This window comes from Myotis nattereri (assembly GCF_964212035.1).
Source record: "Myotis nattereri genome assembly, chromosome: Y".
Lineage (NCBI taxonomy): Eukaryota > Metazoa > Chordata > Mammalia > Chiroptera > Vespertilionidae > Myotis > Myotis nattereri.
Genome location: NC_138094.1, coordinates 35,204,328 through 35,276,416, shown reverse-complemented (window position 1 = coordinate 35,276,416; position 72,089 = coordinate 35,204,328). Strand labels below are relative to the sequence as shown.

General features: G+C 43.7%; 1 pseudogene across 1 annotated transcript; it reads left to right on the top strand.

Annotated features, from left to right (window-relative positions):
• The first annotated feature begins 46,827 nt into the window (after positions 1-46,827).
• Positions 46,828-56,348, top strand: LOC308512433 (cyclin-Q-like; annotated as a pseudogene). Its single transcript has 3 exons — positions 46,828-46,850; positions 46,945-47,688; positions 56,336-56,348. The product of its transcript is annotated as a cyclin-Q-like (transcript).
• Positions 56,349-72,089: the final 15,741 nt, after the last annotated feature.

Sequence of the window (72,089 nt, the reverse complement as noted above, 5' to 3'; positions counted from 1 at the left end):
TATCTGTGAGGGTGTTCCTTGCTGTGACCGACATGTCACTGGCTGACTCAGTTTAGCAGACACATTGCCCTCCCGTGAGATTGAGCTCAAACAACCCGCTGAGGATCTGAGAAGAACAAAAGGCCAGGTAAGAAGGATCTGAGCCCCCCTGTGTCTCATGGATTGAATGGGGACATCTCATCTCACCTTCTCCTGCCCTCAGACTGAAATTTACATAATCTTCTTCCCTGGTTCTCAGGCCTTTGTAGTGAAATTGAGTGGCAACACCAGCTTTCCTGTCTCTGTAGCTTAGTGGGCAGCTCCTGGGACTTTCCTGCCTCAGTAATCAATAACCATGTGAGAACCTATTTTATATATCCAGGGTGGAGCAAAAGTAGCTTAACAGTTGTTCATGTGGAAAAGAATACCATGATTAATAAATAATAATACAGGCATAAACTCTGTGTTCCCATACTCACAGCTGTAAACCTGCCTGTGCCCCATCCGTGTGTTTCTGAGTCAGGACAGACGGAGCCCAATGACAGAGCCGAGGGAATCAAGGCCGCCTTAGGGTGTCCTTACTTTCCTACTGCAGGAGTTACAGTGCTGAAGGCAGAGGAATCCTAGGACATCCCCCATTGCTGTGTGGGACAAAGGTAACAAGAACATCACAGGATGGCTGGGGTTAGGGCGATCCAAATCCTGCCCTTCTCGGGGACCACGGGCAGAGCTGGAGATTGGAAATTCTCCCTCAACCCCTTCTTGATCCCGCTCTGTTGGGAGATGCTTACTGGCACTTCCAGAAAAGGAATTATCCTGACACAATCAACATTGATACAAACAGTAAACATTCTTTGTGTCCCACTTAGGAATGGCTCAGCATGCAGCTAATGAGACTCTACATAGCAAAGGATAAAAACGAAAGTACCTTTCCCAACTACAGGCCCTTGCTGACCCCTTGCGGCCTTAGATAGTGAATACCGAGCACCATGCTCTGCTCCTACTCCTGGCATCCCTCCCCAGCTCATGACCAGGGCCCGGGCCCCTCTGATCCAATTCATGATCCTTTAAAGTCCGCCAGAAAGGCTTATGTTGGGCAAAGATGTGTCGCCCATGGTAAAGCCTTTCTTCTTTGAAAGCAAGGATATACCTTCGCACAGACCCCAGTCCATTTTGAGATGTGTCAACAGCACCCTCTCCTTAATGGTTTCCCCACCTTGGTAGGAACACCTTGGAACTTAGAGGGGATGGAAGCCACCTCTGATGCCCAGAGAAGACCTCTGACAGAGCATGGAACTATCGACTCCCCACAGGTCTCTGGGTAATGAGAATCCCATGGAGCTTGGCCTAGAGGTTAGCTCATGTCAGCTATCCACAAACCAGTGAACCATGACGATCAGGGTTGCTACCTTCTGGGTCTAGTTCCACGGCTTCTGGTTTAGCAGTCATGGCAACTTGAAAACGTCACCTGTCTTCTGTGCTGACAAGGGTAGGTGTCTGAGAAAATTGCAATGTCAGTGACTACCCAAGTCAAAGGTATTGAGAAGCTATGGACCGGGAGCTAACATCAGGCCCCTGTCCTCCTGAAGTGTACACAGCCCCTGTCCCCTGAAAACGTATAACATGTCCTTTTTCTTTCCATTTTTTTTTCATGGCAGTTATTTTTTAAAAATCTTTATTGTTGAAAGTATTACATATGTCTGTTTCCTTCCCCCCAGCGACCCTTCCAGGCTACTCCAGCTCCCTTCCCCAGGCCCTGACCGCCCCCATTGCCTGCTTCTGTGGGTTGTGCATACATTCACACAAGGTCCTTGGTTGGTTATGTCTCAGCCATCACCCACTCACCCTCCCCTGCCTTCCCTGTGAGTTTTCACAGCCTGTCCATGCTTCCATGTCTCCGCCTCCATGATTTTTAAATCAATGTATTTTGTTCATGAGATTCCAAATAAGAGTGAGATCACACGATACTTGTGTAGTTCTGGCTTGCTTATTCCCTGAGCATAATGCTCTATAGGTCCACCCATGCTTAGCAAATGAAAGAGTTCTTCCTTTTTTTCTGCTGAGTAGTATTCCATTGTGTCAATGTACAGCAGTTTGTTTGTCTTATCCACTCACCTGTTGATAGGCACTTAGGTGCTTTCCAAATCTTAGCAATTGTAAATTGTGCTGCTATGAATATAGGGGAACATGTATCCTTTCTGATGTGTGTTTTGGGTTTCCTAAAATATATTCCTAGAAGTGAGATGGCAGGGTCATATGGGAGTTCCGTTTTCAATTTTTTTATGGACATGCCATTTTGTTTGTCATTATGGCTGCACCAGTCTGCTTTCCCATCATCAGTGTGCTAGGGTTCCCTTTCCTCCACAACCTTGCCAGCACTTGTCATTTGTCGATGGTACCCATTCTGACAGGAGTGAGGTGATTCCTCATTGTCCTTTTAATTTGCTCAATGTCCTTTGGGTTTCTGGTATGTTGAAGGTGCTCTTTACATATTGACCTTTATACTCTACGTTCATATTTAGGGTTTTGTAGTAGCTAATAATTAGATTTGCCTCATAATTTTTGTTGAGTTCAAAGATCCATTTATTTGACTTATGAAGAATAATTGATGGTCATTCCCTTTTTGCTACTTTCTAAGCACAACAAAATGTAGTTTGTGTAGACGTTATTCCTCAATTTCTTCTTTCAACAGATATTTACACGTGTGCCTTCTGAGTGCTAAGTACGAGAAACACCATATTTTATTCAGCAATGAGTTTTGTGGTAAAGACAACAGATATTCAAGGAAAAGAAAGTAAGTACTATTATGCACAAGAATGTTGAGAAGGAAAATAAGGGTGGTAATTTAGGCGGAATCAGTGGGGGCACTTGAAAACGCTTTTATTCATAAAAAATCAAGGGAACCAAGGGTATTAGCTAAATCTTGAATGTTGGGGATGTGGCAGAGGTGCGTAGATCTCGAGGGAATATTTTAGACCCAGAATATGTGAATGGCTCTTCTGGCTGTCACTCTGTATCAGGGTCCCTGTGTGGCAGAAATTTTATTGGGATTTGTTTACAAAAGTAATACCAAATTTTCCTTCTGAAGTTGTTTATGTGCATCAGTTACTATCCCATCAGTTATGTTTACACAGCCAACTTGACTTTGGGACATCAGCGAATTTAAGCACTTATAATAATGAAAATGCTACGTTTTAAAATGTTATATTCATAGACCCATTTAAGTAAAAATAGCTGAGTGATGTAAACATACGATAGATTATGTAATGATTCTATTTCATAATAGAAGAGATGAAATCATTTTAAACTGTAAGCAAAGAATGCAATTCAAATGGAGAATTTTTACTTCTGGCATTTTAAACCAGAGAAGTAATAAAAATAATACAGACTATAAGTAAAATAAAAAAAATCACTCTGAACGAATGATTCAATACTTTATTTCCAAGCTAGTACACACTTGTTGACCACCTGGGCACACTTTAAAATGAATAAAAGCTGACAATGCAAAAATGAAGAGAGGGCAATGCATGTAATCTCTCATCATATGGGAGACATGTAAAACTTTGCTTATTTCTAGGGGGCATTTGCATAACTTTTAATAATCAATATATATGGCCCACACTTTTTCCTCCACCTTAGTGGTTTCCTGAGTCCCCACCCCATCTATTTAGCAGCTCCAGCCAAGCTGTTTGTAGCAGCTTTTCCATATGCATGGCCTGGCCTGGCTCAGGCTTCAGACTCTCTAACACCTCTCAAACAAGCAGCAGCTGGCATCAGAAAAAAATGTTAAAAACAACCCAAGATCCAGCACTAGCAGAAATCTGCATTGCTTCATGCTGGGTCTCTCCAGGGCATTTCCAAGCCCAATGAAAATAGCAGCTGGTGGTGGGCACGGTTGGAAGGTGCTGTGCCCAGCTTCACAGACCCCTCTCTTGCAGGATACAGGGTGTCCCGTGCCTCTCCCATTCAGTGGTACCAGCATTGTGAATGAGAAGCCTCCATGCACAGGCACCAGGACAGGAGCCCCAGCTTCTTCTACTGGTTCTCTGACTACAGTGTGGCAGCATCTGGCAGGATTGCTGAGGTAGAATGTCGCTGGCCATGCCAGCATGCAGCTTCCTGTGTCCGCCTGCTGCTGGGGATTCTATTCGGGTCCCTGTGCTCTCCTAACCCAGGTCTGTTTGCCCTACCAGATCTTCAACAAGGACCTGTGGCTCAATGCCCTGAAGAACTATGAGTGGGCGATGGCCCCCAGTGAGCGGACAGGACGGGTGAGGAGGGGCCGCCTGGGTCTCCCCCGGTGTGCTGCCAGGTTCCTGGGCCATTGCTTTTCTCTCAAAGGGACCCCTGGATGCTGGGAGGGATACAGCCTGTGACACCAGGGCCGCAGGGTGTGTGCCTGAGACAGGAACTACCAGTACAACAAGGGCAGTGCAATTCCAGCTCAGGCAGGGGGGCTTAGGCAGGAGGAGGGAGTGTGCATGTCCACTGTCACTCAGAGTCAAAGCAGATTCCTTGAGCCACTCCTCTGAGCTCTCCCTCTAGGCCGCCCACAGCACCTTCAGGCCTTGCCACCTGGCCCTCAACAGGGGCTGCCATGACATGTTCTTCCTATACTCCTTTCCACAGGTGTCTGCAAATCCTCCTCATGCCGTGGCCTAGGCTGCTGCGCTGCCACGCCACATTGCCCTGTTGCTGCTCACCACCATCTCCTATTTCCTCAAGGTCTCCTCTTCCTCCTGGGGCCACTGGGATTGGCCTGCTCCTTATCAGTATCTTAGGGGGCAAAGTGTGGGCCACAGAGCTGGAGGAATCCTTGTTTTGCAGCCTTGTCAGAGGTTCTTCAATCCTTTTATCCATTTAGGTTTTCCAAGGAGAATACCTCATTTGTGTACCCTCCCTAACTGGAAAACAGGGCAGCATGCCCTGAAGCAGAAACACAGTGCTTCATTTTGTATACAGTTCACTTCAAAGACTTTATGTACGTATGGTCATAGACACCCTGGGAAATCTGGGCCATGAATATAACTCACCATCCAAACACATTGCTTTGTATGTTTGTAGTAAAGTCAGACAAATTCAATTTTGTGGGAAACTTTATTCTGAAAATTTTAACACAACAAGTATTCAAATTAAACATTTAAGTATATTGTAATTAAATGAACACCTATGAAAAAACCTTGAATAATTCAAATTTTGCATTCTATAAAGAAATTTCATAAAGGGTCGATAATTCTTGCTTCTTCCCCATCCCACCGTTTCCTTTTAGTCATTCTTAAATAAAAGAAGGCAATGTCTTTACAAATTAAATGTCAACCAAACCTTAGCATTATTTTTTATTTCAGTGTTTACTTCCTTTGTCACAGGGGCTTCCCCTATGACTCCTCCAGAGGAGCCCAATAGTTTAGCTACTGCACTGTATGATTCACTCTCTCCTGCGTAGATGGTGAATCCTATGATCCCCGCCAGCACCACGCTCAGGACCTCTTACAGGGGTGTCCCATCGGCTGTTGCAGTAATTGTTAATCCCCCTCCATCATATCCATCTCGTCTGCGGCTGTAATAATCATCCCAGCGACTCCTTCCACCATAAGTCAGAGGGGCCCTCATGTTGGTGGTGCTCCACCTGAGCTTCCTGGAAAGTCAGTGACCAGATAACAATACTTTAACATCTTAAGGAATAAGTTTAAGTCAGTATGACATGACCCTAGTAAAGCCTTACATAGTTGGAAAACCTATGCTTTTATACATACACCTGTGCTAAAAATATGTCAGTATTGCTGAGGCAAGAAAGGGAGCTTACATTTATCTAAAATACAGCTGAAGAATAATGTTTTAACTGAAATAATTGATTATGAATATATGTGAAGGCACATTTTCTGGAAACAGGCTGAAATCCTGACCTTCGTATTATTTCTATGCTTCACACTATCAAATTCTCCTTCTGAAAAAGAAAAAAGTGAAAAGAACCCCCTGGATGTTGTGCCTAAGTGTGTCGAGCACCAGCCTTTGCACTGCAGGATACCGGGTTTGACTCCAGGTCAAGGGCATGACCCTGATTTTCAGGGTCCATTCCTGTCGCTGGATGGGAATTGTACATGAAGAAACGAAACAAAGTATCTCTCTCACATTGATGTAGAGTTCTCTCAGCCCCACTCCCTCCGTACCACTCTCCCGAGGTCAATGATATATATCCTCAGGTGAGAAAAAAAAAGAAAAAGAAAATGTTGTACTTTGTTTCATTAATAAAGACAATAAATGAGTGTGATCCTTCACCCCTGAAAGAATTGCACTGTTCCAAATGAGCTGCTAACAAAAGAAAACAAGACCTCACAGATAATACAAAACCCATACTGCATATAGTCCTCCCTGTTTCAAATGGAAGTAAAATTAGAGTAAATCACAAGGCGGCCTGTTAAATCCAATCCTGTCACTTACATACAGTCTGTCTGGACACTTACCATAGCTCTCATAGGAACCTCTGTAAGAGCCTGCAGTTCGATATTCAGAATAATATCTACCAGGACTGCTGCCACAGCCATCACAATCACTACGTTAAAAAAACACGGTATTAATTTTGTCCAAGTTAACAACTGCAGTGTGCTACTAGATAAAAAGAGAGAAGGCTTTTAAACACCTGTGTCTCCTACAGGAGTGCTCATCTCCAGAACCTGAAAGGCCATGGTCACAGTGTGCACCCTCCCTAGATGGTGGGCCATAATGCTTCCTGACTCGGGAACCTGGATCACCTCTGCCGGAATAACTGAAGGAAATAAAGCAGAAGTATTTTGAAATCACCTTCTAAGATACAGAACAGGGACACACTCTGACTACACAGATAGGAAAATGCCAATGGGCAGAAGGCTTCAAGAGACATTTCTCCAAAGAAGATACACAAACAGCTAACAAGCTCATGAAAGGATGGGTCATTAGGGAAGTGCCAATCAACTAAAATGAGATACTTTATTCCTAAGTAGGTTCCAATGTTTGAAGAGGAAAACATCAGGAAATGTTGGGGATTTAGAACAACTGTAATCCTGTGCACAAGGAACAGAAAGGTGACAAGGTCTGGCTACTGTTGGAAATAATGGAAATTAGGACTCTGAATATACTACATGCTACTTAGTCGGTCAATGGTAAATATTTAGTGTTATGATAGATGAATTTCACCTCACCAACAACAGTACCTAGCATGTATTAGGTGTCCTTATGTTTTGTTGCCGGTTACCTATAACTAGTAGTGCCATCATCATTTCTTGGAGACAAATGGTAATTTCTCCTGGAAGGGGTTTTCTCTTTGCAAGGAACGCCTGCATAATTCTCTCTCACACCTGACAGCGGTCCTGTAAATGACAAATACTTACGTGAGGGTATCACAATGGAGATCAATGTTTTAAGGAAAAAGCAACTATTCAAAGCACCACTTTATTTCCTCTTTCAATGAAAATGTTTACATTTCCTCTAAGACTCCAATAAGCTCATGGTTAAATGCACTGTAGAATGTTATTCTGGAATGTATTATCTTTTGACATCTTGTCCTCCCTCTATATCTTCCTTAATTTCTTAAATTACCATCGGTGGGAAAAACCTGTCCACTCCTGAACAAAGTGCAAGCAATTTCCATGATGTCCACATACATATTTATCAGTGCCTTCCTATATCTTGACACGCATTTGTCAATTTTTCTCCTTCTCTACTTTGCACTGTCTTTCTCACAATCTCTTGTTGACATTACTAAAAGATTCTTAATCGTCCTGCTACACTCACTCACCATGCACTTTCACTTATGAACTAATAATTCCTTCATTATGCAAGTATTGAATTATTAGCTTCTCGGTGAAAACACTTTCCATTGCTCCCGGAAGTCCATAATATGCCAAGTAATGCACATGCAATTTCAAAATCAACTTCCTCACTTATCTAAGAACATTTCATGGTGTACTTTCAAAAACATTTTGGACAGAGGACAAGCCTTGTGCTCTTGTTGTGCACTTGGGTATATCTATATATCCTATCTAATAAAAAAACAATATGCAAATTAACCATCACTCTGTCACAAAGATGACAGCAGCCACAGAGCTGGGGCAAGGAGGAGGCTTGGGTTTCCCCAGGTGATGGAGCAAACCAAGCTTCCCATCTGCCCTTGCTGGCCATGGGCTCTGCTCAAGGCTACAAAGTTTCAATTATAAACTACCCCCAAAAAAACAATAAATCCCCCATAAACTAAAAAAAGGAGAGTCTGGGAGCTTGGGTCACCAGCGGGTTAAAAACAGCCCTCAGCCCCTCACCCCGGCTGGCCAGGAATACCAGCAGGATCCTCACCCTGATCCGGGACACCCTTCAGGGCAAACTAGCCAGCCCCTACAGGTGCACCAGGCCTCTGTCCTATATAACAAAAGGGTAATAGGCAAATTAACTCTATCAGGAGAACAACTGGAAATGACTGATCACTATTACACACGCTGACCACCAGGGAGAAGATGTTCAATGCAGGAGCTGCCCCCCTGGTTGTCAGTGCACTCCCACAGGGGGAGCTCTACTCAGTCACAAGCCAGGCTGATGGGGGCCAGCACAGTGGTGGTGTTGGGAGCCTCTCCAGCCTTCTCAGCAGTGCTAAGGTCGTCCTACTGCAGCTTACGCCTTCTCCCTGCTGGCAAGTGGACATTCCTGAGGGCTCTCGGGTGGCCAGAAGGATGTCTGACTTCCAGCTGAGGTGGACATGCTAAGCCAGCAGGTGGACAACCCCCGAGGGAGTCCCAGACTGCAAGAGGGTACAAGCTGGGCTGACGGACCTCCCCGAGTGAACAAATTTTTGTGCACCAGGCCTCTAGTCTACACTAGTAAAGGACAAACTTGCAAATTGACCGTACCTTCACTACACCTAAGCCATGCCCACCCGCCAATCAGAGTGACTATATGCAAATTAAACCAACCAATAAGGCAGCTGGCAGCCATGGAGCTGAAGCGAGCAGGAGGCTTGGTTGCCCCAGTGATGGAGGAAGCCAAGCTTCCTGCTTGCCATGACCGGATCTGAGCTCCACTCAAGGCAACAAATTTTCAATTATAGAAGATAAATAAATCCCAGATTTCTGCTTAAGCTGGCCGTGGCCTCGGAGCTGGAGCGAGCAGGAGGCTTGGGCTGCCCCTGGTATGGAGGAAGCCAAGCCTCCCGCCCGCCCTGGCTGGCTCTGAGCTACACTCAAGGCTACAAATTTTCAATTATACTAGGTAAATAAATCCCAGAATATAAAAAAAACAAAGACAAAAACAAAAAAGAGGAGAGGCTGGGAGCTTCCATCGCCAGGGTCTTGGCCAACCTAAAAGCAGCCCTCAGCCCCTCACCCAGGCTGGCCAAACCTTCATGGCGTTAGGGTATCCACTGGGGTGGGGCTTGACCAGCCTGAAAGAGCCATCAGCCCCTCATCCAGGCTGGCCAGGCACTCCAGTGGGCACCCCCACCCTGATGGGTGTGTGACCTGCTGCAAACAGCAATCATCCCCTCATCCAGGCTGGCCAGGCAGCCCAGTGGGGACCCCAACCCTGATCCAGGACACCCTTCAGGGCAAACCAGCCGGCCCCCACCTGTGCACCAGACTTCTATCCTATATAGTAAAAGGGTACTATGCCTCTCAGCACCGGGATCAGCTGAGCCTCGAGGCCTCCCGGCACCGGGATCAGCGTGACAGGGGGCAGCGCCCAAACCCCCTGATCGCCCTGAGGCTCTGTGTGTGACAGGGGGCGGGGCCATAACCTCCCTATCCGCCCTCTCTGTTCGTGACAGGGGAAGGTGCCCCAACTCCCCAATCAGCCCTGCTCTGAGCCCGACCAGTGGCTGCACCTAGGGATTGGGCCTGCCCTCTGCCACCCGGGAGCAGGCCTAAGCCAGCAGGTTGTTATCTCCCGAGGGGTCCCAGACTGCGAGAGGGCACAGGCCGGGCTGAGGGGACCCACCCTCCCCCTCGAGTGCACAAATTTTTGTACACCGGGCCTCTCTCTACATATAAAAGACTGAGTGACTGTATGTCTTTGTGACCATCAGACCCACAGCCAGTATACATGATGTGCACTGGCAATCTACATTTATAAAAGGCAAATATGCTAAGTGTCCATCTGGGTAATGACATCATGTAGCAATGCCCGGCTTCCTCTCCCCAGCAACTCACCTCCTTGCAGTTTCTTCAGTCCTGGAACATGACTTGGTTTAGAGCCAGGTGGGAATATTTTACACTAACCAAATGTCTGTGAAGCATTTTCCCGTGTGTCTTTTGATCCTCACAGAAGTCGTGGAATAGGTAGATGGTAGACTCGGTGGTATCCTATTTTCTCTTCATTAGCCAGAAAACAGAGATTTAGAAAGCTGAGAAACTTGACCTGACTGAAAATAAGGAAGAAATGATGGAACTTGTAAATGACTTCAGGTTTTCTCACTGTGAAGAATATAGTCAAACACTGCTGCAGTTAAATGGTTTACTCTTTGTTCTCCCTGGGTGAGCTACAATAATAACCTGCTTTGTGTTGAAATTTACTGCTGTGTTGCTCACAATTACCTGAAAGAGAAGTTGCGCTGCTTCACTGGGTTGGAAAAAATTTAGCTACCTTAGACAGCAGGTCTAATTAAGCAAGTTTACACCCTCTCGCTCTCTCTCTGTCACTCTAGGTTGACCTGCCCACGTGCGAAACATATGCAGCTCTTGCTGGCGCCAATGGTATGCATGTGTTTCAATTTGTCATGGTCAATCCTGAATTTGGTTGACACTTCTATTATAGAGAAAGGGCAAATAGCGGCATTACAATATTTCTTCTAATTAATTCCTTAGTATTACTTAGTATTTCCTTAGTATTAATTAATTAGGGCCACAAGTATTCTAATAGTGGCAAGATGTCATCTGTGAATAGTAAGGTTTTATTGGGCCAAAAGCCTAAGGGACCATTATGAGTCGTTGCTATGATGCACACTGACCAGCAGGTGGCAGATGCTCAACACAGGAGCTTCCCCCTGGTGGTCAGGGAGCTCCCAGAGTAGGACCCTTGCTCAGGCAGAAGCCAGGCTCATACCTGGAGAGTGCAGCTGTGGCAGCAGGAGCCTTCGCTGCCTATGCCACAGTGCTACCAATTGGTGGTGGCAGGTGGAGTGGGGCTTGGATGAGCGGGAACACAGCACCTGGCTCCAGCTTGGGCTCCTGCCCACCTGCCTGCCGTTTTGTGCACTGCTACATCCCTCAGGAGATGTCAGACCTAACCTGGCATTCCCATATCTCTCAAGGGGTCCCAGATTGTGTGAGGCCGCAGGCCAAGCTGTGGGATGACGCCGGTGCTTGAATTTCATTCACCGGGCCTCTAATCATTTCATAATTTATCACCCATTTAGCATGGTTCTCTTCTAATGCTGAATAATTTAAAGTAGAAACTGAATTTTGGTAATGATGGCCATTGAGATTTAACTGCTCTTTAGCGGTATTATTTAATGGCTTATATGAAGGGCACTAATCTCCTTCAAATATGAGAAATATTACATTCCCATAAATATTACTATGTTCCAGTGCTAATTCTTTCCACTAATGCCCCTAAGTGAGCCTTTCACTAATTTTCTTTGCTCACTAGCTCATCCAAAATTGAAATGGGCAGGCTGCTTGTCTATATTCAAGTGCAGAGGCATATTCTTCTTAACTACACTGATGCTCTCAATACTTTCAATTTTCCAACATAATTTATAGTGAGGGTCTCTATGTTAGATTTTAAAACATCTCTTTACTAATATGAATAAGTCACTTTTACCTGATTTCTTCACAACTATGTGCATGCAATGATTTGGAACTGGCAATGCCTGACTCTTTCAAGTGTGCCTTCCCACCCTTGTTTTCATTAAAACACCATCAGAACCCACATTAATCACTTTTCAGTCTGTTAAGAAAATGCAGACCGTCGGCGGGTTACATTGGACTCGAAGTACATCATTTTGTGGTTACAGTGCCATCCTCTGAGTATTTATTTTAAAAAAACTTCCACCATTTATATGTATTTACATATGTGCTTTATGTTTTTTATTATTTACTAGAGGCAAGGTGCACAAAAATTTGTGCACTGGAGGGGGGCCCCTGAGCCCAGCTTGGCCCCTATCACATACTGGGAGCCCTCAGGGGATGTCCTACTCCCTGCTCCATGCTCCCTTTGGCCTAAGCCACAGCCTGGCCTCCCTTTGTGGGCGCCGACCGGACTTATCAGGCAAAGATATCAGCTCAATCACCCCGCTGTTGCAGCCACTGCCAGTCAACCTCAGCCACCAAGGTGTTTTCATCAACACGGACTCCAGTCCCTTTACTATGAAAAAAATGACAACTTTTATTAGGCATTCTCAAGATGTGTCTTTCATAGGATATGACATTTCTTTCTTTCTTCCTTTTCTTTCTCCCTTCCTTCCTTCCTTCCTTCCTTCCTTCCTTCCTTCCTTCTCACCTGAGAATATGTTTCCATTGATTTTTCAAGAATGTGGAAGAGAAAGGGAAAGACAGAGAGAAACATCAAAGTGAGAGGAACACTTTGATTGGTTGCCGCCTGCATGAGCCCTGACCTGGGCCCAGGCCAGGGAGGAGCCTGCAACCTATGTACATGCCCTTAGCCAGAATTGAACCAAGACTCAGCAGTGGGCAGGCCAAGGCATTATCCACTCCGCAAAACCAGCAAGGATACGATATGACATTTCTTACCCCTCCAGCAGTGGACCTTCCTTTTTTCTCCAGGAGTGCGGTAAAAAACCCTACATCACCTATTTTGATTCTTATTACCCAATTTACTAAGAATATTACCAGTGGCATAGAGGGAGCTTTACCAATGAGCAGTCAGAAAAGGTGTTTCCTCTGGAGTTCACACCAATTGCCGGCTTGGTCCCTGCCCAGCCCTAATGCCTGTGGTCCAGTCATTAGCTCTGGGAAGGGGACCACCAACTCCTTCAATCGTCTGCTCAGACCCTGCTCCCCATGATCACTGGCTCTGCCCCTGCTCCCCGCCATGGCCAGCTGCCTCCCTGCTCTCCGAAATTGCTGGCTCTGCACCTGCACAGGGCTAATGCCTCTGGCCGGGGCATTAGGCCTGGGCAGGGGACCCCCAACTCCGAGGATTGCCAGCTCCCCCCCTACCAAGGCCTAATGCCATGGGCAGGAGACCCCATGCTCCCCTCAATCACAGGCTCCTCCCCTGCTCAAAACTAACGCCTCTAGCAAAGGCATTAGACCTGGGAAGGCACCAATAGTACCCCTGCAATTACCGGCTCCAGCCCTGCCCAGGCCTAATGCCTCTGGCAAAGGCATTAGGCCTGGGCAGAGGACCCCCAGCTCCCACCATCGCCAACCCCTCTCCTGCTCCCCACCATCGCTGGCTTACCCCCTTCAACACCCAAAATCCAAGCTCCGCCCTTGCCCAGGCCTAACGCTTCTGACCAAGGCATCAGGCCCTGGCAGGGGACCTCTCAGCTCTGATTGCAGGCTCCAATAGCCTATAGCCATTGGGCACCTACTTATGCAAATTAACCGCCATCTTTGTTGGTGGTTAATTTGCATATCATGCTGATTAGCCAATGGGAGGTTAAGGGAAGATACTGTCAGTTACCCTGTTTGTCTATTATTAGATAGGATTTAGCACAAGTAAAGGTCAGGAATCGTTATTTCCCTTTTAATTTTTTACTTTTATATTTTATTTTTTTTTATTGTTTCACCTCATTACTGCTGTGTATGTGTGCTCCATGTGAGTGATGTAGATGCTTATCTAGGTGGGTTCTGACTTACGGCAAAAATCATTATGACGTGCTGCAGGAATAGATCTTAAATGTAACATGAGGACCTATTGTACTTATATTCTCCTGATTAAGATGTCGTTATTTCGTCTTCATATTTCCTCATTAAGTACATGATTGTTTGAAGCACAAAGTATATCTTTATACATCTATGTGATTCTTAGACTATTAATTCAATAAGAAATAAAAACTGGGTTAGGGGGAAGCTGGGGAGTTCAAGTGGAGAAAACAAAAAAAAAAAGGACACATCTCTAATACGCTTTGAAATACTTTAAGGAATAAAAAAAAAATTTAAAAATGAAAGCCTTATCCTTATAAAAAGATCTGGCCTTATAATTAAATGGCCTAATACATTTTAGAGTAGGGCACCTTTCCAAAGTATTCTCAGAAGAACATGGCTTGAAATGCAGGGTGTATCCTTTAACACCCTATTGGAAACAAGAGCCTTAGTTGGGCTCCATCATGATCCAAACAGAGACAGAAACAGCAAGAGACATGGCAGGTTTCTGTTACTATATTCCTACTGAGCATCCCTCAATGCACATTTCCTGATGGTGCTATTGATCAGAATGTGCACTCACAGGACATTAGGACCTTCATGCACAACTCCATCCTGAAACCACATGAAAGAGAAGCCTATTGGACAAGAATGTTAGCAGGGACTTTACAATGCAGAGGGATTCTGAAGAAGATTGAAAAAGGTGGCAGAACCCTAGCTAGTTTGGAACAGTGGACAGATCACTGGCCTTCAGCCTGAAGGGCTCAGATTTGATTCAGGTCAAGGGCACTTGCCTGGGTGTGGGCTCAATCTCCAGTCTTGGGCTTGCAGGAGGAACTGATCAAAGAATCGCTCTCATCACTGATGTTTCTGACTCTCACAAGCTCTCCTTTCCTCTCTGAGATAAGTACAAATATATTTAAAAGAATGGTGGCAGAATCATTGATGATGCAGGGACATGCTCCCAGGAACAAACTGATATTCCAACTAAAATACAGAACAACTTCCTGAATAATCAATGGAAAACTCACAGGAGAGAACCCTGACACCCGAGGACCAAAGGTGGAGGCCACATAGACACTGGTACGAGGAGAGGAGGCTTGAAGGGGCGGGCCTGACACCCACAGAAAGCAACTGAAGTCTCGGAGAGATATCTCAGCTGTGGAGGACTGCCACTGAGAACTCTGGGTCTAATCCCCAAGCTGCGCCTCCTAGCAGAGAGCACCAGAACTGAGGAGGGTACCCATATAACCTGTGGATGTGAATAGCAGCAGGGCACTGTCTGCCAGGGAGAGACAGCTAGAAATTCAGGTTTCCTCTTAAAGGGCCAGCACACAAATTTCCCTGTGGAGCCACACAGCTTGTGCCCTGGCAAAGGGAGGGGGAAGTGGACTGGAGCTGTGAGGGAAAAAGCCAGAACTGGGGAGTCAAGGGTTCCAGCACAGAAGACAGACACTTCAAGTTTCCTGGGAGGAGTCATTTCCTCATGCAGCAGAGAAAATCTTTCCCATGCAGACATTTGCCTTTCCTGGAGGAGTGACAATTAACACACACTACTGGGAAACACCTTGCCCGGAGGACACTTAAGAGATTATAAATAAAAATAAACCTCCACGCAGAGGCAACTGCCCCACCCTGTTGAAACAAACTCTTGCTATAACCTGAGGACCATTGCCTTGGAAGCAAGTTAAGTTGGAATCCTATCAGTCTATAGACAGAGGAGGTCTCTGGAGGCTTTGAGTCTTTGCCTGACCTACTTAGTCAGAAACATCCTTTAACAATATTCTGCACTAGAGACTGAGAGGCACAGAGGATCTACCTAACTTGTCACCGCAAACCCACACAGAAAGCCAGAAAGAGGAAATAAATAAACAACCCCCAAATGAGAGAACTAGAGAATTCTCCAGATATAGAGGGAGATGAAGCACAGAGAAGACTTTTATCTGAGTCTGACTTCAGAGTTATGAAGGTAAAAGAGCTCAACAGCATGAAAAAAGATATAGTGACTATGAAAAGAAGAACAGTCCTAGTTATAAAATGACATAATACAAACAGGAGGACCATTTACATAACAGTATTAGAATAGCAAGTGTGCCAAAAGAGGCAGGAGGGGAGAAAAGCCTAGAGACGGTCTATGAAGAAACAATGGCAGAAGACTTTCCTAACGTGGTAAAGAAAAATCCCACACAAGGTCAAGAGCCAAAGAGAACCCAAAAGAAGAAGTACCCAAACACGTGCCCAGACACATCATAATTAAAATGCCAAAAATTAAAGACAAGGAGAGAATCTTCAAGGCAGCAATTAAAAAGAAAACTGTTAGCTACGAAGTCGTCCCCATAAGGATGAGTCCTGATATCTCATCTGAAACTCTACAGGCCAGAGGGATTGGCATGAAGTACTCAAGTTAATGGAAAGAGAGGATCTGAGACCAAGATTACTATATACAGCAATTCTTTCCTTCAAAATAGACAGTCAAATACAGAGCTTCATAGACAGAAAAAGGCTAAAAGAGTAAATTGTCACCAAGCCAGCATTACAAGAAATGCAAAGGGATTGCTGTAATGAGAATGAGAAACAGAGACAGAAACTTAGCCATACAGAAAGATAATGGAAAGAAATAAATACCTATCAATAATAACTCTAAATATAAATAGGTAAATGCTCCAATCAAAAGGCATAGGGTATCAAAATGGATACAAAAATATGATGCAAGTATATGCTGTATACAGGAGTGCCATCTGAAAACAAAAGACACACAAAGGATTGGAGTGAAGGAATGGGAAAATTTCCATGCAAATGGAAAGAAAAAAAGGCTGGAGTACCAATATTCATATCAGACAAAATAGACTTTTTAATAAAGGCCATCACAAGAGACAGAAAGGTCACTGCATGATACCAAAGGGATCAACCAGCAGAAAATATTACCCTAGGAAACAAATATTCATCCAACATAGGAATATATGTATATCTCCTATCTAATAAAAGAGAAACATGGTAATTAGCATACGACCGGTACCCTTCCCTTTGGCTATCAGCAAGATATGCAAATTAGCTGCCTGCCAAGATAGCGGCCGGCAGCCAGGCAGCTTGAAACTAACATGAGGCTTGCTTGCTTCAGTGACAGAGGACACCAACGTTCCCAGCCTGCCTTGCCGGCCTCTCAGCTTGCAGTTTAAGAAACATTGTAACAAATATAGAAGCTAAACAAAGCCCCAGAAACGTGCTTTCAGTGAGCCCAGGATCTCAGAGCTGGAGTTCTATATTGTTTCGATTATAGAACCCAAAAAAACCAGATACCTTCTTTCAGCAGCAGAGGCCTCAGAGCTGGAGCCAGAGCTAAAGCTGGCCCAGAATAAAAAAAAGAAAAAAAAAGCATTTGGGAGCTTCAGTCGGCCAGAAAACAGCCCTCAGTCCCGCACCCAGGCTGGCCAGGCACCCCAGTGGGGACCCCCACCCTGATCCAGGACACCCTTCAGGGCAAACCAGCCAGCCCCACCCATGCATCAGGTCTCTATCCTATACAGTAAAAGGGTAATATGCCTCCCAGCACCGGGATCAGCAGAGCTGAGAGGGCTCCCGGCACGCACGGGGATCAGCGTGACAGGGGGCAGCGCCCAAAACCCCTGATTGCCCTGAGGCACCATGTGTAACAGGGGATGGGACCTCAACCTCCCTATCCGCTGTGCTCTGTTCATGACAGGGGAAGGCGCCCCAACCCCCTGGTCAGCCCTGCTTGGTGCCGATGGGGGGAGCTCCCCAACCCCCTGATCGCCATGCGGCTCTGTGTGTGACAGGGTGCGGCGCCTCAAACCCCTGATCAGCCCTGCTCTGTGTTTGACAGGGTGCTGGGCCCCAACCCTCTCCTCCCCCTTGGGCCCTGCTCTGTGTGTGATGGGGTAGAGCCATAACCTCCCCATCAGCCCTGCCCTGAGTGTGACTGGGGGCGGTGTCCCAACCCCCCAATCGGCCCTACCCTGAGCATGAGTGAGGGTGGCATCGCAACCTCCCAATCTGCCCTGCTTTGTGCATGACAGGAGAAGGCGCCCCAACTCCCCAATCAGCCCTGCTCTGAGCCCGACAAGGGGCTGAACCTAGGGATTGGGCCTGCCCTCTGCCACCCAGGAGTAGGCCTAAGCCAGCAGGTCGTTTTCTCCTGAGGGGTCCCAGACTGCGAGGGGGCACAGACCCGGCTGATGGACCCCCCTTTCCCCACCAAGTGCACAAATTTTTGTGCACCGGTCCTCTAGTATATACATGCCAATTCAAAGCTATATGCCAAAATGCTGGACAATGTGGATGAAATAGATGAAGTCAGTAAAAAATGCGAACTACCAAAATTGATTCAGAAAGAATTACTTATACATCTGAAACAAACAAACAAAAATCAAACAAAGAGACTTCCAGGGGACTTTAATGGAGAGCCTGAAAACAGGACAGTCATAGTAGCAGACTTTTATCACTCCTATCACTTCACTGGATAGATCTTCCATGTGACAAGACAATGATTCAGAGACTCTAAAGGACACACTGCATCAGATGGATTTAATTGACATTTTAGAACGTTCACCCCAACAGAGCAGAATATACTTTCTTCTCAAGTGCACAGGGGTCATTCCCAAAGATAGACCACATGGTAGGACACATAACAAGTCCCTACAAGTTCAAGAAGATTTAAATCATATAAAGCATCTTCTTGGATCTCAGTGGAATGAAATGAGAAATCAACTAGCGTAAAAACACCCCAAAACATTTAAACACTTAGAGGCTAAATAGCATGCTATTAAACAATGAATTTGTTACAATGAGATCAAGAAAATATCAAAGACTTTTTGGAAAAAAAGGAAAATGAACAAATAACAACACAATATCTCTGGGAAACAGCAAAAGCAGTCCTGAGAGGGAACTTCATAGCACTATAGACCTATCTCAGAAAATAACAAAAATCAGCAATAAACTATTTATCCCTACAACTGAAGAATTAGAAAGAAACCAACAAGAAGAGCCCAGAGTAAGTAGCGGAAGGAAAAAATAAAGATTACAGTAGAAAAAATAACAGAGAAAAAAAATTCAATGAAACCAAAAGCTCGTTCCATGAAAGGATAAACAAAATTGATAAACCATTAGCAAGACTCATGAAGAAACAAACACACATGATTCCAATAAGTAAAATCAGAAACAAGAGTGGAGGAGTAAGCACTGGCACCACAGAAATTCAAAGGATTGTAAGAAAATACTATGAACAACTATATGCCAAAATGCTGGACAATGTGGATGAAATAGATGAAGTCAGTAAAAAATGCAAACTACCAAAACTGATTCAGAAAGAATTAAGAAACCTCAATAGGCTCATAACAACTGATGAAATAGAAGCAGTAATCAAAACACTTCCAACCAACAAAAGCTCAGGTCTGGACAGCTTCACAGGGGAGTTCTACCAAACAGTCAGAAAACTACAATCTATACTCCTCAAACTGTTTCAGAAAATCAAAGAGGAAAGAATACTTCCAAACTCTTTGTATGAGGTCAGCATTATTCTAATTCCAAAAGAAGGTAAAGACACTACAAAGAAAGAGAATTACAGGCCACTATAGCTGATGATGACAGATACTAAAATCCTCAACCAAGTATTAGCAAATCACATCCAGCATTATATTAAAGGACCAAATGACATGATCAAGTGGGATATATTCCAGGGATGCAAGGCTGGTATGATATTCACAAATCAATAAATGTGATACAACTCATAAACAAACTGAAGGTTAAAAATCACGTGATCATATTGATAGACACAGAAAAAGAATTGGAAAAAACCCAACCCCCAATTTTGATAAAAAGTCTCAGCAATGTGGTAATAGAGGGAGCATACTCAACATGATAAAGGCCATATATGAGAAACCCACAGCCAACATCATACTCAATAGGCAAAAACTAAAACCATTTCCCATGAAAGAACAGGAACATGACAGTGATGCCAATTTTCACCATTCCTGTTCAACATATTACAGGAAGTGCTACCATAGTGCTCGGACATGAAGAAATAAAAGTCATCCCAACCGGAAAAGCACATAATAAATGAATTTGGTCATGAATCAGGATACAAAATTAACACCCATAAATATATGTATTTTTATTTACCAAGAATGAACTCCCAAAAAGATAAACTAAGAAAAGAATCCCACTTACCATTGCAATAAAGGAATTAAAGAAAAAACTCAATTAAGGAAGTAAAAGAACTGCACTTGGAAAATGACAGAATATTGAAAAGGAGATAAAGATATCAACCAGTGGACTAACATACCGTGTTGATGGGTTGGCAGAATTAACATTATTAAGATGTCCATACTACCCAAAGCAATTTATAGATTCAATGTAATCTCCATTAATATACCAACAGAATATTTCACAGACAAAGAACAAACTCTCCAAAAATTCATATGGAGTAAAAATAGCCTCAGCAATCAAGGGAACTACAAAAAAATATGGAAGGCTCACAATACCAGATATTAAGCTATATTATAAAGCCACCATTCTCAAAACTGCCTGCTACTGGCACTAGAAAAGACATATATACCACTGAAACAGAACAGAGAACCCAGAAGTGGACCCAAGTCATTACGCTGTATTATTAATTTACAAAGGAGGTGAGAGCATTCAATGGAGTCAAGACAGTCTCTTTGATTTCTACAAGATGGCGGCGATATAGGCAGACGCGTCCCAGGTCTTGTGACAGAGCAGATGGAGTAAGCAGCTGAAACTAATAACACCCACCGCGAATTGGCGAAATTACTCAGCTGGTGAGACGGTTTGCAGTAGGGAAGGGCAGAGCTCCTCTGGAAAGGTAAAAGAACCAGGGATCTGGGCAGGAAAGTTTGCCAGACCTCTGAGCCCAGAGGGTCAGAGGGAGACCGCATGGCACTGGGACAGGCACAGCCCCTGACTGGGGAAAAGAGATCCGCGGGATTCCTGGCACAGGGGGATTTGAGATCTGGGTTCTGTGATTACGGAGGACTGAGCCTAGAGGGGGCTGCCTCAACAGCTGAACAGACCATGCAGTGCTGGTAAGAGAGGAGCTTACAGAAATTCAGACTTCCCCGTTTCTGTGGCCAGCATTTGTTTGTTTATTTTCACTGAACCCTGTTCATAGGACATTTCAGATACAGACACTCACCTGTGCTGAAGAGAGGGAGAAGGTGCAGATGAGTGGAATCTGGGGAGAGGCTGGGGAGAAAGGGGGCGCCGGGAGAGGTGCCAGCGAATTTAGTGCTGAGACACCCCTGGTACCAGGACTCGGGCAGCCATTCTTTCCGGAGTGTGGGACTCCTCCACCTAGCCCCCAGGCAAGGAGCACCGCCAAACCCAGATTAGACCCTGAACGAGATGAAGGATTAAAATAATCTGATCAGTCCCTGGGCGTTAACAGGGTCTGGCCTATAGAGGGACTTTCAGTCCCAGCAATAACATAGACCAGGGCCACGATTAAAGAACTGGTTCTGGGGAGTTGACTTCCCCAAACCAGTTTTAAGTGCAATAGAGAAAATAAACCCTTGCTACTGGATAGAGAAGCTGTATAGCCTCAGAGGCCAACCCAAAAATACTGCCACCCAGAGGCTGAGCCACAACCTTAATCTCAGCTAAACACAAATTAAGGCAGTCTGGGACAAAAATACGGCCTGCTTTAAAATCAGGACTATGGTTTACAATACTGAGGAACAGTGTATCGCAGGGAAATTCAACACTCTCCTGAATAACTGGCAAGACCAAGGCGAGCCAGACTGAAGAGGAGAAGAACCGAATTACCTTCACTACTGCAATTTTTTTTTCTTTTTTCACCTTTTAACTAAGAAAGCAATCTTTTTCTTCTTTTTCCATCAGCTGATTTTATCCTTTTAATTACCACATTTTTATGTTTAACCAGTATTATTGCTGCTACCACTTTACCATTTTTTTTATTTTTTTTTATTTTTTTATTTTTATTTTTATTTTTTTTATATATTTTATTGATTTTTCACAGAGAGGAAGGGAGAGAGATAGAGAGTTAGAAACATCGATGAGAGAGGAACATCGATCAGCTGCCTCCTGCACATCTCCCACTGGGGGATGTGCCCGCAACCCAGGTACATGCCCCTGACCGGAATCGAACCTGGGACCTCTCAGTCCGCAAGCCGACGCTCCATCCACCGAGCCAAACCGGTTTCGGCGATTTTTTTAAAGTGACATTTTATTGTCTCTCTATTTTATTTTGGGATTAGTGTTCTCCATTCTATTTTCATCGTTCCTATAGCATCAATTTTCCCTACCTCAATTTTACCTCTATGCTAAAACCCTCTTCCCCACTTTTCCCTTTTTGTTGTCCTGTGTCTCTTACCCTATTCCTGCTTTAGATTTCCTGATTCCTTCTTTTTCCCCCTGTCAAAATTTCACCCTAATTATATATCCTATTTCCACTCCACTGCTCTAAATCCTTATACACCTATCCCTTATCTTTCTTCACTATCCAAAATTTTTTCCCTTCTGTTATCTTTCTATGTTTAGTGCTGTTTGCTTGATTGTTGAGTATTTTGGGTGTTTTTTTTTTGTTTGTTTGTTTGTTTTTGTGTGTGTGTGTGTGTGTGTGTGTGTGTGTGTGTGTGGTTTAGGACTGGTTGTGAGGTTGTTTTGCTTTTTCCTTTTATTTTTCTGTTGCTGGCTTTTCCCCTCTCTCCACCCCCGCTCTACGACAGTTATTTTTGTGCTTCAGTTTTCCCTTGCCTCTCTTGATATTATTGATTATTTGTAGTTTGCATTCATCTCCAGTGATCTGTTGCTGGAATCTGGTGGGATTAGTGGCGGTTCTATCAGAGTTTTCTCCTCATGTAAATAGTCTCTTCCCCTCTTCTACTTCGTTCTCTCTTTTCAATCTTTTTTTTCTTTTTTCCCCGTCCTTTTTCCCAATTTCATTTTTGAACTCCTTTTTTCATTCTTACTTTTCTTTTCTTGTTTCTCTTTTATCTTTTTCTCTTCTTTCTTCCTTATCCCCAAATCCTCTTAATTTGGGCAGTCTCCTTTATTTGGGGTTATTAATATTGTGAATATATTTGTTTTCAGTGCCTGTTACATTGTGCCTTGACATGTTGCATTATGTGCCCTTAAATCAACGCAGCAGATCCAAGCCGCAGCAGCCTCCTGATCACCATACCCTCTGAGGATCAGCAGCTGTATGTGAAGCCTCCCCCCACCAGCAAGAAGAGTCACCAAAGCTGTGAACAGCACACATAAGAGGAGCTGCCAACTGAGGAAAAGCTGCTACCGCAACCGCCCGAGGAGCAACCGCAGCCCAAGGAGCCACTGCCACCCAGGGAGCAGCTCATGAATGACTCAACGTCTAGATATGTCAGTGAGAACAAACATGGGTATACAAAGAAACCCCCAAAGGAAAGAGAAGGAGGATTCGCCAGAAAACCAGCTAAGTGATACAGAGGCATGCAACATGAGAAGAAAAGAATTCAGAATAAGGGTCCTAGAGTGCATAAACCGGATGGAGGAAAAAATGAAAAACATATAGATGAACCAAGAAAACACAGATGAAAAAATCAACTACTTAAGCAAGAATCAAGAAGTAAGAGATGAAAAAATCAACAACTTAAGTAAGACCCAAGAAGAAATGAAGAGTGATATAGCTGCAATAAAAAACACCATTGAAAGTATCAACAGTAGACTAGGAGAAGCAGAGGACCGAATTAGTGAATTAGAAGACAAGGAAGCAAACACACCCAAACTGTACTGCAATTGGAGAAAAAAATTAAAAGACAGGAGGAGAGCGTAAGTGAGCTTTGGGAACACATGAAACGAAACACCATATGGATAATAGGGGTGCCAGAACAACAGAAAGAGGAACAAGGATTAGAAAACCTATTGGAAGAAATAATATCAGAAAACTTCCCTGCGGTGGAGAAGAAAAAAGTCACACAAGCCCAGAGAGTCCCAAACAAGGTGAACCCGAAAAGACCGACACAAGACACATCATAATTATCATGACAACTGTTCAGGGCAAAGAGAGAATCTTACAGGCTGCAAGAGAGAGATGGAAAGTTACATACAAGGGATCTCCCATTAGATTATCCAATGATTTCTCAACAGAAACACATCAGGCAAGAAAAGAATGGACGGAAATTTACCAAGTGATGCAAAGCAAAGGACTGAATCCAAAAATACTCTATCCAGCCAGGCTATCATGCAAAATTGAAGGGGAAATAGGAAGCTTCACAGACAAAAAAAGGCTACGAGAGTTTATCACCACCAAGCCGGCAATGCTAGAAATTCTAAAGGGACTGGTGTAAAAAAAGGAACAAAAAGCTCAGAAAGAAAACAGCCACACACAAAAAAAGAAATGGCTACAAACAAGTACCTTTCAATAATAACTTTAAACTTAAATGGACTAAATGCTCCAAGCAAGAGACATCGAGTGGCTGAATGGATAAAAAAAAAAAAAAATGATCCATACATTTGTTGTCTACAAGAGACCCTCCTCAGAAGAAGGGACTCACACAGACTGAAAGTGAAGGGATGGAAAATTATCTTTCAGGCAAATGGAAAGGAAAAGAAAGCTGGGGTAGCAATACTTATATCGGACAAAATAGACCTCAAAGTGAAGGCCATAACAAGAGATAAAGAAGGCCACTTCATAATACCAAACGGAACAATACATCAAGAAGATATAACCCTGGTAAACATATATGCACCCAATGCAGGAGCACCCAAATACAAAAAAAAAAAAAAACAAACAAACAAAAAAACTCCTAGAATATATCAAAGGAGAGATTGACAACAATACAATCATAGAGGGGGACTTTAATACACCACTGACATCACTGGATAAATCCTCTAGACAAACAATCAGCAAAGAAACAGCAATCCTAAATGACTCACTTAATCAGATGGACTTAATTGACATCTTCAGAATGCTTCACCCCACAGCCAAGGAATATACATTCTACTCAAGTGCTCTTAAGACACATTCAAAAATAGACCACATATTGGGTCACAAACAAAGTCTCCCCAAATTCAAGAAGATTGAAATCATACCAAGCATCTTCTCAGACCACGATGGCATAATATTAGAAATAAACTACAATAAAAACAACCCAAAATACTCAAACACTTGAAAGCTGAAGAGCACGTAATTAAATATTGATTGGGTTACCAATGAGATCAAAGAAGAAATTAAAAACATCCTGGAAAATAATGACAATGAAAACACAACAATCCAAAACCTATGGGACACATAGAAAGCAATCCTGAGAGGGAAGTTTATAGCTCTACAGGCCTATCTCAAAAAAACAAGAAAAAATGGTAGTAAATCATGTAACTCTACAACTCAAAGAATTAGAAAGAGAGCAACAACAACAACAAAAAAAACAGAGTTAGCAGAAGCAAGGAGATAATAAAGATTAGCGCAGAAATAAATGACATAGAGAACAAAAAAATAATACAGAAAATCAATGAAACCAAGAGCTGGTTCTTCGAAAGGATAAACAAGATTGACAAACCTCTAGCCAGGCTCACCAAGAAGCAAAGAGAGAGGACCCAAATAAACAAAATCAGAAACGATAGGGGCAAAATAACCACAGACACCACAGAAATACAAATGATTGTTAAAAAATACTGTGGACAGCTCTACTCCAAAAAACTAGACAACCTGGAGGAAATGGATAAATTCTTAGAAAAATACAACATTCCAAAACTCAATCAGGAAGAATCTAAAAATCTCAACAGGCCAATAACTATGGAAGAAATTGAAGCAGTCATCAAAAAGCTTCCAGCAAACAAAAGCCCAGGACCAGATGGCCTCACAGGGGAATTTTACCAAACATTCAAGGAAGAACTAAAACCTATCCTCCTCAGACTACTACAAAAAATTCAGGAGGAAGGAACACTTCCAAGCTCATTCTATGAAGCCAGCATCACCCTAATACCAAAACCAGGTAAAGACAACACAATGAAAGAGAATTAAAGGCCAATATCCCTCATGAACATAGACGCAAAAATCCTCAATACAATGTTAGCAAATCGGATCCAGCAGTACATCAGAAAGATCATACACCATGACCAAGTAGGATTTATCCCAGGAATGCAAGGATGGTAGAGTATCCGCAAGTCAATAAACGTGATACATCACATAAACAAATTGAAAGAAGAAAAACACATGGTCCAATCAATTGATGCAGAAAAAGCATTTGACAAAACCCAACACCCATTTTTGATAAAAACTTTCAGCAAGGTGGGAGTAGAAGGATCATACCTCACCATAATAAAAGCCATATATGACAGGCCCACAGCCAACATTATACTCAATGGACAAAAACTAACACCATTTCCCCTAAGAACAGGAACAAGACAGGGATGCCAGCTCTCACCACTCCTGTTCAACATAGTACTGGAAGTATTAGCCATTGCAATTAGACAAGAAGAAGGAATAAAAGGAAACCAAATTGAAAAAGAGGAAGTAAAACTGTCATTTGCAGGCGACATGATATTATACATATAAAACCCTAGAGACTCCATCAAAAAACTTCTAGACTTAATACATGAATTTGGCAATGTAGCAGGATACAATATTAACCCCAAGAAATCTGAGGCATTTCGATACATCAATAGTCAACTTTCAGAAAGAGAGATTACAAAAACAATCCCATTTACCATCGCACCAAAAAAATTAAGATACCTAGGAATAAACTTAAGTCAAGAGGTAAAAGGCCTCTACTCACAAAACTACAGGACATTGAAAAAAGAGATAGAGGAAGACATAAACTGATGGAAGAACATACCTTGTTCATGGACTGGTAGAAGCAACATCATTAAGATATCCACAAAACCCAAAGCAATCTATAAATTCAATGCACTTCCCATTAAAATACCAACGGCATACTTCACAGATCTAGAACGAACTCTCCAAAAATTCATCCATAATAAAAAAAGACCCCGGATAACTGCAGCAATCCTGAGAAAGAACAAAGTAGTTGGGATCTCAATACCAGATATCAAGCTGTATTACAAAGCCGCTGTTCTCAAAACTGCCTGGTACTGGCACAAGAACAGACATATAGATCAATGGAATAGAATAGAGAGCCCAGAATTCGACCCGAACGAATATGCTCAATTAATATTTGACAAAGTAGGCAAGAACATACAATGGAGTCAAGATAGTCTCTTCAATAAATGGTGCAGGGAAAATTGGACTGATATATGCAGGAAAATGAAACTAGACCACCAACTTACACCATACACAAATATAAACTCAAAATGGATAAAGGACTTAAATGTACGACAGGAAACCATAAAAATTCCAGAAGAATCCAAAGGCAACAAAATCTCAGACATATGCCAAAGTAATTTCTTCACTGATACAGCAACTAGGGCACTTGAAACTAAAGAGAAAATGAACAAATGGGACTCCATCAAAATAAAAAGCTTCTGCACAGCAAAAGAAACCATCAATGAAACAACAAGAAAACCCACTGCGTGGGAAAACATATTTGCCAATGTCATATCAGATAAGGGCCTAATCTCCAAACTTTATAGGGAACTCATACAACTTACAAAAGGAAGATAAACAATCCAATCAAAAAATGGGCAAAGGATCTAAATAGACACCTTTCAAAAGAGGACATTCAGAAAGTCAAGAGACATATGAAAACATGCTCAAAGTCACTAATCATCTGATAAATGCAAATCAAAACAACAATGAGGTACCATCTCACAACTGTCAGATTGGCTATCACCAACAAATCAACAAACGACAAGTGATGGAGAGGAGGTGGAGAAAAATGAACAGTCGTGCACTGCTGGTGGGTTGCAGACTGGTGCAACCACTACGGAAGGCAGTATGGAGATTCCCCAAAAAACTACAAATGGAACTGCCATTTGACCCTGTGATCCCACTTCTAGGAATATATCCCAAGAAACCAGAAACACCAATCAGAAAGGATATATGCACCCATATGTTCATAGAAGCACAATTCACCATAGCTAAGATCTGGATACAGCCTAGGTGCCCATCAGTAGATGAATAGATTAGAAAACTGTGATACATCTACACGATGGAATACTATGCTGCTGTAGAAAAGAAGGAACTCACCATTTGCAACAGAATGGATGGAAGTGGAAAGCATTATGATAAGTGAAATAAGCCAGTCAATGAAAGAAAAATACCACATGATCTCACTGATTCATGGAAAATAAAGACCATTATAAACTTATGAACAATAATAGATACAGAGGCAGAGCTGCCTCAAACTGATTGTCAAACTGCAGCGGGAAGGCAGGGAAGGGTTGGGGGGCAGAAGGGAAAGGGGTAAGAGATCAACCAAAGGACTGGTATGCATGCATACAAACATAACCAACGGACATAAGACACAGGGGGGTAGGGGAGGCCAGTGGATTGCCAAGGACAAAGAAACAAAAAGGACACATATGTAATACTCTTTGTAATACTTTACGCAATAAAATTAAAAAAAAGACAGTCTCTTCAATAAATGATGAAAATCAGACAGACACATGCAAGAAAATGAAACTAGACCACCACCTTACACCATACACAAAAATAAACTCAAAGTGGATAAAGGACTTGAACGTTAGTTGGGAATCTATATGAAGAAATATCAGAAGACTGCACAGGCAGCAAATTATCAGACTTATGTCTTGGCATCTCTTTACTGACACAGCTCTGAGGGCAATGAACACAAAGGAGAAATTAAACAAATGGTCCACATCAAAATAAAAATCTTCTGCACGGCAAACTATATCCTGAACAAAACAACAAGAAAGCCCACTGCATAGGAGAACATACTTGCCAATGGTATCTCTGATAAGTGTTGAATTCCAAAGTTGACAGGGAACTCACACAAATTAACAATAGGAAGATAAACAATCCAATCAAAACATGGGCAAAGGACTTAAATGGATATTTTTTGAAAGCGGGCCTACATAAGGCCAAGAGACATAGGGAAAAATGCTCAAAGGCAATAACAGTCCAAGAGATGTGAATCAAAATGAGAGAAGTACCAATCCACCACTGTCAGAGTAGCTGTCAGAAAAAAATAAAAAATAAAAAACCACAAGTGCTGGAGAGGATGCAGAGAAAAAGCAGCCAGGCAGCTGCAGCGAACAGGAGGCTATCTTGCTCCAGTGAAGGAGGAAGCCATGGTTCCCTGCCTGCCACTGCTGGAAAGTGAGCTTGCACTCTAAGCAACTATGTTGCAATTATAGACACTAAACAAACCCATGCTTTCAGCCAGCCAGCAGATCTGGAGTTGCAACACAGTTTCGATAACAGAACCCAAACAAACACAGATACCTGCTTTCAGCAGCCGAGGCCTCAGAGCTGGAGCTGAGCCTCAGAGCTAAAGCCAGCCCTCAGTTCCAGTGACAGCCATAGAAGATAAATAAATCCCAGAATAAAAAAATTAAAAAAAGGAGAGGTTGGGAGCTTCAGTCACCCACCTGCCTGAGAAGAGCTCTCAGCCCCTCACCCAGACTGGCCAGGCTGCCCCCTGTCACTCACAGAGTAGGGTGGATCAGGAAGTTGCAATGCCACACTCAGTCACACTCAAGGCATGGTCGATGGGGTGGTTGTGGCGCCACCCCCTGTCAAGCACAGAGCAGGGTCCATCAGGTGGGTTGGGGCTCCATACCCTGTCACGCACAGAGCAGGGCCGAACAGGGGGTTGGGGAGCTTCCCCCTATCACGCACAGAGCAGGGCCCATCAAGGGGTTGAGGGGCTCCCCCCTGTCACTCACAGAGTAGAGCCGATAGGGGAGTTGGGACACCGACCCTTCACACACAGATAAGGGAAGATCAGGGTGTTGGGGAGCTTCCCCTATCAGGCACAGAGCAGGGCCGATAAGGGGGTGGGGCACCTTACCCTGTCAGGAACAGACTAGGGTGGATAGTGAGGTTGAGGCCCCGCCCCCTGTCACACAGAGAGCCTCAGGGAGATCAGGGGGTTTGGGCGCTGCCCCCTGTCACACTGATCCGGGTGCCCGGAGGCATCTTGGCTCTGCTGATCCCAGTGCTGGGAGGCATATTACCCTTTTACTATATAGAATAGAGGCCTGGTGCACTGGTGGGGGCTGGCTGGTTTGCCCTGAAGGGTGTCCTGGATCAGGGTTGCGGTCCCCACTGGGGTGCCAGGCCAGTCTGGATGAGGGGATGATGGCTGTTTGCAGCTGGTCACACACCCTTCAGGGTGGGGGTCTCCACTGTGGTGCCTGGCCAGTCTGGGTGAGGGGCTGAGGGCTGTTTTCAGGCTGGGACTGAAGCTCCCAACTGCTCCTTTTTTTTTGTTTTTGTTTTTTTTTTATTCTGAGCCACTTTTAGCTCTGAGGCTCCAGCTCTTAGGCCTCCGCTCTTGAAAGCAGGTGTCTGGTTTGTTTGGGTTCTATAATCGAAACTCTGCATCAACTCCAGCTCTGAGATCCCAGCCAGCTGAAAGCTGGTTTCTGGGGTTTTGTTTAGCTTCTATATGTTACAATGTTTCTTAAACTGCAAGCTCAGAGGCCGGCAAGGCAGGCGGGGAATGTTGCAGTCCTCTGGCACGGAAGCAAGCAAGCCTCATGTTCAGTTTAAGCTGCCTGGCTGCCGGCCGCATTCTTGGCTGGCAGTTAATTTGCATATCACCCTGATTAGCTAATGGGAAGGGTAGCAGTCGTACGCCAATTACCATGTTTCTCTTTTATTAGATAGGATATGCACACACACATATACATACATACATATATATATGTATATGTATATGTGTGTATATATAGATATAGATATAGATATAGATATAGATATAGATATAGATATAGATATAGATATATAGATATAGATATACATATCTATATGTATCTCTCAGAGAGGGCTAATGAACTTTGATATTCAGCAAGGATGGAAATCAGCATTATATTACCCTGCAGTTGGCAAAATGGCTGAAGGAAATCTCCTAACCTGATAACCCTTTTAATGTTTAGCATACTTGACTGCTGACATGCCTGTTTGCTTTGCTAAAGGGCATATATGAGAAACCTAAAGCCAAGTCAATAAAAGCTGATGGGTGCTGGGTTTCAGAGAGCTTCTCTGCTAGAAAGAAAGGTCTCTGCCTGGCTCCCCCATGTCTTCTAAATTTCTATTTGTTGTCTAGTGTATTCATTTGTGTTCAGCTCCTTTTCCAGATCCTGAATCCTTGCTGCAAAAGGTTGTAGCATTCTGGCGCCCAATGTGGGGCATCTGGAGAGGAAATTTCACCAGAGTGAAAAATGAAGACATTTCACCAGAAAGCTGAGAAGTGCACTGAAAAGGTGGGGAAAATTCTCTGTGCACAAAGCCCATGCCAGCTTTGGAAATTGTGAAACATAAAGTGGGCGGAAAATCTTTCATTTCTGCCAGGCTATAATGAGGGAAAGTTTGATTATAAAGCAAAAAATTAAATAAATAATTGTAAACATTTACTTGTATGATCAAGGATAAAGAAATTAAAATACCAAAAGGTACTCTCTGAAATCAGGCTCAAGGAAAAAAAGTAACATTGCCATCTTGAACTATGTGGACTCTTGTTCACACTGCATTATGCCTAATTCATATTGGGGATCAAAAGTCTGTAATACCTAAGCCCTGGGTCCTCCACCTCTAGTGTGGAAAGGCACAGCATCTAGAGAAAACGGGGTTAACAGTCATTTTACAAAAGGACTCTTTAATGCTTTGTCTGAATATTACCATATGACACCTTGGGACAGGCAGATTTTAGGTAAAATAACTTTAGAGGACAGCCAATGTCATGAAGAGCACAATAGGATAAGATACATGAAAACTACTCTGATTCATAAAGCCTTGTCTCTATGTTATGGGCGCATGTCAGTTGATTATTATTAATCTGTTTTGGTTATTTATTGTTAGTCTTTTCAGCATGCCTTCAATTTAATTTAATAAGAAAAGAAACAGTAGATGGACAGGCCATTACTAAATATCTGAAACACCTCCCAACCCATTAATTACTAGTCTTTTGGTGATCCTGTAAAATGTATGCCCACTCTCGAGAGTGTTATTAAAAGTCTCATTTTATTTCCCAGACCGTCATTTGAAATTTGGATAGATGAGACATTCCTCACAATTTAAGGGATATCTCTGGGATTTCTGTATCCATGAAGAGAAAAACACTAGCTTAAGAGAAGTCACACACCACCCAATTTTGGGTGGCCTCTTGGACTGACCCCCATCTCTTCACAGATGCTATAGTACAAACCCAAGACTGTTTTTCTTTATAAGATGGTGAAAATGACACAAGGAAAATATACAGGCTGTGTTTAAGCAATAAGATTAGTGTTTCCATAAGAAGGGGCAGTTCTTAAATAATAATGGACCATATTCCAAGGATAACATTAAAGCCAATGAAAACCCAGTAAGTTTTCTCTGCTGCAAAATTTGCCAAAGTGAAACGCCCTTAGATGGTGATAACTGGCTTTTGGAATTTCAAAATTGTTAAAAGTTAAATAGATAGATATAACTAAAATGAAGGCTTTGTGACAAATCTTTTCAGTAATAATCTAATCTAACAAAAGATAAAAATGGTAATTGGCATCCGACCGCTACCGTTTCATTGTCTAATCAGGGCGATATACAAATTAACTGCCAACTAAGATGACAGTGAACCGCCATCAAAGATGGCGATTAATTTGCATATGTAGGCACAATGGAGGGAGGCAAAAGGGAAAGCAGGAAGAAGCCCCCTGTCACTGACAGTGATCAGAAACCCAGGGGGGAGCTAAGAGCCCTGCCCGCAAGCCATGGTCGGAGAATTGGGCACCTTTGCCACCCTGGCCAGTGATAGCGGGAAGTAGGGTTGGAGCCGGTGAGGGGAGCTGGGCACGGGCGAAGTTGGCAGTCCCAGGAGCTAGGGGTCCCTTGCCTGGGCCTAAAGCAGTGCCTGCGATCACGGGGCCACTGCCGCTGCTGGTCACCGCTGCCCAGGCCAGATGCCTCGGCCAGAGGCGTTAGGCCTGGGCAGGGGCAGAGCCTGTAATGGTGGGTAGCTGGGGATGCCCTGCCCAGGCCTAATGCCTCAGCCAGAGGCGTTAGGCCTGGGTAGGGGCAGAGCGGGAGATCGTGGGGAGCTCGGGGTCCCCTGCCCAGGCCTAATGCCCCGGCCAGAGGTATTAGGCCTGGGCAGGGGCAGAGCGGGAGATCATAGGGAGCTGGGGGTCCCCTGCCCAGGCCTACTGCCTTTGGCTAAAGGTTTAGGTCTGAGCAGGGGCAGAGCCACCTGCAACTGTGGGGAGCTGGGCGTCCCCTGCCCAGGCCTGACACCTCGGCCAAAGGCCTCAGGCCTGGGCAAGGGGCCGATCTGGTGATTGGTGATCAGAGGGTGATGAGGGTCAACTCCTCTGTCCGAGGCATCAGGCCTGGGCAGGGGGGGGGAGACAGCAATTGTAGGGGGCTGGGGGTCCTCTGCCCAGGCCTGATGCATCAGGCCTGGGAGGGAGGTGGAGCCGGTGATGGGGGGGATATGAGGTTCCCCTTGCCTAGGCCTGAAGCCTGGGTCAGAGGCGTCAGGGTTGGGCGCGGGGTGGAGCAAGCGATCAGAGGGAGATGAGGGTCCCCTGCCCAGGCATGATTCCTGGGCCAGAGGCATCAGGCATGGGCGGGGGTCAGAGCCAGTGATGGGGGCAGATGTGGGTCTCCTGTCCAAGCCTGACACCTCCGCTGACACCTCTGGCGTAGGTGTCAGGCCTGGGCAAGGGGCCGATCCTGCAATTGGAGGGTAATGGGGGTCAACGTCTGAGGGCTCCCAGTATGTGAGAGGGGGCAGGCTGGGCTGAGAGACACTCTCCCCCCCTCCCCCCAGTGCATGAATTTCGTGCACCGGGCCCATAGTTATAAATAAATATATTGATGGTGAGGGTGCAGTCCCTGAGGAGAGGGCGGACTGCACTCTCTGTTGGAGGAAAGGGCCAGTGGATATTCTCCCTGTAAAAGCAGAGAACCTGGAAAAGCACTCTTAGATGTTATCTCTGAAGGAAAAATGTGGTGGTTTTAAAATTCCAATGGCTACAGGCCTTCTTCCTTTCTTCCCCTACTTCTTTGGCAACCTCATACGTCTAAACATACTTTTCCAAAGTCTTTGGTAACTTAAAAAATTGGAGTTGCTTACATTAAGTAATAAAACTTATTAAAACTCTAAATGTTTTGAAATAACAAAATTTTGAAATATTTATTTGAATTTGACTCGAATGAAAAAACAAAGGACAGATTTGAATCTATTAATTAAATAAGTCTTTGTTAATTTTATTGGAAATATATCCATAAAAATGTGAAGGTATTACTAAACTAAGAAATGCTAAGAATTTAACTTACCACCTAAAATTTAAGGCTTCCAATAGTTAAAAGTTCAAATTAAATTGGGAGAAATTATGTGCTCGTAATGATACAATGCATAAAGTTTAGAAATTCATTATCAAGAAAAATAATTCTTGTGATTTCTCTGGAAAAACTTAGTAGCACAAAATATATTGTAGTCCTTATGTGTACTATGTGTGGTAAAATTTCAACCTAGGATATACTATTTTATTGGACTGATTAAAAAAGAGGATTAATTCTATGGTCTGAACCAAATTTTTAATATAAAACCAGTTTAAATTTTATTGATCTATTTTAGAGTAATTACAACAAATATATAATGTAATGTTTGGGTTACACATATTTGTGATAGTCTTTCCATGTTAAATTTCAAGACTTTAACGAAGAGGTAGCTTTGACACTTGTCAAGTGCCCTGGAATAATTCAAGGGTTTACTCTTCTTAAAAGAAATATTTTAGGAAAAGAAATATTTTCAAACCAAATTACCCCAATCTAATATACTTGAAATCACTTGAAGCTTCATCAAATAAAAATTAATAACTGTGTTCTCTTTACATGCACGTATTTTAAATGTGATAAAAGTTTCACCCTCTAAGGGAGGGCAGGACAAAGTTGCTGAATACTTCTTAAGCAACATCAGATTATTCAGCAGCAGAATTTTAAGATGGGAGCCCTGACAGCCAGATCTTTAGACAGGCCAGGGGGTAGTGCAACATCTGGACTTCATAGGTCAAATGTATAAGTTTACTTACTTTGCTTTCTCAATAAAGATGCGTACTTTAGTCACTAAATAAATTAGCTTTTTACAATATAATCATGGTCTCATATAAACTCAGTTATACGAGAAGCAGATATTTTATTAGCAATTGGTTCTAACACAGTCCAGAGTAAAATTTCTGTACCTTTACAAATGAGCACTAGCCAAAAGAATGCTGTTTAAAAGTAAATTTTAAGCTCAATAAAAAGGAGAAATTTTTAAATCTCTTCTGCTACTATTTACAAGGAAAACAAAAAGTTATTATTGGAGCATTAAATCTCACCATTAATAAGACACCATAGAAAAAAGGGAATTACTTATACTTAATCTTTATGCATTGCACAATTGGCCAGCATACCTCTTATTGGTATTTCTGAAAAGGAACCAAGTTATATTTAAAAGAAAAAAAAATGTTTTTAAAAGAAACTCTCTAAATGTGGCCTAGAAATTACTCTGGGAGAAAAAACAGGAGCAGATTACCTTCAAAGATCTAGAAAACTGGAATTAAAAATAAATGTATTAGGCCTCATAAAGAAAAGTAAACCATTTGCATTTTGCCTCCGTAAACAACTCTTATGTCAATATACTCAAAGACTGATAGCAAAAACCCTATTAGTGTCATTTACTGTCCCCACCCAATGACAAAGTTAGGAAATAAGCCTTATTTTTGACTGATTTAAATTAGCAAATGAAAAAAAAAGAATATTCAGGGGAACTTAGTTGAATAGGCAGAAACCTATTCCTGGAGCAGTCACTGTTTTTACTGATAGTTCATCTCATGGTAAAGCTGCTTATAATGCAAAGAATTCAGACCAAGTCATTCAAACCAGTCATACTTCTGTGCAAAGAATCGAATTAGAAACGATCAAGGCTGACTTGCAGGATTTCCAAAAGCCTCTTCATATTATCTCTGATCTGCCTATGCTGCTGGCCTGGTAAACAGAACTGCAACTACTCAATTTAAATGTCTGTGACCGATGCCTATCTATACTATTTGAACAAGTCCAGGTCCTTTAACAAAAGGAAATGCATAGGCCTATCAATTAGTTATTTTATTAAACAGGCCACAGAATCTCATCAACTTTTACATCAGCCTGCCAAAATATTGTACAGCAGACATAACAGATTATCAAGAAATGTCCCCCTTGCATGTTATATCTGCTACAAGGGCCTCTAAATCCCAACTTGAAAAACAAAAGTGGGGGAATAGTGAAGAAATCTCCTGTAAGTAGACTACACCAAGCCTTAATTACTTTAAAATTTTCCCTTGTAATGCTGATGGCAAGACACCCATAGAATTACACTGGTGTCAGAATAAGCCAAACCGAAATAGTCTGGTTAAATGGAAAGATACTGAGTCTGGTTTATAGAAGGGTCCCTTTATTAACCTTTGGTCGAGGATATACTTGTGTGTTTCCATAAAACTCCTCCAAGCCTGGATGGTTCCTGCAACATGAACCTGAGGGAGGAACTGACCAGAGTACTGCAACCACAGATAGCAGAGGCCCCAAGCAAAACGCTGAGGAGTCAGAGGAGAAACATCCAGAGATAGGGGATGGTGAAGACGCCTTGCCATGCTAGCACTCATCATCGGTGCATTGGTGCAGGTTGCCCATGACAAAGCCAAAAAAATTCAGACCTACATTGTCATTTCTCACCATTTGTCCACCATCCAGAACTCGAACATCATTGCTGTCATGTCACAAGCTAACAGTGACTGGGAAAGGGATCCATAAAAAACAAATGGCCCCACAAGAAGCCTGCTATGAATGAATTCCTTAAATACCTGACAATAATATTTAGAAGGACATGAAAGAACTCAATCCTTGTCGTCGAATCTCCCTACGTTTCCTTTTTAGAGTAACCGCTATTGTCTTTCTTTCTTGTTCTTCTATGTTTGCTTCCAGTCTGAAGATGCAGAATGAAAAGTTTTAAAAGGATCTGAGCCCAGCTTATGGCAGACACCTTTCTAAACTAATTAAGAAAGCAAAAAGGGGGAAATGTCAGGCCAGCAAAGACCAACAGTAGTGAACATATCAATGCGAGAATCCTACAGCAGGCGAATGGACTTTGATATTCAGCATGGCGGAAAATGAGCATTTTGCTACCCTGCTGTTGGCAAAATGGCTGTAAGCAACCTCCTACCATGATAATACTTTTATTGTTTACCAAACTTTACCATCGATATGCCTGTATGCTTTGCTAAAGGGCAAATGTGTATTAAAGTAAATAAAAACTGATGGGTCCTGAGTTTCAGAGAGCCTCTTTACTAGAGAGAAATGCCTTCACCTGGCTCCCCCACGCCTTCTAAATATGTAATTGTCGTATAGTGTATTCATTTCAGTTCATACACTTTTGCAGTTCCTGAATCTTTGCTGCAAAAGGTTGCTGCAGGGAAGGTAGGGGAAGGTGGGGTTAGAGAGATCAACTAAAGGACTTGAGGCATGCATATAAGCCTGACTAATGGACACTGACACCAGTGGGGGTGATGACATGAGGAGGAGGTAGGAGGGACAAATGGGGGATAAGGACACATATGTAATACCTTAATCAATAAAGAAAAAAATAGCCCTAGCTGGTTAGGCACTGTGGATAGATGATTGGCCTCCAGACTGAAGGGTGCCAGGTTCGATTCCGGCCAAAGACACATGCCTGGGTTGTGGGCTTGGTCCCCAGTGTGAGGAATGCAGGTGGCAGAGAATCAATGATTGATGTTGCTATCTCTCTCCCTCTCCCTTTCTCAGTGAAATCAATAAAAAATATTTCAAAACATAAAAGAATAAACAGATGAATAAAATAGAGCCAGAGTAAAAAATATATGTTTTAGAATCTAATAAAAGGAATCCTATTATTTTCATATATTTAATAATTCCTACAACTTTTGTGATAAAATAGGTTTGCACTGTTTTGGTAATATTATATTTAATATTTTTTCCTTAACATATTAATGTTTATTGCATGTAACACTATATTATAACAGACTAATATGCAAATTGTCCCTTCAAACAGGAGTTTGACCAGGAGATCCACCATGGGGTGGGACAGACTGGCTAGCATCCAGGGCTGCACCCTGCAGGCAGCCCCACACTGTTCTGTCCACGGCCCCCTTCCACCCCCGCAATGATCGAGGACGCGCCAGCCAGTAATCTGCCCACAGCCCCTTCCCCTGGCCTTCATCTTCCCCCATCTGATCCCCCACTCGATCTGGGTGGAGCCAGCCGGCCAAACACCTGTATCCCCTCCCCCTGGCCAACCTGGCGATTGGGGTGTGCAGGCCGGACACCACCCATGCATGAATTGTACACTGGGTCTCCAGTATTATTATATTTAAAATTGTTTTTCTTGGAATATTAATGCTTATTGCATGTAAAATTATTACATTTAAAATAGTTTTCCTGGAAATATTAACATTTCTTCAATGTAACATTATGACACTAAAACCATTTTTCTTAAAATGTTAAAAAAGTAAATATAAAAAAGAGGGACACTGTATCAACATGGATTAAAAGGAATGCATTCTTCACTCTGGTGTTATCTACTTATTACCTCACTAATCAGAAGATGAAGAATTATTCCTAACAATGAAACAATAAGATAGTGTTGAGTACAGATGCCCATCCACTACTCACTTTCCACATGGCTTCCAGAAATTAAAGTGTAGCATTCCTTTTAAAACAGCTCATTACTCTAATCCATGAGAGACTGTACCATTTACCTTGAAATCCCATCCCAGTAATGCTTTGCCTTGGATCAGAATGGGCAGGTCTTGTAGGTGGAGGATCCCAACCTCTTGAAGATGGAGTTCTTTTCAGTGGAAGGGAATCCACCCTGCAGCCACTTCTGTGAAGATTAATTGTATGTCCGCCATCCTCTGTGTCATAAATAACATCATTCTACGTGAGTAGGGTCAACATTTGTTAAATGGTCAAGTCTGGTTATTGTGTATAAATATTTACTAAACAGGATCATGGTCATAAGCATGCTGGTTAGCACAAAATGATAAAATTCTATCTTCACATGTCTTCAGTACAGTGCTCAGAGTTATTGAAAATCAGTTTGGATAACTGAGAAAGAACTGAAGCAGAATTATATATACATGCCAATAAAACAAAACAAAACACACACACACACACACACACACACACACACCAGAATTTGAATGCAGAGAATCCAGATATACTAAGTGAAAGAAGTTATTTAAAAATACAAGAAAACAGTCTCAACTAGTCTTCAAACTAATTTCATCTCAATAAAAGCTTTTAAAACATGTAATGTCATAGTTAAAAATTAAAATATAAAAAGTCAAAACATGATGCATTACAAAAAAGTGTTATTTCACGAATGTTATCACATAATTCCTACAGTTCATTTATAAAATAACTCTTTGATCAGAATACTACACTCTATTTTAATAGCATTTAAAGAAAACATGTTGAATCATACATAATTAACAATCACTGTTTTCATTTTCAAATAGAAAAGAGGCTTATCTTCCAATTCTGTAATTCGTCATGGGAAAGAAGAACTATGAGCATCCTCATATGTGGCCAAATATGAACTGGCAAACTCTTCTCAGTATCACCCAGATGGTATAAACAGGAACATTCACCTTCATCTTGCACAAACCCTGCAATAACACTAGGAAATTTCCCGTGAAATGTCACACACCTAATTATCACAAATGGACACTAAATCTTTGAAATTTGGAAAACTGGTTAATATGAAACCAACTTTTCCTGCTACAGATATGTTGAAATGAATATACTTTCCTTTCATTGTCAGTCAAATAAGTAATTAGATAAATTAATTAAAAGACAACTCCCTGAAAATAGCTCGTCAACATTTTTATTCATGTTTCATATTCCTCATATACAAGAAAGAAAGAAGGAAAGAAAGACCAATAAACTTGGTGAATCATTGGTTTTTAGCCTTTTCCTGAGTCAGAGTCCCCTTTGTGAATCTATTTAATACCATAGACATTTCTCTTATGTAGTTTCCAAATGGAAAGTTTTCTACATCAAACGTAAGTACAAGATCATCTTATCAATTTAATAATAGAGATTATTACTTTACACAGTACAGGGTTGCACATTCCTATACTCAAAACTAGTATTTCAAATCCAATTCTAAATAATGAAGTGTGTGTCCTTGACGTTTATATAGTTAGACCAACTTTTATTTCAGTGGGAATTTTCCAAGGTGAACTGATGTCCTTTTTTGAGACGAAAGAAGGGTACTTTCAGAACAAATTCTTAGTAGTTCAATAAGTATGAATCTTCACTTTAAACCTACATGACTTCCTGTTCCCAAAGTGTAACATTCTAAAATATGATCAATAGAATTAAGTTCTTCAGAGAACTGTTGAAGTGACTAGAGGCAAACAGTAATGCTAAAATAGACTGAATTTAGCTTGAGGTTTAAATCCTATCCGTGTAAGGTCATTAGGAGTGTTTCACACATTACATATTGCATTCACTATTAGAAGTGCGATACCTCTTTAGCAATTACAAATCATCTTGATCATCAGTATACATTCTCAATCTAATGAAAGGTATCATTTCTTTTGCTCTGAATGATATGAATGAAATTGAGGTGTATCTCTTCATTCAATGTTACTGTTTTCACATAAATAATGGTTTCATGCTCATATCTTTTTTTAATTTTTTAAAAACATTTGAGTTACTGACAGTAACTTTATGAATTTAAAGTTACTGAATTTATGGAAGTTAATATGATCTCATAGGCTTCAGGTACACAAGTCTATGATACCTCATTTGCATATTGTATTATGTGTTTACCTACCTCAGATCTCCTACCATCCCTAGATTTTGAAACATTACCTAAGTGTTTTCCACCTGAGGGTCCTTTTGCTTCTCTTACTTCCTCCTCTTCCACTTCTCAGACTTCTCACATCACCTCTATTTCTTGATGGAAGTGGTTCCCCCTAGCCACCCCCACTTTGAAAAGATGGTTTCTTGGTGTAGTCTACTTTAGTTGTTTTTCCACCCACAGACTAAAATGAGTACACATAATATCAACACTACATAACATTTAACCTGAACAAATGAGCAACTGTTTGAAACCTACTTATTATTGCAACTAAAATCAAGATCTACCTCAAATTCTTCTCCCAAACCAAGTGTTTCCTTCAAAAATGACAGAGTCCTTTTTCATGGTAAGTTTATGAAACACTTCATTATTAACAATATTCCATTGAAGTATTCAACACAGAACCATATATGTTGGTTAATAAAATTCCTCCAAAGACCCCTAGTAATAAGGACTAAAATGTATGTTGGTTAATAAAAGTCCTCCAAAGACCCCTAGTAATAAGGACGAAAACGTCTCACATTCCAGGGGAAAGCACATAAATTCCATTCTTGTTTTTTAGTAGGCTTATTCTTGGTTATCTGGAGAGAGGGATAGAGAGATGGAAACATAGATGAAAGAGAAATATTTTGATCAGCGGCTTCCTTAAATGGCTCCTACTGGCAAACCAGCCAGCACCCTGGGCATGTGTCCTCACCCGATATAGATGATGAGACATCTTGGTTCACAATTCTATCCTCAACCATTGAGCAATACTGACTGGGCAATGTGGATTACTTTTTAGAATGTGTCTGTTACTTCATTTATGTTTTGACACATCTATTTCATGTTTTCCAGTGCACCCGGCTTACATAAACTATTTATTTTTTAAAACAAACAATCGTTCATTCAAAATGATTAGGTACTTTATTCCTCCTCTACCGCTTCTCAGGTTTCTTAGTTTTACTATTTCTTCAGTAAAAATGACAGAAAACAATGTCCAGTATGAATGCAACTCTGTATACATAGTTCTGATTTGTTTCTCCATTCTATTTTTAATCGGCTCTTTGCACAATCTTTAGTATTTTTATGTTACTGCACTGTTTGATGTTAAATATGGTTCTAAGAAAACAAACCATCTTGAAGGGGAGAGCTGCTATGACTAGGAACCCAGCCTCACCTCTACCCAGATGGGCCTCACACATCACCTGAGAGCCACTCTGGCCAAAGACCTTTTTACGGCAGCAGCAGACCCACGGACACCGGGACTCCAGCCCCCCACCACTGCCATTGCCTCCTGTGAGTCTTGGAGTGTACAATTGAATTGCGGATCCACTCTGTGGCCATTGGCCCATCACACCCTGGCACCTGGGTTCTGACATGATAGCTAAAATGGGGAGACAAACAAACAACACCCAAAGGACAGAAAAGGAGGAATTGCCAGAAGAGGAACTCAATTAAATAGAGACATACAATATGTTCGAAAAGGAATTCAGAATAAGGGTCATAAAGTTGATACACCAGATGCATGGGAAATCCACAACTTACATAAGAATCAAGGAAAAATGAAAAACATTGATAATAGCTACAATAAAAAATACGATGGAAGGTTTCTATAGTAGACTAGAAGTAGCAAAGAATTGAATCAGCGATTTAGGAGACAGGGCAGAGTAACACACCCTGAACAACACAATCTGAACAGCAACTTGAGAGAAAAAATAGAAAGCAGGTGGATATCCTAAGGGAGATTGGGGATAACATGAAACAAATAACATGTGTATAATAAGGGTGTCAGAAGGACAAGATGAGGAACAAGGATTAGGAAACCTATCAGAAGAAATAATCACAAAACCTTCCTGATCTTGGGAAGAAAAAGTCACACAAGCACAGACAGTCCCAAAAAAGATGAAACCAATAAGACATATACCAAGACACATGGTAATTATAATGGCAAACAATAATGACACAAACAGAACCTTAAAGGCTGCAAGAGGGAGACAGAGAGTCACCTACAAAGGCTCTCCTGTTAGATTATCAAATGATTTTTAACAGAAACACATCAGGCCAGAAGGGAATGAAAGGAAATATACAAAGTGATGCAAAACAAGGGACCAAATCCAGGAATACTTATCCAGTAAGGCAATCATTCAAGACTATAGGGGAATTCAGTGTCTTTACAGAAAAAAAAAAAAATCTAAGGGAGTGTTTCACTACTAAACCATCAATGCAAGGAATGCTGAAGGGACTGTTGTAAAAAGAAGGAATAGAAGAGACAGAAGAAACACAGGCATGAAGAAAAAAGTGGCAACATATCAGTACCTATCAAAATAACCTTAAACCTAAATGGACTAAACACTCCATTCAAAAGATATATAATGGCCAAAATTATAATAAAACAAGACCCATATATATGCTGTCTATGAGAGACCCACCTCAGAATAAGGGACTCACATGGACTGTAAGTGGAAGGAGAGAAATACTTTTCAGGCAAAGAAGGGGAAAAAACTAGGGGATCAATAATTATATTTGAAGAAATAAATCTCAAGAAGCCAAGACGGTGATGGAATAGGCATACATGTCCCAGGGCACGTCCTGGAGCAAATGGAGTGAGCAGCTGAAACTAATAACACCCACCCGGAATTGGCAAAGTACACTCAGGTGGTGAGACAGTTTGCAGCCAGGAAGGGCAGGGTTCCTCTGGTAAGGTAAAAACCAGGGATTTGGGCAGGAAAGTTTGCCACACCTCTGAGCCCAGAAAGGATATAAGCACCCCTATGTTCATAGCAGCACAATTCACCAGAGCTAAGATCTGGAAACAGTCTAAGTGCCCATCAGCAGATGAATGGATTAGAAAACAGTGGTACATCTATATGATGGAATACTATGCTGTTTTAAAAAAGAAGGAATTCTTGCCATTTGCAGCAGCATGGATGGAACTGGAGAGCATTATGCTAAGTGAAATAAGCCAGTCAATGAAGGAAAAATACCACATGATCTCACTCATTTATGGATAATAAAGACCATTATAAACTTATGAACAAAAATAGATACAGAGGCAGAGCAGCTTCGAACAGACTGTCAAACTACAGCGGGAAGGCAGGGGAGGGTTGGGGGGTAGGCGGGGAGAGTAAGTGATCACCCGAAAGACTTGTATGCATGCATATAAGCATAACCAATGGACATAAGACACTGGGAGTTAGGGGAGGCCAGGGGAATGTCTGGGCGGGGTAGAAAGAGGAGACATATGTAATACCCTTTGTAATACTTTAAGCAATAAAACAATTTAGAAAAGAGAGAAAAAAGAAATCTCAAAGTAAAGGTCATAAAAAAGAGATAAGACTGATTGCTATGATGTGTTCTACCACCCAAGGGAGTAGACTCTCAATGCAAGAGCTGCCCTTGGGGATCAGTGAGCTCCCACAGGGCAGCGCCATTCAGCTGGATCCTGTGCTGACGACTGGCCAGTGGAGCAGCAGTGGCAGGAATCTCTCCCACCTCCACAGAGGCGCTAAGCATGTTTGGCAACTGGGATTAAGCCTAAGCCATCATTCAGACATCCCCTGAGGTCTCCCAGGCTGCCAGAGGGTGAGGGACTCCGCCAAGTGTACAAAGTTCGTTCACTGGGCCTCTTATATTGCTAATAAACTACAATAAGATATAACAAAATTCAAATACTTGGAGGCTAAATAGTCTTTTATTAAATAAATGGAGGCCCAGGGTATGAATTCCTGTATGGAAGCAGTCTGGTTGGCCTCCCCAGATGGGGGCACATGGGGCCAGGCCTGAAGCAGTTAGTGGCCATTGGCGGTTAACCAGAAGGCCATGCCTCCAATCTGGGCGTTAGCGCATATAGGGGGTGTGGCTGACCAGGGGAAAGGCTGTGAGTGGTTTTCTTATCAGTCCTGCCCCGAATGGAGGATTGGGGGCAGATGGGAAGCAAGGCTGGTCAGGGATATGGCCGATTGGGGCCCAGATAAGACTGCTTGGCTGCCGCAATGCAAGTCATAGCCACCAGCTATTCTGGTCATTCTGCCATTCCGGTCACAGGGCTTTTATGTACAAAGATAGATAACTGGGTTACGGAAGAGATTAAAGAAGAAATTAAAATCATCCTGGAAGTAAATGAAAATTAAAAATAAAAGTCCAAAATCTATGGGACACACTGAAAGTAGTCCTTAGAGGGAACTTCATAGCATTACAGGCCTAACTCAAAGAACAAGAAAAACAGTTAACAAATTATCTAACCCGCACAACTTAAAAAGTTAGAGAGAGCAACAAGCAAAGCCCAAACTCAGCAGCAGGAAGGAAATAATGAAGATCACAGCAGAAATAAATGACATAGAGACCAAAAACCGCACAAAAGATTAATAAAGACATGAGCTATTTCTTTGAAAGGATAAACCAGATTGACTAAGCTCTAGCTAGGCTCACCAACAGGACCCCAGTAAACAAAATCAGAAATGAAAGAGGCAAAATAGCAAAATACCCCACAGATATAAAAAGGATTGTAAATAAATACTATGGACAACTCTACTCCAACAAACTGATCAACCCTGAAGAAATGGACATATTCCTAGAAAAATACAATCTTCCTAAACTCAGTTAGGAAGAATAAAACATAGGACCACGCCAATAACTACTCAGGAAATTCAAGCAGTCACAAAAATAACTTGCAGCAAACAAAAGCCTGGGCGAGACGGCTTCACAGGGACTTTTACCAAGTGTTCAAAGAAAAACTAAAACCTTCTTCCTCAGACTATTCCATAAAATTCAAAGGAAGTACCATTTCCCAACACTTCCTATGAAGCCAGCATTACTCTAATCCCAAAGCCAGATAGAGAAAACACAAAGAAAGAAAAATGCAGGCCAATATATCTCTGATGACCATAGATGTTACAATCCTCAACAGAACTCTAACAAATGCGATGCAACATTACATTGAAATGAGCATACACCATGCCAAAGCGGATATATTCTGGGGAAGTAGGATGAGTCAACATCCAGAAATCAATAAGTGTGATGCATCACATAAACAAATTGAGAGAGATTCATATCCATTGGTGCAGGAAAAGCATTTGACAAAATCCAACACCCAATTTTGATAAAAACTCTAAGCAAACTGGGCATAGAGGGATCATACCTCAACATTAAAAAAAGCCTTATGTGACAAAACTACAGACAACATCATACTCAATGGGCAAAAGCAATTACTCTAAGAAGAGGAACAAGACAGGGATGCCCACTCTCACCACTTCTGTTCGACAGAGTACTGGTAGTGCTAGGCAATGCAGTCAGACAAGAAGAAGTCAAACAAGGCATGCTAAGTGGAAAAGAGGAAGTAAAACTGTCATAATTCGCAGATGGCATGGTTTTGTCCATAGAAATACCTAAAGACTCCATCAAAAAAACTAGGAGATTTAATAAATGAATTTGGCAATGTAGCAGTGTACAAAATTAACACCCAGAATTCTATGGCTTTTTGATACACGGATAATGAACTCAGAAATAGAAACAAACAAAGAAAAATGCCATTTAGCAGTGCAACAAAAATTTAAGAAACCTAGGAATAAACTTAACTAAGGAGGTAAAAACCTGTTCTTGGAAAACTACAGGAAATTGAAAAAAAGTGATAGAGGAAGACTAAAGCAAATAGAAGAACATACCATATTCATGGTTTGGTACAATCAACATCATTAAAATGTTCATAGTACCCAAAGCAATGTACAGTTTTAATGTATTAACCATTAAAATGTCAATGGCGTATCTCACAGACCTAGAAGAAAGTTTCCAAAAATTCCTATGAATTTAAGAAAAGACCCCAAATAGTTACAGCAATCTGGACAAAGAAGAACAAATTTGGAGGGATCACAATACCAGATATCAAGGTATACTACAAGCCACCATTCTCAGAACTGCCTCTTACTGGAACTAAAACAGACATAAAGACCAATGGGACAGAACAGAAAACGTAGAAGTCGACCCGAACCATTATGCTCAATTAATATTTGACAAAGGAGGCAAAAGCATAGAATGGAGTCATACAGTCTCTTCAATAATTGGTGTTGGAACCTGGATGGCAGTGAGGCCTAGGCAGGGTTGGGTAGGTGGGGCGGCGCGGGGCGGGGCGGGGCATGGCGGGGCGGCTGCACACTGGGCTAGGACTCTGCTGGCACAGGCACTGCACTGGAGACTCTTGCCCTTCCCGCGGGGTCTGGGGCCTCCCAGCAGGGCCCCATGGAGGACCTTAGCCTGGACAGCTGCAGAGAGGAGGACGCGGCGCCAGGCGCCAAGGGGTGGCCCGAAACCCAGGTGAGGGTGCACTTCCGCGTGACAAGGTTCATCATGGAGGCAGGTGTCAAGCTAGGGATGTAGTCCATTCCCCTCGCCACCGCCTGTGCCATTTACCATAAGTTCTTCTGTGAGATCAACCTGGACGCCTATGACCCTAACTTGGTCGCCATGTCTGCCCTTTACTTGGCTGGCAAAGTGGAAGAACAGCCCCTGCGAACCCGTGACATCATCAACGTGTCCAACAGGTACTTCCACCCAGGCAGCGAGCCCTTGGAGATGGACTCCCTAGTCTGGGTGATCCGGGACAGCATTGTGCAGTGCGAGCTCCTTGTGCTGCGGGTACTGCGCTTCCAAGTCTCCTTTCAGCACCCACACAGGTACCTGCTCCACTACCTGATTTCTCTCAAGAACTGGCTGAATCCTTACAGCTGGCAACGGACCCCCATCTCCATCACTGCCTGGGCCCTGCTGCGGGACAGCTACCGCGGGGGGCTGTGCTTCTGGTTCCAGGCTCAGCACATAGCGGTGCTGGTGCTCCACCTGGCCCTGCAGGTCTGTGGGGTCCAGGTGCCCGCCGAGGCCATGGCCGAGAAGCCATGGTGGCAAGTATTTAGTGGCGACCTTACCAAGCCAATCATTGATAACATTGTGTTTGATCTCACTTGCATTTATACCATGGACACAGAGATCCCCAAAGACAAGCCTGGGACACTCGGCTGCCAGGGGACAGCGCCACCACATCGCCCTGAGGGCGGGTCCCCAGAGCACTGGCAGGGAGGACTGGTTTTGTGCTGCTGGAGACAGGCCAGTGAATGCCGGGGTCCAACCCAGCAGGTCCAGGGGTTCCCAAAGGCGTTAGACGGAGTCGGCGAAGAAGGAATGACACGGAGACAGTGTTCAGTTGATCAGCAGCCTAGCCAGGATCTTCAGGCAAGTTCTGGCCTCGATCTCCAGAGAGGTTCTGCTGTTTATTGTCTTGTTACATCAGTATTTATCCCAGTTGATTTTAATCCTATCAATTTCTATTACAAAGGTTAGGGTGTTTCTTATCTCCATTCCAGGGAGTAAAGATTATGTAGCTTAAGCATGATTGTTTGTAGTTATTAACTACCCGCCTGGCACTTAGTTAAGGAGTTTCATCCCCTCCCTAACTTCAGGGAAAAATTCCTACCTGGGGAAGCAACCTTTCTAGGAGAGGCATCCTCTCCCTGACTTCAGGGAAAAGTTCCTACCTGGGGAAACAACCTTTCTAGGAGAGGTGACCTTGGTTAAAACACACAGCGCTAAGGGGAGCAAACATATTAAGAACAGTATGCTATATACGCCAGGTCCCTTGAAACATATGCTGTGCAGATATTTCTTTCCTGCAGCGACTGTGTCAAGCAGCAAGGATGGACCGCCTTCCGGCAGGTGAAGGCGATGACATGCTGCCACTTTGATTCTCAGGCTTTGACTCTCCCTGGCAGCCAAGGTCCAGATGGGGATGGGCACTGCACCTCCCGTGGGCAGGAGGGTGCCATGGGCAGGAGGGTGCTGCGGGCAGCTCTGAGGCCTCCGGGTCTGCTTTTGTCCTTTGAAAGAACGCAGACTACAGCCGAGGTTTGGGATCAGTGGAAGGAAAATCAAAGAACGGATGGGACTGTGCCCCAGGGGATTTTTTTAAAGGCCAGATTTAGAGAAAGTATGACTCAATTAACATAGAGGGAAATTTTATTTTGTTTCATTGAAGATATTACAAAGCCAAAATAAAAACATAATAATAATTGGTGTTGAACTTATAGCACAGATACATGCAAAAAAATTAGTCTACACCAACTTACACCACACATAAGTATAAATTGGGAATGAATAAAGGACTTAAACGTAAGTGGGTAACCATGAAAATCTTAGAAGAAGCAAAATATCAGGCATCTGTCTCAGCAATACCTTTACTGATACAGCTCCTAGGGCAATGGAAACTGAGGAGAAAAGAAACAAATGGGACGACGTCAAATTAAAACACTTCTGCAGAGAAGAAGCGGCCAACAAATACAACAACAACAACAACAACAAAACAAGGAAGTCCACTGCCTGGGAGAAGATATTTGCCAATGTTATATCAGATAAGGACCTATTCTCCAAAATTCATACTGAACTCATCCACTAAACAAAAGGAAGATCAACATTCCAATAAAAAACTGGGCACCACCACCACAAAGGCCCCTTCTGACTTATGGTGGCCCAGTTCCTGTGATGATTATTACAGCCACACAGGAGATGGGTATGATGGGGGCATGGCAATTACTGCAACAGCCGATGGGACACCCCTGTAAGAGGTCCTGAGTGTGGTGCTGGCAGCGATCACAGGATACACCATGTACACAAGAGAGAGTGAATCATGCAGTACAGTAGCTCACCTGATTGGGCACTTGGGGAGTCAGAGGGGAAGCCCCTGTGACAGAAGAATTGTGACAGAAGAATTAGACACTGAAAATAAAAATGATAAGGTACAGACAATATTTTATTGTAAGCAATTTGGCTTCTGTTATTTAAGAATGACAAAAAGCAAATGGTAGGTTTGGGGGAAGCATCAAGAATTGTAGGTACCATTATGAAGTTTCAGGATTGGAGGCAAGGTTTGAATTGTACAAGGTTGCTTCCTAAGTGCTGATTTAAATTACAATATACTTAAATGTTTAAATTTTACATATTGTATTGTTAACATATTCAGAATATAAGCACAACCAACAGACCAACAGAGGCAAGACACTGGGAGTGGGTGACAAGAACAAGAGACTAGAGATAGAGGAAGCTGGAGGGAAGGTAAGTAAAAAAAAAAGAAAGAGACATATATATTACTTTTTGTAAAACCTTAAACACTAACATTGCAAAAAATTTTCAGAAGAAAGTGTTCTGCAACATGGGATTTCTTGTCTGATTTTACTACAAACACAGAAAAGCAGTCTGTTTGGATGGTGAGTTATATTCATGGCCCTAAATTTCCCAGGGTGTCTATGACCATATGTGCATAAAGTCTTTGAAGTGAACTGCATACAAAATGAAGCACTGTGTTATTTCGTCATGGCATGCTGCCCTGTTTTCCAGTTAGGGAGGGTAAACAAATGAGGTATTCTCCTTGGAAAACCTAAATGGATAAAAGGATTGAAGAACCTCTGACAAGGCTGCAAAACAAGGATTCCTCCAGCTCTGTGGCCCAGACTTTGCCCCCTAAGATACTGATCAGGAGCAGGCCGATCCCAGTGGCCCCAGGAGGAAGTGGAGACCCTGGGGAAATAGGAGATGGTGGTGAGCAGCAATAGGGCAATGTGGCGTGGCAGCACAGCAGCCTAGGCCTCAGCATGAGGAAGATTCACAGACACCTGTGGAAAGGAGTATAGGAAGAACATGTCATGCCAGCCCCTGTTGAGGGGCAGGTGGAAAGGCCTGAAGGTGCTGTGGGTGGCCTAGAGGGAGAGTTCAGAGGAGGGGCTGAGGTAATCTGCTTTGATTATGAGTGACAGTGCACATGCACACTCCCTCCTCCTGCCTAAGCCCCCCTGCCTGAGCTGGAATTGCACTGCCCTTGTTGTACTGGTAGTTCCTGTCAAAGGCACACACCCTGCGGCCCTGGTGTTACAGGCTGTTTCCCTCCCAGCATCCAGGTGTCCCTGTGAGAGAAAAATAATGGCCCAGGAACCTGGCAGCACACCAGGGGAGAGCCCAGGCAGCCCCTCCTCACCCGTCCTGTCCGCTCACTATGGGCCATCGTCCTCTCATAGTACTTCAGGGGATTGAGCCACAGGTCCTTGGTGATGATCTGGTAGGGCAAAGAGAGCTTGGTCAGGAGAACACAGGGACCCAAATAGAAACCCAAGCAGCAGGCGGACACAGGAATCTGGCATGGCCAGTGACATCCCACCTCAGCAATCCTGTCAGATGTTGTCACACTGTGGTCAGAGAACCAGTAGAAGAAGCTGGCGCTGCTGTCCTGGAGCCTGTGGCTGTAGACTTCTCGTTCACAATGCTGGTACCACTGAATGGGAGTGGCACGGGACAACCTGTATCCTGCAGGAGAGGGGTATGTGAAGCTGGGTACATCGCCTTCCATCCCTGCCTACCACGAGCTGCAGCCCATGCAGGGAGCCTCCTCTTACCTGTGAGGGTGATGAGATACTCCTTCACAATCACATGGTTGCGGAAGTAGGGGTTGCTGCGGAAGTACAGGCTAATGGTGCAGCAACCACAGGGATGCCTGACTTCCCTCACCTGCAGAAGGAAATGAATCCAGGGAGTGAAATCGCAGCCCAGTGCTGCCGCCTGTAGCTGTTTTCAGGGACAGGCCATTTCCCCACCTGCCCTCCACTACTCCTTGGAGCAGGTGCACTTACCTTCAAATCAATCACATGGCCGAGCATATTTTCATCTTGGACGCTGATCATGGCTGACAACTCTGGGTGGTTGACAAACTGCTTTGGGTCAAGGAGCCTGCAACCTGGGAGCTGGGCATGGACCAGCTAGAAAGAGCAGCCTGGCCTGGCCTCTCCTTCCCTTAAGGCCACTCCTTCTCCATCAAGGGCAGGAAGGGGCACAGCACCACTCTGTTTCCTGACAGACCCTGATGCCCACCAGATTGTTTTGTGCTGAGGGCTTGACAGGCTACACATCACATATTCCTGCTTCTGACTGAGGAACTGGACATAGAGACGGCCTGTAAGGCAGCATTAGTTAGTCCCAGAACAGCCCGTGCAACACAGCCCAGTCTGTGGGCATCAGCCCCTGGTGTATGCGTGCCTCTGCCTTGGAGCTCTGCCCCTGGACACCCTGGTAATGCTTCTATGGTGCCTGTACAAGACAGAGGGTGTCTCCAGGATCCTGGGCCAGACCGGGATGCACTGCCCCTAGCTTGTCCTCAATGTTCTTTTCTATGGGAACCATCCCCGCTTACACCGTTCTCCTGCACTGTCCCATGCTCCTTGTGATCCTGCTCCTCTACCCTCAAGGATACAGCTGTGAGCCAGAACCCAGGGATGCGCCGGATATTGAGGCTTCTCCGTTTGAAATAGGGCTTGAGCCTCTGCCGAGTCCTGCACCTGAGCCGAGAGAAGGCCCTGCTGGCTTGCTCGTTCATGGTCTCCATCTCCAATTGAAGGGCCTTGAGCACCTCCAGAGGGGACAAGGTTAACTTGGCCCCGGGCCCTGACTGGGCCTGCTCCTGCTGCACTGGCTCCTCTTCTTCTGGCTTTGCTTTGGCCTTGGACTGAGGCTCCACCTCTCCCACCTGTTCCACTGCCTCCATGGTGCACTTCCCCTCCCCCTGCAGGACAAACTGCTCCCCTGCAATTAATTGCTCCTCCATCCACCCCTCCTCCTGGTGGTTACTCCCTTGCAGGTCACCTGGAGCCTGTGCCTCCAGCCTCAGCTCTTCACTCACCACCTCCTCCTGCCTCCCCACCTGCAGATCTGGGAAAACCTCCTCCCCTGCCCACTTGGCCTGCCATGGCACCACCTGCAGAAGGCCCTCGGTCCACAGGATAAACTGAGCCTGTGCCTGGAACTCCTCCCCCAGGCCCTCCTTGTCTTCCCCTTGCTCCTCACTCTGGGTTCCCTGCTGCACCTCACTCTCCTCTCCCTGCACACACTGCTCTGCAGCCACCCAGTCCTCCCCTCTCCCGCACTCAAGATCAATCCCAACATCCTGGCCTGTGTCCAACCTCAGCTCCAGGGTCTCAGCCTCCCCCACCTGCATGAAGTCCTCCCACTCCAGCCCCAAAGCTGCCCTCTGAACTTCCTGTGCCCTTGTGTCCTGGGTATCACCACTTCCCTGCACCGAGGTGAAGCTAAAAGCCTCCTGGATCATCCTGCTTGCCCTGTCCTTCCTGGTGCAATGGCCCTGGGGTGCACTGTGAGTCCTCAGGCGCCCTGCAGCTGAAGGCCCCCCAGTGGAACTGAGAGGAAGCACGCTGCCCCCAGGAGCCCCTCAGTCTCCCAACACAGCCTGACTCTGGATGCTCCCTGGCTCTGAGACTGGTGCTGTGAAGGAGCAGGTGGTGCAGAGCCTGCTGAGTCCAGGCAAGGTGCTTGCTCACTGTTGTATGCAACCAGGCCCTGGTGTGCTGACTGGGTGCACACTGGGCTCATGCACAGGCGCTGGCCATGTGAACATGTGGTACAGAAGGCACCTGGCCAGGCCCAGCCTGCTGTTTCTGTTTGGGCTCCTCAAAAGCCTCCTCCAATCACGGACAGGGCTGTGGGTGTCACCCTGCGCAACCCCGCCCCACACTCAAAGTTCTGGTGTAGGTAGATGGTAACTCGGAGGTATCCTCTTACCTCTTCATTAGCCAGAAAATGGAGATTTTGAAAGCTTAGAATCTTGACCTGACTGAAAAGAAGGAAGAAATGGTGGAACTTGAAAATGACTTCAGGTTTTCTCACTGTGCTGAATGAAGTCAAACACTGCTGCAGTTAAATATTTTACCCGTTGTTCTCCCCGCATGAACTACAATAATAATGTGCTTTGTGTTGACATTTACTGCTGTGTTGCTGACAATTACCTGGAAGAGAAGTTAAGGGGATTCAATGGGTTGGAAAAAGTTGAGCTAAATCAGAAAGCAGGTCTAATTAAGCAAGTTTATTCTCTATCTATCTAAAGACACACACACACACACACACACACACACACACACACACACACACACACACACATATTTATATGGCTAAGGTGACTCGTGCATGTGCCATAAGTTTGAACCTCTTGCTGGCGCCAATTGCATGCATGTGTTTCAAATCGGCATTGTCAATCTGAATTTGGTTGACACTGCTATTATAGAGAAAGGGCAAATAGCAGTACTAAAATATTTCTTCTAATTAATCTCCTTTCAATGTGCACAAATCCATGCACCTGGCCACTGGAATTCTAATAGTGGCAAGATATCATCTGTAAATACTAATATTCTATTGGGCCAGGACATGCCAAATTGGTCACACATATCTATAAATATAATAGCGTAAGCGACATTATGAGTGGTTGGTACAATGCACACCGACCACCAGGACGCAGACGCTCAACACAGGAGCTTCCCCCAGGTGGTCAAGGCTCTCCCACAGCGAGAGCATCACTCAGCCAGAAGGCGGGCTAAAGGCTGGAAAGTGCAGCTGTGACAGCAAGAGCCTCTGCTGCCTATGTGACAAGGCTACGAAGCAGTGGTGGCAGGTGGAGTGGGGCTTGGATGAGCGGGAACAGAGCACCTGACTCCAGCTTGGGCTCCTGCCCACCTGCCTGCCGTTTCGTGCACTGCTACATCCCTCAGGAGGTGTCAGACCTAACCTGGCAGTCCCACATCTCCCAAGGGGTCCCAGATTGTGTGAGGGTGCAGACCAGGCTGTGGGACGCCACTGGTGCTTGAATTTCATTCACCGGGCTTCTAGTCATTTTATTATTTATCACCGATTTAGCATGGTTCTCTTCTAATGCTGAATAATTTAAAGGTATAACCTGAATTTTGGTAATGATGGCCATTCAGATTTTACTGCTCTTTAGCGGTATTATTTAATGGCTTATATGAAGGGCACTCATCACCCTCAAAATATGAGAACTATTACATGTCCCACAAACAGTACTATGCTTCAGTGCTAATTCTTTCCACTAATGCCCCTAAGTGAGCCTTTCACTAATTTTCTTTGCTCACTAGCTCATCCAAAATTGAAATGGGCAGACTGCTTGTCTATATTCAAGTGCAGAGGCATATTCTTCTTAACTACACTGATGCTATCAATACTTTCAATTTTCCAACATAATTTATAGTGAGGGTCTCTATGTTAGACTTTAAAACATCTCTTTACTAATATGAATAAGTCACTTTTACCTTATTTCTTCACAACTATGTGCACGCTCTGATGTAGCAACTTTCAGTATCTGACTCTTTCAAGTGTCCCTTTACACCCTTCTTTTCATTAAAAACAGGCCATCTGAATCCACACTGATCACTTTTCAGCCTGTTGTGATAATTCAGACATTCCTTGGGTTACGTTGGACTCGAGGTACATAAGTTTTGTGGTTACGTTGCCATTCCCCATTTATTTATTAAAAAAAAAAAAGTTTGAGCATTTCTACGTATGTACATATGTGCTTTATGTTTTCTTATTATTCATTTACCACAAGAAAGGTCAGCAATTGTTCTCTTTCTTTTAATTATTTTTTAACTGTTGCACGCCATTACTGCTGTGTATGTGTCTCCATGTGAGTGACATACGTGCTTATGTAGGTGAGTTCTGACTTACGCGAATATTGCATTACATCCCACTGCAGGAACGTGTCAACAATGTAACGTGAGGAACTACTGGACTTGTATCCTGTTGATTAAGATGTAGTTATTTGGTCTCCATATTTCTTCAATAAGTATATGATTGTTGGAAGTACAAATTATATCTTTATATATTAATGTGTTAATTAGAATTTTCACTCAATAAAAATAAATGCCTTGTCCTTACAAAAAGATCTGGCCTTATAATTGAATGGCCTAATACATATTAGAGTAGGGCACGACTACCAAAGTTTCTCAGAAGAACACGGGTTGAAATGAAGAGTATATCCTGCCTACCCCTACTTGAAACAAGAGCCTTAGTTGAGCTCCATCATGATCCAAACAGAAACAAACAGTAAGATACATGGCAGGATTCTGTTACTATATGCCTACTGAGCATGCCTCAGTGCATATTTCCTTACGGTGCTACTGATCAGAATGTGCACTCACAGGACATTAGGGCCTTCATGCACAACTCCATCCTGAAACCACATGAAAAGGAGCGTATTGGACAAGAATGTTAGCAGGGACTTTACAATGCAGAGGGATTCCGAAGAAGATTGTAAAAGGTGGCAGAACCCTAGCCAGTTGGGAACAGTGGAAGATCAACGACCTTCATACTGAAAGGCCCCAGTTTCGATTCAGGTCAAGGGCACTTGCCTGAGTGTGGGATCAATCTCGAGTCTGAGGCTTGCAGGAGGGAGCTGATCAAAGAATCGCTCTCATCACTGATGTTTCTAACTCTCACATGCTCTCTGTTTCTCTCTGAGATAAATAAAAATATATGTAAAAGCATGGTGGCAGAATAAGTGGATGCTACAGGGACATGCTCCCAGGAACAAACTGATATTCCAACTAAAATACAGAACAACTTCCGGAATAATCAATGGAAAACTCACAGGAGAGAACCCTGACACCTAGGACCGAAGGTGGAGGCCCCGTAGACACTGGTACGAGGAGAGGAGGCTTGAAGGGGCGGGCCTGACACCCACAGACAGCAACTGAAGTCTCGGAGAGATATCTCAACTATGGAGGACTGCCACTGAGAACTCTGGGTCTAATCTCCAAGCTACGCCTCCTAGCAGAGAGCACAGAACTGAGGAGGGTACCCATATAACCTGTGGATGTGAATAGCAGCAGGACACTGTCTGCCAGTGAGAGACAGCTGGAAATTCAGGTATCCTCTTAAAGGGCCAGCGCACAAATTTCCCTGTGGAGCCACACACCTTGTGCCCTGGCAAAGGGAGGGTGAAGTGGACTGGAGCTGTGAGGGAAAAAGCCAGAACTGGGGAGTCAAGGGTTCCAGCACAGAAGACAGACACTTCAAGTTTCCTTGGAGGAGTCATTTCCTCATGCAGCAGAAAAAATCTTTCCCATGCAGACATTTACCTTTCCTGGAGGGGAGACAATTAACACATGCTACTGGGAAACACCTTGCCCTGAGGACACTTAAGAGATTATAAATAACAATTAACCTCCACGCAGAGGCAACTGTCCAACCCTGTTGAAACAAACTCTTTCTATAACCTGAGGACCATTGCCTTGGAGGCAAGTTAAGTTGGAATCCTATCAGTCTATAGACAGAGGAGGTCTCTGGAGGCTTTGAGTCTTTGCCTGACCTAATTAGTCAGAAACATCCTTTAACAATTTTCTGCACTAGAGACTGATAGGCAGACAGGTCTGCCTAACTTGTCACCACAAACCCACACAGAAAGCCAGAAAGAGGAATTAAATAAAAAATCCTCAAATGAGAGAACTGGAGAATTCTCCAGATATTGAGAGAGATGAAGCACACAGAAGACATTTATCTGAATCTGACTTCAGAGTTATGAAGGTAAAAGAGCTCAACAGCATGAAAAAAGATATAGTGACTACGAAAAGAAGAACAGTCCTAGATATAAAATGACATAATACAAATAAAGAACACATAGAAGGAATAGGCAGATATTAGGGAAAGCTGAGGATCCAATCACTGATATAGAACAGAGTTAAAAATATCACCCAATAAAAAAAAGGCAGAAAAATTAAGATTTAAAACAAACAAACAAACAAACAAACATCAGGACCACTTACATCACAGTATTAGAATAGCCAGTGTGCCAAAAGAGGCAGGAGGGGAGAAAGGCATAGAGAAGGTCTTTGAAGAAACAATGGCAGAACACTTACCTAACCTGGTAAAGGAAAATCCCACACAAGATCAAGAGCCAAAGAGAACCCCAAAGAAGAAGTACCCAAACAAACACGTGACCAGACACATCATAATTAAAATGCCAAAAATTAAAGACAAAGACAGAATCTTCAAGGCAGCAAGACAAAAGAAAACTGTTAGCTATGAAGGAGTTCCCATAAGGCTGACTCCTGATCTCTCATCAGAAACTCTACAGGCCAGAAGAAGATGGCATGAAGTACTCAAGTTAATGGAAAGCAAGGATCTGAGACCAAGATTACTATATCTGGCAATTCTTTCATTCAAAATAGACGGTCAAATACAGAGCTTCCTAGACAGAAAAAGGCTGAAGGAGTACATCATCTCCAAGCCAGCTTTACAAGAAATGCTACAGAGATTGCTGTAATGAGAAGGAGAAACAGAGACAGAAACTTAGCCACACAGAAACAAAATGGAAAGAAATAAATACCTATGAATAATAACCCTAAATGTAAATAGGTCAATGCTCCAATCTAAAGGTGTAGTGGAGCCAAATGGATACAGAAACATGATGCAAGTATATGCTGTCTACAGGAGCACCATCTCAAAACAAAAGACACACACAGGATGAGAGTGAAGGAATGGGAAAAATTTCCATGCAAATGGAAAAGGAAAAAAAAGGCCGAAGTAACAATACGCATATCAGAAAAAAAAGACTTTAAAATAAAGGCCATCCCAAGAGATAAAGGTCACTGCATGATACTAAAGGGACCAACCAACAAGACGATATAACCCTAGTAATCATATATTCAGCCAACATAGGAGCACCTCAATATATATATCTCAAACAAACAAATAAACAAAAAATCAAAACAAACAAAAATTCTAGAAGACTTTAACAGAGAGTGTGACAAAAGGACAGTCACAGTAAGGGACTTTTATCACCCCTCTGACATCACTGGATAGATCTTCCATATGAAAAAATAACAAGGATGCAGAGCCTCTAATGGACACACTGGATCTATTAGATTTACGTGACATTTTAGAATAGCGGTTCTCAACCTGTGGGTTGCGACCCCTTTGTGGGTCAAATGGCCCTTTCACAGGAGTCGCCTAAGTAAAGGGTGTCCCACAATTCACGCAAGAAGTAATTTTGATAGAAAACAAGGTTTACAATTAAAAACTGTACATTTTTATTGATTCATAAAGAAAGTAAAAGAACTGCACTTGGAAAACTACAGGACATTGAAATGGAGATAAAGATATCAACCAATGGATTCATATACCATGTTGATGGGTTGGTAGACTTAACTTCATTAACATGTCCATACCACCCAAAGCAATCTATAGATTCATTGTTATCTCCAATAATATACCAACAGAATATTGCACAGACACAAAAAAATCCTTGAAAAAATTCAAATGGTGTAAAAATAGTCTGAGGAAGAAGAAAAAAGTTGGCGGGCTCACAATACCAGATATTAAGCTATATTATAAAGCCACCATTCTCAAAACTGCCTGCTACTGGCACTAGAAAAGACATATACTCCACTGAAACAGAACAGAGAACCCAGAAGTGGACCCAAGTCATTACGCTCTATTATTAATTTACAAAGGAGGCAAGAGCACACAATGGAGTCAAGACAGTCTCTTCAATAAATGTTAGGAAAATTAGAAAGATACATGCAAAATAATGAAACTAGACCACCAACTTACACCATTCACAAAAATAAACCCAAAATGGATGAAGGACTTAAACATCAGATGAGAACCTATAAAACAACCTTATAAGATTGCCTATGTAGCAATATATCAGATATGTCTTCGCAGTACCTTTATTGATACAGCTCCAAAGGCAATGCACACAGAGGGTAAAATAAACAAGTGGACTCCGTCAAAATAAAAACCTTCTGCACAGCAAACAAAATCCTGAACAAAACAACCAGAAAGCCCACTGCATAGGGAGAACATATTTGCCAATGGTATCTCGGATAAGTGTTGAATCTCCAAAGTTTTCAGGGAACTCACACAAATTAACAATAGGAAGATAAACAATCCAATCAAAACATGGGCAAAGGACCTAAATTAACACTTTTTAAAAGGAGACCTATAAAAGGCCAAGAGACATACGAAAAATGCTCAAAGGCACGAACAGTCCAAGAGATGCAAATCAAAACGACAATGAGGTACCATCCACACCTGTCAGAATAGCTGTCAGAAAAAAATCAACAAACCACAAGTGCTGGTGAGGATGCAGAGAAAAAGCAACCCTTGCGCACTGCTGGTGGGCATGCAGACTGCTGCAACCACTGTGGAAAACCATATAGAGTTTGCTTAAAAAATTAAAAATGGAGCTCCCCTTTGACCCAGTGTTCTCTCTTCTAGGTATATATCCCAAGAAATGAGAAAGGCCAATCAGGAAAGATATATGCAACTGTATGTTCATACCAGCCCAATTTACAATAGCTAAGAATTGGAAACAGTCTAAATGCCCATTAGCAGATGCACGGATGAAAAAACTGTGGAACATCTATACAATGGAATACTCTACTGCTGTAACAAAGAATGAACTCGTATAATTTGAAACAGCATGGATGGACTTGGAGAGCATTACACTAAGCAAATTAAGCCAGTCAGAGGACGATAAATATCACATTATCTCACTAATTTGTGGAATATAATGAACATTAGCTGATGAACAACAAGACATCCAGACACAAAGAAGCATTGATCACACTGTCAAACCTTAGAGTAAAGTGCTGGAGGCAAAGACCAACAGTAGTATGGGTGTGTGTATATGTGTGTGTGTGTATGTATACGTGTGTGTGTGTGTGTGTGTGTGTGTGTATGTATGGAGAGCTAATGAACTTTGACATGAACTTTGATATTCAGCAGGGCTGAAAATCAGCATTTTATTAAACGGCTGTTGGGAAAATGCTGAAGGCAATCTTGCTAACCTGATAATTAAACTTTACTACTGATATGCCTGTCTGCTTTGCTAAAGGGCATATATGAGAAACCTACAGCCAAGTAAATGAAAGCTGATGGGTGCTGCATTTCAGAGAGCCTCTCCCCAAGAGAAAAAGGTCTCCGCCTGGCTCCCCAATGCCTTCTAAATTTATATTTGTTGTCTAGTGTATTCATTTGTGTGCAGCTCCTTTCCCAGATCCTGAATCATTGCAGCAAAAGGTTGCAACATTCTGGCGCCCAATGTGGGACATCTGGAGAATAAGTCTCACCAGAGCAAAAAAAGAAGACTGTCAAGGGCATGTACCTTGGTTGTGGGGACATACCAAGTGGGGACTGTGCAGGAGGCAGCTGATTGATGTTTCTCTCTCATTGATGTTTCTAACTCTCTATCGCTGTACCTTCCTCTCTGTTAAAAATCAATAAAAATATCTTAAAAAAAAAACACAAAAAAACTCATTCAAGCATTAAATCTCACCATTAATAAGACACAATAAGTAAAAAGATAGTTTTACTTAAACTGTATGCATTACAGCATTTGCCAGCATATCTCTCTCCAATTGGTATTTCCGAAAAGAAACCAAGTTTGTAGCACTATTTAAAAGAAAGAAAAAGGTTTTTAAAAGAAACTCCATAACTGTGGCCTAGAAATTTCTCTGGAAGAAGAAACGGAAGGAGATTCCCTTCAAATATCTAGAAAACTGCATATAAAAATAAATGTATCAGGCCTCAAAAAGAAAACAATTTGCATTATGCTTTCCTAAAAAAAAAAATATGTCAATATACTCAAAGACTGATAGCAGAAATCCAATTAGTGTCATTCACTGTCCCCACCCAATGAGAAAGGAAGATAGGAAATAAGCCTTGTTTTAGACTGATTTAAATTAGCAAATGGAAATAAAAGAATATTCAGGGGAACATAGTTGGAATAGGCAGAAACCTATTCCTGGAGAAGTCACTGTTTTTACTGATAGTTCATCTCATGGTAAAGCTGCTTATACTGCAATGATTTCAGACCAAGTCATGCAGACCAGTCATACTTCTGTGCAAATAATCGAATTAGAAACAATCAAGGCTGACTTGCAGGATTTCCAAAAGCCTCTTCATATTATCTCTTTATCTGCTTATGCTGCTGGCTTTGTAAACAGAACTGCAACTACTCAATTTAAATGACTCGGTGACCGAAGCCTTTCTATACTATTTGAACAAGTCCTGGTCCTTTAACAAAAGGAAATGAATATGCCTGTCAGTTAGTTATTTTATTAAACAAGTCACAGAATTTCACAAGCTTTTACATCAGCCTGCCAAAATATTGTACAGCCGGCAAAACAGATTATGAAGAAATGCCCTCCTTGCATGTTACATCTACTACAAGGGCTCTAAAATCCCAACTTGGAAAACAAAAGTGGTGGAATAGTGAAGACATCTCTTGTAAGTAGACCACACCAAGCCTTAATTACTTTAAATTTTACCCTTGTAATGCTGATGGTAAGACACCCATAGAATTACACTGGTGTCAGAATAAGCCAAAGCAAAATGGTCTGGTTAAATGGAAAGATACCGAGTATAGTTCAAGGAAGGGTCCCTTTATTAATCTTTGGTCAAGGATATGCTTGTGTATTTGCAGAAAACTCCTCCAAGCCTGAGTGGATTCCTGCAACATGAATCTGAGAGAGGAACTGACCAAACTACTCCAACTACAGATAGCAGTGCCCCAAGCAACATGCTGAGAAGACAGAGGAGAAACCTCTAGAGATGGGGGATGGTGACCATGCCTTGCCACGCTAGCAGTCATCAGCTGTGCCTATGTGCCGGTGGCTCTTGACAAAGCCAAAAGAGGTCAGACCTGCATTGTCATTTCTCACCGTTTGCCCACCATCCAGAACTCGAACATCATTGCTGTCATGTCACAAGGGAACAGTGACTGTAAAGGGACCCATAAAGAACTGATAGCCCAAAAAGAAGCCTACTATGGACAAATTCCTTAAATACCTGAAAACGATATTTAAAAGGACATGAAAGAACTCAATCCTTTTCATTGAATCTCCTTACAGTTGCTTTTTAGAATAACCAATATTGTCTCTCTTTCTTGTTCTTCTATGTTTTCTTCCAGTCTGAAGAAGAATCACAAGTCTTAAAAGAATCTGAGCCCAGAAGATGGCATTCACCTTTCTAAATTACTTAAGAAAACAAAAAGGGGGAAATGATGGGGCAAAGACCAAAAGTAGTTAACATATCAATGCGAGAATTCCCACAGAAGGCGAATGGATTTTGATATTCAGCATGGCAGAAAATCAGCATTTTGTTATCCTGTTGTGGGGAAAATGGCTGAAGGCAACCTCCTAACATGAAAATTCTTCTATTGTTTACTAAACTTTACCATTGATATGTCTGTTTGCTTTGCTAAAGGACAAATGTGTATTCAAGTAAATAAAAGCTATTTTGTCCTGGGCTTCAGAGTGCCTCTCCATTAGAGAAAAAAGCCCACAGTACACAAAAAGAAAGAGATAAAAAAGGTCAGAACAGAAATAAATGACGTAGGGACGAAAAAAAAAATAATACAAAAAATCAATGAAACCCAAGCTGGTTCTTGGAAAGAATAAACAACACTGATGAACCTCTAGTCAATCTCAGCAAGAAACTAAGAGAGAGCACCCAAATAAACAAAAACAGAAATGAGAGAGGTGAAGTAACAAACGACCCCACAGATATACAAAGGATTATAAAAAATTACAATGAACAACTCTACTACAACAAACTGGACAAGCTCAATTAAATGGACACATTCCTACAAAAAGACAAGCTTTCAAAACTCAATCAGGAAGAAGCAAAAATCCTGAACAGACCGATAAATACTGATAAAATTGAAACAGTAATCAAAAAGCTTCCAAAAAACAAAAGCTCTGGACCAGATGGCTTCACAGGGGAGTTTGACCAAACATTCAAAGAAGAAGGAAAACCAAACTTTCTCACACTATTTCAAATAATTCAAGAGGACGGCATACTTCCAATCTATTTTTAAGAAGCCAGCATTACCATAATCCCAAAGCCAGAAAAAGACACTACAAAGAAAGTGACTTACAGGCCAATATTCCAGATGAACATTAATGCTGCAATCCTCAACTAAATTCAGCAAACTGGATTCAGCATTGCATTAGAAAGATCATACACCATGACCAAGTGGGATTTATTCCAGGGATGCAAGGATGGTACAAAATCAGCAAATCAATGAACGTGAAACATCACATAAACTATTTGAGGGAGAAAAACCACACAATCATATCAATTGGTGCAGAAAAGGCATGTGACCAAGTGCAACAGACTTTTCTGATAAAAACACTCAGCGAAGTAGGAATAGCAGAATCATCCTTCCACATAATAAAAGCCTTATATGACAAACCTACAGCCAACAACATACTCAAAGTGCAAAACAAAAACCATTTCCCTCTAGGACAGGAACAAGACAGGGACGCCCACTTTCATCACGCCTGTTCAACACAGTACTGGAAGTCCTAGTCAGTGTGATCACACAAGAAAAAGAAATAAATGGTTCCCAAATTGGAAAAGAAGAAGTAAATTGTCATTATTTGCAGATGACGTGATACTGTACATAGAAAACCACAAACACTCCTTCAAAAATTTAATAAACTTACTAAATGAATTTGTCAATGTAGCAGACTACATAATTAATGCCAAGAAATTTGCTAAAGGACAAATGTGTATTCAAGTAAATAAAAGCTGTTTTGTTCTTGGCTTCAGAGTGCCTCTCCATTAGAGAAAAAAGCCCACAGTACACAAAAAGAAAGAGATAATAAAGGTCAGAACAGAAATAAATTACGTTTATGGCATTTTTATACACCAATAGTGAACTTACAGAAAAGGAGATTGAAAAAAGAATCCTATGTATCATCCCACCAAAAAAAATAAGACACCTAGGAATAAATTTAGCTAAGGAGGTAAAAGACCTACACTCAGAAAACTAGAAGATGTTGAAAAAAGAGATAGAGGAAGACATAAACAGATGGAAGGACAAACCTTGTTCATGGATTGGTAGAAACAACCTCATTAAAATGGCTATAGTACCCAAAGCAATCTATACGTTCAATGCACTCCGCATTAAAACACCAACAGCATATTTCACAGACCTAGAATGAACTCTCCAAAAATCCATCTGTAATTAAAAAAAAAAGACCCTGAGCCCAAACAGGTTTGGCTCAGTGGATAGAACGTCGGCCTCCGGACTGAAAGGTGCCTGGTTCAATTCAGATCAAGGGCATGTACCTTGGTTGGGGGCACATATCAAGTAGGAGGTGTGCAGGAGGAGGCTGATCTATGTTTCTCTCTCATCGATGTTTCTAACTCTCTATCCCTCTCCTTTACTCTCTGTAAAAAATCAATAAAATATATTTAAAAAACAAACAAATCCCAAAGAGCTGCAGCGATCCTGAGAAAGAAGAACAAAGTAGGAGGTATCTCAGTACCAGGTATCAAGCTGTTTTACAAAGCCACTGTTCTCAAAACTGCCTGACACTGGCACAAGAATAGACATATAGGCCAATGCAATAGAACAGAGAACCCAGAAACCAATCCAAACCAATAAGCTGAATTAATATTTGACAAAGGAGGCCAAAACATACAATGGAGTTAAGACAGTCTCTTCAATAAATGGTGCTGGGAAATTTGGTCAGACACATGCAGAAAATGAAACTAGGCCACCAACTTACACCATGCACAATAATAAGGTCAAAATGGATAATGACTTAAACAGAAAGCTGGAAACCAGAAAAATATATAGAGGAATCCATAGGCAGCAGAGTCTCAGATATATGCTGAAGCAATCTCTTCACCAACGCAGCTCCTGGGGCAATGGAAAATAAAGTTAAAGTAAACAAATGGGACGACATCAAAATAAAAAGCTTCTTCATATCAAAAGAAACCATCAACAAGACAACAACAAAGCCCACTGCATGGGAGAACATATTTGCCAATGTTCTCTCTGATAAGGGTTTCATCTCCAACATTTACAGGGAACTCATACAACTTAACAAAAGGAAGATAAACAACCCAATCACAAAAATGGGCAACGGACCTAAATAGATACTTTTCCAGAGAGGACAAAAGGAAGGCCAAGAGACACATGAAAACATGCTCAGAGTCACTGATCTCCCAAGAGATGCAAATCAAAAGGACAAGGAGGTACTACCTCACAGCTGTCAGAATGGCTATCACCAACAAATCAACAAAGGGCGAGTGCTGGTGAGGATGGGGAGAAAAAGGAACCCTCCTTCACTGCTGGTGTGAATGCAGACTGGTGCAGCCACTATGGAGAAGAGTATGGAGTTTCCTCAAAAAACTAAAAACGGAACTCCCATTTGACCCAGTGATCCCACTTCTAGGAATATATCCCAGGAACCTAGAATTACCAATCTGAAAGGATGCATGCTCCTCTATGTTCACTGCAGCACAATTTACAATAGCTAAGATTTGGAAACAGCCTAAGTGCTGGTCAGCAGATGAGTGGGTTAAAAAGCCGTGGTACATCTACACACTGGCATAGTATGCTGCCACAAAAAAGGAAGGGGCACTGACCATCTGCAACAGCATGGATGGAGCTGGACAGCATTATGCTAAGCAAAGCTAGTCAGTCAGTGAGTCCGAGAAAGAGAAATATCACATGACCTCACTCATCTGTGGATTATAATGAACAACATAAACCAATGAACAAAAACAGATCCAGAGACAGAGAAGCATGGATCAGACCATCACCCTCAGAGGGAAGGTAGGGGAGGGTGGGGCTAAGGGGGAGAGATCAACCAAAGGACTTGTATGCATGCCTATAATCCTAGCCAATGGACGCAGACACCAGGGGGTGAGCGTGAGGGCATGCTTGTGGGGTGGGGGTGGAGGTGTGAGGGTAGTGGGGGATAAGAACACATATGTAATACCTTAATCAGTAATAGGAATGAAAAGGAACCCAGGAACATATCATCAGGTGAGAATTCACACACTCACACTCACGCACACTCAGGCACCCGCACACTCACACCAGGAGAGGGCTCTGCCGCTCTCAGTGGAAGTCACCTCTTATCTCCAAGCCTGACCACCGCTTTCTCACCAGCTGAACCAGAGGACAATGATGAGTGACGGGCCTGGTGCTCTGCGGAAAGCGACCTCTCCCTCCCGGACAGTTCCCACCATCCAGCAGCCTCTTTTCGGCCCCCTCTCTGTCCCCACGCCCTGAGCAGGGCTGGGCTGGCCTGAGAGCCCACAGACTTGAGGAGCCAGATCCCGGGGGAGTTGGCACCGGGGCCTGTGGGGGTCCCCTTGGTCAACTGGAAACTCGGCCAGCTGAGGTCACACAATAAAGGCCGACGCCAGAGTTCCATGAATTGTTGCGTGTAACTCCCCTCAGCGAGCTCCCACTCTGGGGCAGCAAGCGGAAGGCTTCACGCCAGTGAGCCAGGTTTGGACCTCAGGCCTTCACTCCAACCAGTTGGGAACTCATTTTCAGATGGAAAAAGCGATTGGGGAGAGGCTGCGCGTTGCCAGTGACTAGAGCAAGTTCACCCCTGGAGACAGCAAGTTCACCGCCTGAGACAGCAAGAACCCAGAGTGTGCGCTTACCTTTTCCACAGGCCGTGCTCCTCACCACTTGGACTCCTGCACAGCAGGGAGGCTGGCAGGAAGGAAGAGGTGGGGGGCTGCGCCTGGCAAGCTTCCTGGGACTGCACCCTGGTTCCTGCCAGGGCGAAATCTCGAAGGATCAGGAGATCAGGAACAAACCAAGATCAGGGGGCAGGAGGGGGGGCATGTTTTAACAGGCCCACAGAAGGTGGGGAGAGGGGTGCCTGTGCCACTCCCACCAGGCTGCAAGGGGTGGCAGAGGGTGGGGGACTGTCAAGGGGACCCTGTGCTTCCAGGCATGAGGTTGGGGGCGGTCGCGGAAGTGGAGGGAGAAACAGGAGGCCGCGACCCCCAGCTAACCTCCCACTCGCCACCCCTGGTCTGTGTTTCTGGGGACCCCTTTCCCTCTGTGGTTGTGGCTGCCACTTACCTACCTTGTTCCCTGGGCCAGGCTTGGCGCCCCACTCCCACCCCACCGCAGCCCTCTGTCTAGAAAAGAGCGCCCTGCCCTGGGCTAGCCCACTGTCCCTACTGTCTGGATGGGGACATTTTAGTAACCCCCGGGGCAGAGGAGAGCTGGCCAGATGCAATTACATTGTCTCTCTCCACAGGTGCCCTCCTCAGTCTACCCCTGGGGTATGGGTCACCAGAGCTCTTTGACAAGCCTGGAATCCAGCCTTTGCTCTGCTCACCTCCCCTAAGCCTTCAGGTGATGGCAGCCTCCCTGCCTTCCTCCCGCCTCAGGAAGGGGTTCTCCTCTCACCAACAAATCCCTTTGGCGAAGTCACACCTGGGCCTGAAAGCAGAAGAGTGGGCAGGGGGCTCCTGAGGAGGAGCAGGCCAACAAAGCTGAGGAGAGGTGGGGAGGCACCAGCCACAGCCTGGTGCTCAGGCGCTGGCAGAGCTGCCCCTTAGCTGAACCTTAACCCAGGTTTCTCCTCTCAGGTGACGCCTCCAGGGCACACAGGGGGCCTGGCATGCTCAGTCTGGCAGGTTTTGCTGCCTGCTTTTCCATAGTCTCTTTAGGAGACAAAAGTCAGGCTTGTGAGGAGAGAGGGAGAGGGGAAGAGCAAAGCTGAGGCAGAGCCTTGTCATCCAAGCTGGCCTGAGGCATCTCCTGGGCGTCCTTGGAAATCAGCTTCTCTTAGTGAGGAAGGGCTTGTAATAAGAATAGAGCCGCAGTTGTTTAATCATTACTTACAAACTATAAATACGAGGCCCTGGGACACTGGAGGATGAAACAGGCTCTACTGAAAACATAGGCTGCCTCCATGGCCCATTACTCAGAAAAGAATTGCATTTTGGGAAGAGACCAGGCACAGGACCGGCTTTGATTTGGCAGCTGTGCTGCACCCTGACCCCGTCCTGGGGTCTTCCTCAGGAGGGCTGACCATTCCAATCTCATCCCAGGAAAGGGCTGAGCTGTTCCTAAAGTCTTGAAAGATTAGCCACCTTGTGGTCAGCCTTTGAGCTCCTGAAGGGCAGATAGTAGGCCCTCCCCTCCCCTTTGCATGTGACACTTGCAGCTGGCAGCTACAGGTAGCTATCTTCTCCCCAAGAGGCTGAGAGCCGAATTTCCAGGGTGAGCGACTGCTCTCCCCATACTGACCGCATCCTTGGATAAACGCTCATTGTGTGGTTCAAACCTCTCTCTGCTTAACTTGGCTCAAGGAGTGACAGGCAGCCTCAGACACATTGTGCTGCCTTTCTCTTCCCCACTCAGCCTTGGGGAATATTCAGACTCTGCAAACTGTGAGACCTTATCTGAGAGGGAGAGTGGGCAGAGGACACTGTGTCCCTGTCATGCAGGTGACCCTGCATCTCTTCACCATAGGCTGTGGGGAGGTCGTGTGGACGGAGCGTAACAGCAGGGTGGTGAGGCTGGCTTCTTGTGTGTCCCTACCCTGCCATTCCTCCAGACGTTCCCCATGCCTATGAACGAGCAGAGTTTAAGGTTTCCAGCTACATAGATGGAGGAATGTGGACAAATGAGGCGACTGCTCTCAGCCCCAGTGGATCTGGGATTGTCACCTAGAGCAGAGCAGATAAAAAGCAGAAACAAACAAACAAACAAACAGAACCAACTCTATTATTTTATACTAGAGGCCCGGTGCACAAAAATTTGTTCACTTAGGGGTGAGGGGGATCCCTCAGTCCGGCCTCTGCCCTCTTGTAGTCTGGGACCCCTCGGGAGATAATGACCTGCTGGCTTAGGCCTGCTCCTGGGTGGCAGAGGGCAGGCCCAATCCCTAGGTGCAGACCCTGGTCAGGCTCAGAGCAGGGCCGACTGGGGAGTTGGGGTGCTGCCTCCTGTCATGCACAGAACAGGGCCTATTGGGGAGTTGGGGCGCCGCCCCCTGTCATGCACAGAGCTGCAGGGTGATCAGGGGTTTGGTCGCTCCCCCTGTCATGCTGATCCCGGTGCTGGGAGGTCTCCTTGCTCCGCTGACCCTGGGGCCAGGACCCCTCTCGCTCCGCTGATCCAGGGTCCTGAGGCCTCATGGCTCCGCTGATCCCAGGGGCTGGGAGGCCTCTTAGCTCTGCTGATAACCTGGACAGGGAGGCCTCTTGGCTCCGCTGATAACCTGGACAGGGAGGCCTCTCGGCTCAGCTAATCCCAGGGGCCGGTAGGTCTATCAGCTCAGCTGATAACCTGGACAGGGAGGCCTCTCAGCTCAGCTAATCCCAGGGGCCGGTAGGTCTATCAGCTCAGCTGATAACCTGGACAGGGAGGCCTTTCGGCTCCACTGATCCCCGGGTCCTGAAGCCTCTTACACTGCTGATCCCGGGGTCCTGAGACCTCTCGGCTCTGCTGATCCCTGGGCTGGGAGGCCTATCGGCTCCGCTGATCCTGGTGCCGGGAGGCCTCTCGGCTCCGCTGATCCCCGGGTCCTGAGGCCTCGGGGCTCCGCTCATCCCGGGGTCCTGAGGCCTCTCAGCTCCGCTGATCCCGGGGTCCTAACGCCTCTTGGCTCCACTTATCCCCGGCCAGGAGGCCTGTCTGCTCCACTGTTCCCGGGGCCCTGTGGCCTCTCTGCCCTGCTGCTTCAGGGCTGTATGGCTTCGCTCAGCTTGCAGCCTGAGTATGCAAATTAACCGCCATCCTTTAGCCTCTATAATTAAAACATTGTATCTTTTGGAGTTGTTGCTTCAGGAGCTCAGAGCCCCCCAGCTGCAGATGGGGAACCTTCGCATCCTCATGCTGGGGCAAGCAAGCCTCCCTGTTCCCATCAACTGCCTGGCTGCCGGCGGCCATGTTGGCTGCCAATTAATTTGCATATCTCGCTGATTAGCAAATGGGAAGGGTAGCGGTTGTACGCCAATTACCATGTTTCTCTTTTATTAGTGTAGATTGGAACTAGATATTCAGCCTAGCTCTCCCACCTCTTTCCTAGATGCATTTGGCAATTATTTGTCCTGGTGGGGTCTCCCCCATGGCCTGGGCTCTACTCCCTTCTTTCTCCTCAGGACACACGTGACCGTTCCCAAGGCAAGTTCATGTGGGTGCCTGCACTGACGCCTCTCCCTCCCCTCCAGGTTCACCTGAGTCATCCCCCTCTTCTCCTCTGCATTTCCCCCTCTTCTCCAGGCCCTGGGCCCAGCAATCCTGGACCCAGCCTCTGCCCTGTCCAGCTGTGGGCCTACGAGGTGTGCTGGGTGAGCTGAACTGCCACCAATTCCAGTACTGGACACAGCAGACACTGGAATTTATAACCCTGCCTCCTGGGGCCAACAATGTCTGGGAATCGCTCCCACACTCCTGATTGATGGTGACAGGGGAGGAGGGGTATCTAGCTAATAGACATCTGCTGAAGCCCTGTTGTTTACCATGTTTCACTCCAATCAGGCAAAGGCAACAACCTTCTGAAGAAGGTCTCTCCCTCTCTCTCTTTTGGCCAGGAGGGTGCTGGGGTGCCCAAAGGTGCTCTCTGACACTTTGGCTACTTAATAAACAGCTGAAAATCAATATCCCCAAAAGAAGCTTCAGGGTGGCAGAAACTTGGTTTCCTTTATTTCTTAACCGTTGGCTAAGAGGGTTCAGACTGGTGTCAGTTGGCTAGTTAACCCGTGTCTCATGGTTTCTTAATTTTCCTGACACGTGTGTTCTGTTCTTCCTCAACTACCTGCAAATTGCCCATTCTCACTTCTGAAAAATAACGTCCCCCCTTTCTCCTTTGTTCAAAATATATACTACATAGTCCAATCGGCCTGGCTCAGTAGTTGAGCATGGACCTATGAGCCAGGCATCAGCATTCATTTTCCTATCAGGGCACATGACAGTTTTCAGGCTGGATCCCCAGGGTGGTGCCCACGGAAGGCTGAGGATCAATGATTCTCTCTCATTGTTAATGTTCCTACGTCTCTTTCCCACTCCTTCCTCTCTGATATCAATAAAAAACTTGCTTTAAAAACTTTAAAAATGTCATATACCCAATGTTGCTTCAATGAGTTTGTAATTTTATGGCTACGTCAATTCTATGTGAAACCTTCTTGCACATGTACTAACCCCTGATGTTCTGCTGTTTATCTCTGTGTGTTAATTTGTCTATTCGCCTGGCCTAGAAGAACCAAGCAGCCACAAATAAAGGACTTGTATGCATGCATACAAACAAAACCAATGGACATAAGACACTGGGGGGTAGGGGAGGCCAGGGGATTGTCAAGGGTGGGGGGAAAAAATTAGACATATGTAATACTCTTTGTAATACTTTAAGCAACAACAACAACAAAAAATGTTAATGAGGTATTTTACCTTTAAGTTTTGCACAAAGTCTTCTTAGTTTGATGTCTCTCACAGGCCATCTCACTAAGGATTGAGTGCTAAATTGTATCTTTTTAAATCAGGAATGCTGAGTCTGTATTTGCATTCCCTAGCATTTGATAAAATAGATTCATTGACACACTCAAGGTGTTCTAAACAATAACCAAAGTATATGTTACCTTGATAGATTAAAATAAAAACTCAGCTCCTCAAGTGCACTCCATATATTTCAAGGGCTTAATCATCACATGGGGTTGGTGGCTACCGTACTGGACAGGGAGGCCCTGACCATCTGCTATGTGCAGCACAGCAGGTACTACAAGG